The following is a 72,089-nucleotide window of genomic DNA, read 5'->3' on the forward strand; positions in this document are numbered from 1 at the left end:
CTTGGCCTCGACCTCCTCTCCTCTCCTCTTTCCCCCTCTCCTCTCGTCCTCTCACCGCCGCTTGCCCTCGGCCTCGCCCTCTTTCCTCTTGCTGTCGTCGCTCAGCCTCGACCTCCTCTCCTCTCCTCTCCTCTCCTCTCCCCCCCTCTCCCCTCTCCTCTCCTCTCCTCTCCTCTCCTCTCCTCTCCCCTCTCGTAGTGCCTGCTGCCGCCGCTCCCCACTACTCGGCCTCAGACTTCGCCCTCGACGCCCCCCGCTCAATTAAAAAATTAAAAAATATTTTAAATCTATAATAAAATATGTTAAATTAGTAAGAGTAAAAATTTTAAATTAATTATATATTTATTTTATTTTTAATTAGTTTAAATATAAGGTAATAATAAATTTAAAAAAACGTATTAATAAATTTGATTTTTAAACTCAAAACTAAAATTTTCAAATTTTTTTATTAAAATAAAATTTAAATCGATAATAAAAAGGTGTTAAAATGGTAAGAGTAAGATTTTTTATAACTTATTATTCTAAATATAAGGTAATAAAAAGTGTACTGGTACATTTATTTTTTAAACACAAGTAAATATTTTATATTTTTTCAGTTAATAAATATTTTTAATTGATAATAAAAGGTGTTATAAGATTTTTAATTAACTAATATATATTTTTAATAATTTGTTATTTTGTAAATAATATGATAAAAATTATACGAATAAATTATATTTTTAAACTCTAAAATAATTTTTAGGCTTCGAGACATAACATTTATTACTTTTCCCAAAGATAAATGTCCATAGATATTAGGTAATAAAATATGTATCTGATTTTTAAAATTTTTTAAAAAAATTAATTTGTATTTAATGACGTGTCATATGACATGGTAAAATAATGACGTGGCAGACGACGTGTTGATCTAGTTTACTACACAGATGATGTGGCAACACATAAGCAGTCAAAGCTTATGTGTCGCTTTTGACTGTACACATAGGCATTTGACCGGTCAAAGTTAGGTAGTTTTAGAAATATTTTGATGACGTTCTGTATTTTTAAAAATATTTTATTTAGATGGGTATTTAAGTGAAATTCCCTTTTTATAATTTTCACCCTAAACTCGTGTTGGCGTGAACTATGTGTGAGGCAAAATGGAAATGAATCGTCAAGACTCATTTTATCTCCAAACAGGATCTGAGGTCTCCTTCTAGAGCTCAGGATCGGGAGTTCCCCTTGAGCTCTAGTTATCCCCTCATAATCCTATCTCATTGTCTTAAATCATAAGGTTTCCTACAGATCTAAGCACTGAACAGCAGCCGAAGCTTCTCTGGTTTTAGCTGCTGTTGTTCGTGGTGTTTCACGGCAGAATCCAGGCTCGGGAAGACGAAGCGACACTCGGGGAGCTGCTGCTGAGGTGATCGGAGAAAAGCCGGTAGGTTGCTTCCTACAACAGGGCAGAAGTGTACTTGTGTGTTGAGAAGGTCCCCGAGCACGACGACCGCAGAGGAGTGCTGTCGGATTTCCGCCAGAACAGCAGGGCTCTGTTCAGACGTTGAGCCACCGGCGGCCCCTTGCTGTCCGGCCACCGAGCACGACCATGGTGGAGTTCCCTTTTCCCGGTGATGGCAGGGAGGTAGCCATCCGATCAGGCCAACATCCAGAGATCTGCCCCGTCCATATCGACGAGCTACGGTGATAACAAAGTTTATTGTTTCATTAAGCAACAGCAGCAAGCGGCTGTCCCTACCTCCCCAGATCTGTGGGCCCTCTCTCAGACACTGTTGCTGTCCAGATCCTGTCAAGATCTGTGGGCCAGACCAGTCCAGATCTGTGGGGCCTCTCTCTCTCAGACACTATGCTGTCCAGATCCAGCTCAGCCCAGATCTGTGGGCCGTCTCTCTCTCTAGCAATGTTGCTGTCCAGATCCAGTCCAGATCTGTGGGCCACACCAGTTCAGATCTGTGGGTCCACTCCATCTGGATCCATCCGTCCCTCGCTGAGTTATGCGATCCATGACTCGGGACCCTAACATCTTGGTATCAAATCAAGGTAACATGGGGGATCGTCTCATAGTGAAGAGCTAAGAAACCTTGACAAAGAACTGCAAACAGAAAATTAAGCTCGAATGGCAAAGATGATGGAACAAATCAATAGCAGAGTTTCTGAGATTGTGGCGGGATTAAACTGACCCTTGACACTACACGAAGAATGGAAGAACACTCTTATAGCAGAGGGGGAGAGCAATATTTTGGGCGCAATGGCCATCTGGCACATGGTAGAGGGTTCGTACCTAGGTACACAAAAATTGATTTTACCACCTACACCGGATCAGTCAACCCCTTAATTTGGCTACACAAATGCGAAATTTTTTTGCCCACCAAGGCACATCTGACATGGACAGGGTGAGTTTAGCTGTCTTCCACTTGATGGATGAAGCTCAACTCTGGTTCCATCAAGTGGAATTGGACCGCTTGGTCATTGATTGGGAAGAGTTTAAAGAGCTATGCACGATACGGTTCAGACTGCCAGCTTACAACAACCCTTTGGGGGACTAGGTCTTGTTACGACAAACCGAATAAGTGGAAACATACCAGACTCAATTTCAAGAAAAATTAGTGCGATCACACCACCTAGTTCAACGAGACCAACATGTAAATTTGTTTACAGCAGGGCTTACTAATTCCTTGGAACTGGAGGTGGAACTCCATGCGCCTACTGATTAGGGCGACCGATGAATTTAGCTCGGACAATGGAAACAAAACAGCAGATTCAAATCATCGTGGAGTTGCAGAACTCTATTTTTTCTGCAACTTCGTATTCCAGTGATCCTGAAGATGACCGCCGATGACCTTACCCCCTGCTTGTTATTGCCGCTGATCATCGCTGTCACCGAGGGAAGCCGACTTGCAGACAGAGAACAAAGTTCTGCGACGATGGTCCTGTAGGCAAAACCACGTCGCCGACGAGTACCGACGATTGCTGACGAGCGCCGACAACGGCACCACCACCCCGTTGTCAAAGGAAGCCGAAGCTCCGTTGCCGCTGCCGAAGAAGAAAGGTGATTTGTTTTTTTTTTTTGAAACTTAGGAACTACTGTTCCTTTATTTTTTCTGCCGACTTAACCGACCCAAATAGGTGGGTCAACCGAATCGGACTAAAATTGAACCGGACCAGCACCGGACTATAACCGGACCGGACCAACACTGGACCGGACTAGAATTGAACCTGACCAGATCGCACCGAACCGGACCAGATCGAACCGAGCTGGACCAGACTGAACCAAACCGGACCGGATTAGACAAGACCAGACCAAATTTTCAGATCGATGACCACCACTACAGGCACATCCACCGAACTTATCCCATCACCACAGATTATAGTCCACCAAGACAATTCTACATTTCCAACTGGAATCATCCTCGATGAGACCAATTATTCATTATGGTCCCAACTCATGGAGATGTGAATTGGCGCACGCAACAAAGCTAGATACCTCACCAGCGAAACAAAAAAACCAACATCTGGTGATGTCCATCTTGGAGCATGGATTACTGAAAATCAAAGAGTTAAAAGTTGGCTTATTGACTCTATGAGTCCATTGCTAATGTAGCGATTTATTCGCCTCTCCACTGCCAAGGAGATATGGGAAGCAGTATAAAAAACGTTCTATGATAGATGAAACTTGTATATTTGAGCTGAACCAGAGATATTTTTCTACCAAACAAAATGGTAGACCGTTATCCACGTACTACAATGAACTGCTTGCTATTTTCCAGGAGATTGATCATAGGACTATATCTTAGGAAGGAACAGTAGAAGGGCTAATCCAGTTGCACTCTGTAATGGCTAGGCTTCGGGTTCATATTTTCCTCAGTGGGCTTGACTCCGAGTTTGATCAAGTTCGTGGAGAAATTTTGCTAAAAGACCCCAAACTTGGAAAGTACATATATATATGTTAGACACAAATATCAATAGAGACAGACAATGGGGAGCTATCATCTAGTATCAGAGAACTCGGCGATGTTGGTCAACCAAAACTGACAAGGATCATCAAGCAGTCGGAACCCTCAATCCTCTGGAAAAGGTAACAACCGTGTATATATTTACTGCGGAGAAAAAGTACATTCACAACAACGATGTTATGAGATTATTGGCTATCCAGAGTGGTGGGATTTCTCAAAAAAACCCCGTAAAAAGATTGTTGGGAAAGCTATGGTGACATCCATGGAAGGTAATCAGGAGCTACCTACGACAAATGTTGGCCATTCAGGTATTCTCGATAATCCATCAGTATTCTCTGTACATTCTAAGAATAGACCTTGGATTATTGATACAAGTGCATCCGATCACATGACAAGGGATCCCAGTCAGTTACAATCCATCCTACCTTCTCCACAATCTGTTATTTCAATAGCCAATGGTAGTACCTCTCCTATTACTGGGGAAGGATCGGTTATATTATCCAATAATCTTACATTAGACACTGTCCTTGTGGTTCCCTCTCTTGAATATAATCTTTTGCCTATTAGCCAAATTACTTTCACTCTTGCTTGTACTGTAACTTTTTGGCCCTCATTTTGTGTCTTTCAGGACATTCTAACCCGGAAGATTCTTGGTTATGGTGTTAGACGGGGCAAACTCTACTATTTGGAGTTGACAGAGAACGGGGGATCGAAAATCAGTCAGACAAATCAAGCTGGCAGTGAAGATAATGCTCAAACAACTGTATGGTTATGGCACCGACGATTAGGCCACCTTTCCTTTGGTTATCTTAAGAAATTGAGACCTCAAATTTTTTCAGGTTTGAATGATGTGCATTTTCATTGTGACACATGTGAATTGGCTAAGAGCCACCGTATTGCTTATTTACTGAATTTGAATAAAAGTTTTGAACCTTTTGAGGTTATTCATTCCGATATTTGGGGTCCAGCTAAGGTTCCCTCTATTTCTAGAGCTCGTTACTTTGTGAAATTTATTGATGAATGCACTAAAATGACTTGGGTATCTTTGCTTATACAAAAGAGTGATGCGTGTCTAGCATTTTAGAAATTCCATACAATGATACATACTCAATACCAAAAGCAAATTTGTGTTTTGTAATCTCACAATGGTACTGAGTTTGTTAATGCTTAACTCAAAAATTTTCTGACCAATCATGGAGTTCCTTATCAGACTTCTTGCACCTATACTCCCCAACAAAATGGATTGGCAGAAAGAAAGAATAGACAAATTTTGGAAGTAGTGCATGCCTCTCTCTTTGGCATGAACATGCCTCGATTTTATTGGGGCGAAGCTGTCAAATCTACTGCCTACCTCATCAATCGAACACCTTCTAGAGTACTAGATTTTCAAACTCCTCTATGCAAGCTGCAATCCCTGATTTCAATTCCCCATCTTTCGAACCTTGAACCCCGAATTTTTGGGTGTACCGCATATGTTCATATCCCAAAGATCTTTCGAAATAAATTTGATCCATGTGCCAAGCGATGTGTATTTGTTGGCTACTCTGAATTTCAAAAAGGATATCGGTGTTATGATCCACACACCAACAAGCTCCATGTGACTCTAGATGTCTCCTTCCATGAATCAGTACTTTATTATTCAGGGGGAGTTTCTTGAACATCTCTACAGGGGGAGAGTTCAAGTGAAGAGAATGTTCCACATGAAAATAACGGAGGTATTGAGTTTATTGAGTTACAAGCACTGCATAAATTTTTCAAGTGTCATGATGTGCAACAAGACTGTGATTCAGTAATTTCTCTTGAAGAACCCCCAGAGTTGCCCCCCGTCTGCACCAACAACTGAAGAATCAACCCGGAATGTTCCTCCTTAGGTAAATAAGAATCATGTGTTTGATGAGTCTAATGAAACATGTCTTCCTACAGAAAATATACCCCCTAGATATCCACAAAGATTGAATAAGGGAGTTCCAAAAAAACTCTATGAACCTGATCTTGAAGCCAAGACCAAATACTCAATCAATAACTATGTGTCCTCCCATAGGTTGACTAAATCGTATGCATAGGTTTATATTCCTAGTTAATGTGCAGGATGTATTAGCTGATCCAAAATGAAAAAAGGCGATGAACGAAGAGATGGAGGCTCTACAAAAAAATGCAACTTGGGAACTTGTTCCCCAACCTAGAGTAAAAAAAATTGCATGTCGATGGGTGTTCACATTGAAACTCAAACAGAATGGAAGTATTGACAGATATAAAGCTCAACTAGTTGCAAAGGGATATACGCAAAGGTATGGGATAGACTATCAGGATACTTTTGCACCAGTAGCTAAGATAAATACAATTCACATTCTTATATCTATAGTAGCAAATTGAGACTAGCCCCTACAACAATTTGACGTTAAAAATGCCTTCCTCAATGGAGACTTAGAAGAAGAAGTCTACATGGAGCCTACCACCCAGTGTAAAAAGTAGTTCTTTGTGTCAAGGTGACGTTTGTAAATCGAAGAAGTCATTGTATGGGCTGAAACATTCACCTAGGGCATAGTTTGGGAGATTCTCAGCTACAATGAAGGAGTTTGGTTATAAACAAAGTAACTCAGATCATACTTTGTTTATAAAACACAAAGAAGGAAAGGTAACAACTTTAATTGTATATGTTGATGATATGGTCGTGACAGGAGATGACCCAGGTGAAATGCAAGCTTTACAGGAGTATTTAGCCACTAAATTCGAAATGAAGGATCTCAGACAACTTAAATAGTTTTTGGGAATTGAGGTTGCAAGATCAAAACATGGAGTTTTCCTTTCACAGCGAAAATATGTGTTGGATCTTCTAGCCGAAACAGGAATACTTGACAGTAAACAAATAGAGACGCCCATGGAAACGCATCATAAACTCGAAATTCTTCCAAATCAAATCCTAGCAGACAAAGGGGGTTATCAGCGATTAGTTGGAAGATTAATCTACCTATCACACATGAGGTCCGATGTAGCATATGCAGTAAGCGTTGTGAGTCAGTTCATGCATGCACCAAGTGAAGAACATATAGAAGCAGTCTATCGGATCTTGAGATACTTAAAGAATGCTCCAGGAAAAGGTTTGTTATTCTAAAAAAATGGTATCTTTAATATTGAAGGATATACAAATTATGATTGGGCAGGTGATCAGAAAACCAAAAGATCCACGTCGGGTTACTTTACTTTTGTGGAAGGGAATCTGGTCACTTCGAAAAGCAAAAAACAGAAGGTAGTATCAAGATCAAGTGTTGAAGCTGAATTTCGAGGCATAGCTCATGGTGTATGCGAGTTGTTATGGATAAAGAATACACTGAGGGACTTAGGGATTGAATATGCCAAATTGATGATTCTTCACTGTGATAACAAGGCAGCCATCGCAATTGCACAGAATCCGGTTCAACATGATCGCACTAAACATATTGAAGTTGATCGTCATTTAATCAAGGAGAACTTCGATGCAAAGATCATACAATTCCGCTTCATTCAATCTGAGAGTCAGCTAGCTGATAAGCTCACGAAGGTAGTATCAGGGAAGGCATTTCATGGTATAATTGGCAAGTTGGGCATGACCGATATCTATGCACCAACTTGAGGGGGAGTGTTTGCAAGTCTATAATGAGCTAGTTGTAAATTGATTAATGTGATTGTAGGAAATGGATTGTTTCCTTAATCCTGTAATTTTATTCCTTGATTTTAGGATCTAAATTGATCCTAAAATCAACATGTAATGTATTATAAATTTCCTCCATCTTGGAGAAGAATACATCATTGGAAAATCATTCTTTGAGTCCCTATTATTGTTTTCGGTTTTTCTGTTTCATAGAGGTGGAACTCCATGCACCTACTGATTAGGGACGAGCAATGAATTTAGCTCGGTCAATGGAAGCAAAACACCAGATTCAGCATAAGAGGAAGGGCTGGCTAGGGGGAGTATTAGTGCCCCAGGGTGGCAAGAGGGGAGGACTTATTAGCCTCCGGTGACAGGGCCACTAGTGCCACCACCCAAATATATGCTTGGACATCCTGTGACAGCATCCCCTAAAAGCAGCAACCCCCACCCCCATATATCAGAAAACTAGCAGGGTTGGAAACGGCTTACAAACGACCAAAGAACCTCTGCTATCATTGTGACGAACTTTACTGAGTGGGCCACCAATATAAACGATTTTTTTGGTTGGAATTGGAAGCATAAACTGAGGAAGAAGAACCACCAACAGATACTCTAGAGGAGGTCGAACCAGAAATTTCCTTACATGCCATTACCGGACAGAAGTCGGCCAACACCATGCAAGTCAGAGCCAAGGTTATTGACTAGGAACTAGTGGGATTAGTGGACTCAGGCAGCACACATAACATCCTCAGCATGACCGCTGTGAAACACCCCCGAGTTGGGATCCAACGTCACCCCATTGCCACAGTTTCAGTCGCCAATGGTGAGAAGGTTCCGAGCTATGGGGTCAGCCAAGAGGTACACTTTTCCATTTGTAACACTTCCTTTACCACTACATTTTTTGTCATCCCTCTCTCCGAATTTGATATGGTGCTCAGGGTTAAATGGTTGCAAACTTTAGGCCCTATTTTGTGGGACTTCTCAGCGTTAACAATGAGTTTTGTATTGGAAGGCCACCCAGTACTGTTAAGGGGCAGTTATGCTACCGCCGGGCCCCCTATCCATCTCTCTTGACAACATCAATTCAGCAGAAGGCATCACAGTGGACCCATCACAACTTGCAGTAATCACCACCTGGCCTCCACAACACACCATTTTGGCTTTACGAGGATTTTTGGGGCTATCGGGCTATTATCAAAAATTTATACAGAATTACAGTCCACTGACCAGTCCATTTATCAATCTTCTCCAACGCCACGCCTTCATTTGGGCGGATGCAGCCACGAAATCCTTCATGACCCTCATGCAGGCTTTTGTTTCCACTCTAGCCCTACAATTACCGGACTTAATGCTCTATTTATTAAGCTTGGGGATCACTCTTTCTCAAGGGGGAGAGTGATGTTATGAATTTGATAGCGAGCCAGGTGCGGCACCGTGGGTACTGCAACTTTTAATTACATTTATGTTTTTATGCTATTGTGGTTTAAATATGCTTCAGAGGTATTTTTGTAATTTTCGCACTAATTCATGTTCGCGTGAACTATTTGTAAGGCAGAAATGGAAATGAATCGTCAAGACTCATTTTATCTCCAAACAGGATCTGAGGTCTCCTTCTAGTGCTCAGGGTCGGGAGTTCCCCTTGAGCTCTAGTTATCCCCCCATAATCCTATCTCATTGTGTTAAATCATAAGGTTTCCTATCGATCTAAGCACTGAACAGAAGCCGAAGCTTCTCTGGTTTTAGTTGCTGCTGTTCGTGGTGTTTCATGGCAGAAACCAGGCTCGGGAAGACGAAGCGACATCTCGGGGAGCTGCTGCTGAGGTGGTCGGAGAAAAGCCGGTAGGTAGCTTCCTACAGCAGGCAGAAGTGTAGTTGTGTGTTGAGAAGGTCCCTGAGCACGACGACAGCAGAGGAGTGCTGTCGGATTTCCACCAGAACAGCAGGGCTCCGTTGAGACATTGAGCCACTGGCGGCCCCTTGCTGTCCGGCCAGCGAGCACGACCAAGGTGGAGTTCCCGTTTCCCAGTGACGGCAGGAAGGTAGCCATCCGATCCGGCCAACCTCCAGCGAGCTGCCCTGTCCATATCGACGAGCTACGGTGATAACAAAATTTCACGTTTCATTAAGCGACGGCAGCAAGCGACTGATCTGTGGGCCTTCTCTCTCTCAGATACTGTGCTGTCCAGATCCAGCTCAGCCCAGATCTGTGGGCCCTCTCTCTGACACTGTTGATGTCCAGATCCAGTCCAGATCTGTGGGCCCACTCCCTCACAGCACTGGATCCATACGTCCCTCGCCGTGATACGCGATCCATGACTCTGGACCCTAACACTTTCTTGCTTCCTTCTTCCAAAATCCCCATGTGGTCCCTTTTGCCCCTCAAGAGCCCCTAGCCTACTCTCATTTTCCCCTTCATCATCCAATCAAGCCTCCTGCATCAAAACACTCCATTCATACACAAATTCCAACCTTCCAAGACTTCCAACCCTAGTTCCCTTATTAAAAGCTGAAAAGTTAGGAACTTGAAGAAGTTTCTATAAAAAAAAGGTATGAGAGTAGGACCTTTCCTTCATCAACGTTGTTAATACATGAAGAATGGAGCTCCAATTACAAGGGTGGTTGCAGCCCAAGAGTCCAACCATGAAAACTCGAGTGATGAAATCTCAATTTTGAAAAATACAAAAATTGACCATCATGTATCATTACTTTTTAGATGAGAGAATTGGAAGACCTTCTTCCCCTCCTCAACAAGCTATAGATCATTAAGCTTCAACCAAACCTATTTTTGGTAAGTTATCTTCCGTTCTACCACCAATCCTTGTTACCCATTCTCTTTGAAATATTCCCCTTCATCACAAATCTTCTACCTTTCATCATCCTCCCCATTACATGACCACTCCAACCACACCCTTACCTTCTTATGCCAGACACTATATCCCACTTCCTAGCTCTTGACCACCCTCATGCTATACAATCTATGTCCCATAAACACTTCACCCATTTCCCCAACTTACCTTCCTTTGACCACAACTCTCCTCCATGTGAAACAATGAACACAAGAGGAGGATCCATACAAGCCCGCAATGTTAGGAATTAGATGCTCTAATTCTATTGGAAGATAAGTTCAAGCCCACACGACTAAGGAAGGCTCACAAGATGAGCCCAAGCCCATAAGAAATAGGACCCATAATGAATACCATGAGCTCACATCCTTATCACATCAGTTGGAAGATCAAGGACTCACAAAAGTATCTTATATTTTGGTCATGTCAAAGAAGAGTTTTAGTTTGAGTTATATTTGTCTTTTATCTATATTGAGTTATTTAATTATGTTAGGACTTATCTTTAAGTATTAGAGTTTGGGTGTAATTGGGATAAATGTAGTTTTATTGTAATTGGACTATACTATCTTCCTCTATTATAAATAGAGGTTCATGTACTCTGATTACAACAAGTTATTGAAGTTAATGAAGTATTTCACTTTTTCATAAATTCAACATGGTATTAGAGCAAGTTCTGTGATTTGACTTGGTCAACTCATGGAGGTAATGTGATCCTTTTCTCTAAACCCTGAACCCTAAGTCTAGGTTCGTAGTTATTTTTTTCAGTCCCTATACTTATAGTTTTCTTTGCATTGTTTTTCCTCCATACATATTTTTTTCATATTACAGATTATATATTGACGGAAATATATTTGAGTCTACTTTCCAAAGCAAAATGATTTGTTCCAATCAGAGTTATCTACATAGAGATATTGATATTTTAATGAGCGAAGGTCAAATTGCAAAAAGGTTCGAGCAGTAGCAGCAATCTTAAGATTCTGAGGTATTTTTTGCTATCAAGAACTAGACTTTAAATGGAGAAATATATATCAAAATAAATATATGTAATTCTATTAATTTACCTATTCAAACAATTTTTTATCTGAGTTATCTACAAAGAGAAATTGATATTTGAAGCAGCAAAGGTCAGATTGAAAAAGAGGTTCAAGTGGTAGCAAAAAACCTCAACTTCTGAGGTATTTTATGCTATCAATAAAGAGATTTTATATGAAGAATTATAAATCAAAAGAAATATACTTAAGTCTAGTTTCTTACCTATTTAACTAATTCTTGTTATTATTTTTTTATAAGGAGATATTGTTCTTGGAAGTATCAATGGTCATTCAGGAAAAAAACGAGAAACAATACTTAGATCGGCCAGATGACAGAGACCAAAATCTATCAGATTATTTATCTTCTGATAATTATATTTTATGGAGAGAACTTATACTTGGATGAAATTTATTTAAGTCTAATTTCATAATGAGAAAATTTCATATTAATATGATCTATATTTAAAGAAATATTCTCATTGGAAAAATCAAAGGTCATGTTGGTATTCTATTACATTGACAATCCGAATTTAAGCCAATTGTTTTGTGTCACTTTTTGAGTTGATATCAGGAAAATATCTCACTTCTCCCTGGTTTGAGGACTTATTTATATATATCTTTTATTTGGGCTTAGTGCTACATCTATGATATTTGGTCAAGCTGGGATCACTACCGTTACTTCCCAGCTTGAGGGGGAGAAGTAGAAGTACAAGAAAGGGGTATTTTATTCCTTATGTTGTGGATAAGTTTATGTTACCAAAATATTCAAGAAAAGGGTGCACAAAAGATGAAGCTTGTGCATCTAAGAAGAAATTTTTATATCGGATTATTTCATGGGTTCTTTTACAAAGTTTATTATTTGGTTTGTGTTATATGTGTTGGAAGATGGTTGTGTTATATACAATTGTTGCTATTATGTCTCTTTAGGGACATTATTATTGAAGAAGAGGTGGCCTCATATCATCATTTATTTTACCTCGTAAAAAAATCACTATTGGGAAACCATGATGGAGGATACCCTATCAAAAAATATCACGGTTGGGAAACCATGATGGGCCTTGTAAAAAAAAATCACAATTGGGAAACCATGATGGGGGATACCCTGTCAAAAAAAATCACGATTGGGAAACTATGACGGAGGATACCCTGTCAAAAAATATCACGGTTGGGAAACCATGACGGAGGAACTTATTATTACATATATGTTATCCCCCCCTGTAATGGTTTTTATGACTCCTACCATTTGAGAGTCGTTGTCCTGTGGAGGGACATGGTAGTGGACACTTCAGAGTAATGCCGATAGACACACTACCGATAGAAGATGGAGTGTGCCCTACATCCAACATTAGGATTGGAGTATGAAGCAATGGCCTACCGGCTAGGAGTGATTTTTACTCTCACGTATATTATTCCAATAGGGCCTCATGGAAGGACGCAATAGCGTGAGGGGGAATGTTGGAGGATGAAAGTATATTGGAAGATGTGATATTTTATACAAAAATATTCTATACATTATTTTCAGTAAGTTGGGAGTTCATGTTGTTCTCTCACCCCCAGCTTGAGGGGAAGTGTTGGAATATAAGCTCAAGTCCACACGACCAAGGAAGACCGACATATGAAAGATTATGATAAGATGGGCCACACGACCAAGGAAGGCCCACTAGATGGGCCCAAGCCCATAAGAAGTAGGACCCACAATGATTACATTGAGCTAGCATCCTTACCACATCAGTTGGAAGATCAAGAAGGAGTCACAAAAGTATCTTATATTATGGTCATGTCAAAGAAGAGTTTTAGTTTGAGTTATCTTTGTCTTTTACCTACATTGAGTTATTTAATTATGTTAGGACTTATCTTTAAGTGTTAGAGTTTGGGTGTAATTGGGACAAGAGTAGTTTTATTGTAATTGGACTCCACGACCTTCCTCTATTATAAATTGAGGTCCATGTACTCTGATTACAACAAGTTATTGAAGTCAATGAAGTATTTCTATTTTCCATAAATTCAACAAATTCAAAACTAACAAAAGGAATAATAATAAATGTAGAAGAAAGAAAATTAAGCAATGAAAAATAACAACAAGATTTATATAAGTTCGCCTCAAGGTGAGACTATGTCTTGTCTTCTTTTGTAGGAGTAATCCACTATGAAGATGAAATAGTTTACAAAGAGAAACCACACACACTTACAAGTGCTTTTTCTTTAACCTCTCAGGTTGCAAATCCATATACTCCTTGAGATGATGATACTCATCAAGGTGATAAAACCCTAACAATGATGGCCCCATATATAAAGAGAAAATTAAGACAACCCGATTACAAGTGTGAAATCCCCACACTACACTTAATGACACAACAATTAATATATCGTGGACCCACCAGGGTCTCCACCTCCAAACTGCCTGGAGGTGGTCTTCTTGCCCCCTTCCAACCCCAACAGTGACCTTACCGCAAAGGTCGATTCGATTATGAGGGTAAGATGTTAATTAGGTTCCACAACTTTACAATCTCCCACTTTGAGAGAAGTCCAATTGAAGTTGAACAAAACTTCAGTTTCTCAATCATAATAGTCTTTGTCAACATATCAGTCGGATTCTGACTTTCTTGAATCTTCTCAAGTTCTAGGACTCCATCCTTCAAAGTCGATATGATAAAGTGATAACACACCTGTATGTGCTTTTTATTGACATAATAAACAGGATTTTTTGCTAAATGAATAGCACTCTGACTGTCACCATGCAACACATTCTTCCCATGCTTGAGATCCAATTCTTCCCAGAAGGACTGCAGCCATACCATCTCTTTGTTGGCTTCAGTCACGGTGACATAGTTTTCTTCAGTAGTGGAAAGAGCAACTATCTTTTCCAACATAGAGACCCGACTAACTGTTGTATGACCCACTGTGTATACATATCCAGTGGTACTCTTCCTGTCATTAATGTCTCCAACCATGTCAGCATCTACATAGCCTTGTAATTCCAAGTCTGTCTTTTTGAAACATAAGGCTTGTCGAATTTAGGATCTCATGAAAGGAACTTTAGATCAACGAGGAAGAAGAAGAAGAAGAAGAGAGAAGGAGAGGCGAAGAAGAAGAAAATGGAAGGAGAGAGTTTGGATTAAGGGAGAAGAGGTTTGCGTCAAAGTGAAAATTAGGGCTGGACAAATTTGTGGAAAGAGAGGAGAGTGCTTCAATGCTCTACCTCTTAGCCGATGCCTTTATTTATAGTCTTTACAATGCCCTTAGGGCTACAACTTGATGAAATAAAAGACATAAAAAGAACACATATTTACACCTCTATGCCATCTTTAAGTGAAGTATCATAATTCACACATGTGCAACTCCTTTGTCGTGTGAGTTTTTTGCCTTGAGTTTGTGGGCTTGAGCTCATCTTCCAACACTCCCCCTCAAACTAGAGGAGAAAAGACATCATAAATACCCAGCTTGCCACATATAAATGATAGGATTTTAGATGTAACGGGTTTAGTGAGAATATCAACTACTTGCTCTTACACATGTTTGAGAGAGATTATTCCTACTTGAAACTTCTCCTGTATAAAATGACAATCCGCCTCAATATGTTTAGTTCTTTCATGAAAAACTGGATTTGAAATAATATGAATGGCTGCTTGATTATCACAATACAGACCCATGGACCCTTTTTTATAAAAACCTAATTTGGTAAGAAGGTATGGGCCATAGCTTTGTATTCTGCTTCGACGCTAGATCTTGCAACCACATTTTGCATCTTACTTTTCCATGTAACCAAGTTTCCTCTAACTAGAGTACAATATCATGATGTAGATTTTCTATCATCAGGTGATCCAGCCCAATCTGCATCTGAGAACCCTTATATGTTGAAGTGCCTATGTTTTTTATACATCAATCCTCTTCCTGGAGCTCCTTTTAGGTAACATAATATTCTCTCTAAAGCCTGCTAGTGTATAATTTGTGGTTTGTGCATGAATTGACTCACCATACTTACAACATATGATATGTCTGACCTAGTTATCGTGAGTTAAATCTATTTCCCACGAGTCTTTGATATTTGCTAATATCAATATCTTCTTCATTTGTGGCACATAATTTTACATTTGTATCCATAGGTGTGTTGACTGGTCTACAAACCTTCATTCTTGTTTCTTCAAGGAGATCCAAGATATAATTCCTTTGAGACAATATTATCCCATGTTTGGATTGAAGAACTTCTATACCCAAAAAATATTTAAGCATACCAAGATCTTTAGTCTTGAATTTCTGACATAACATCTTTTTCACCTCTTATATGCTAAGAGAATCATCACCGGTTAAGATAATATCATCCACATATACGGCCAATAATATGTTCCTTTGACAGTATCTTTATAATATACGGAATGATCTATCGAGCACCGATGAAAACCAAACTGTAGAAGTGTTTGACTAAATTTATCAAACCAAGCCCAAGGGGATAGCTTAAACCCATATAAAGATTTTTTTAACCGGCATACTGACTCCCCTTCAACCACATAACCAAATGGTTGAACCATATAAATTTCCTCACTTATATCACCATTTAAAAAAAATATTTTTAACATCCAATTGATAGACAGGCCATGATGAGTTAGCAGCAATAGATAAGATGATGCGTACTGAATTCAATTTTGAAAAAGGAGAGAAGGTCTCCTCATAATCTATCCCATACCATTGTGTATAGCCCTTAGCAATGAGTCAAGCTTTAAGACGAGCAATCGATCCATCCGGATTATGTTTTACCGAAAAAACCCATGTACAAGCGGACAAGGAGTGGTAGAAGGACAAGTCCATCCTGGAGGAGCATCATGGGAGGAGTAGAAGGATGTGTCCTCAAAGAAAGTCACATCCCTAGAGATAAGCATCCTCTAAAGGGTAGGATTGTAACAGACATAACCTTTCTTGGTGCGAGAGTATCCCAAAAAAATGCACCTCATACACCGTGGATCAAGTTTATTTTTATGTGGAGATGTAACATGAACAAAACACGTACATCCAAATACTTTCAAAGGAAGCAAAAATGGATTTTCACCATTAAATAACTAAGAGTAAGGTGTTTTATGATGAAGAACTGATGAAGGTAACCTATTAATAAGAAAACATGTTGTAAGTATAGCATGAGGCCAATAGAAATAGGGTACCTTCATGGAGTAGAGGAGGCCCTGAGCAACTTCAAGAAGATGACGATTCTTCCTTTCAACAACACCATTTTGTTGAGGAGTATAGGCACATGATGTTTGATGAATAAGCCCATTACTCTCACAAAATGATTTGAATTCATTAGACATGTATTCCTTAGCATTATCAGATCTAAGGATATGAATTTTCTTCCCAAATAGTGTCAAGACCATAGCATGAAAATTTTTAAACAAAGGAAGAATTTCTGAACACTCTTTAAATAAATATAACCAAGTCACACAGGTAAAATCATCAACAAAAATGACAAAGTATTTAACTTGGGAAATATTTGAGACACATAAAGGTCTCCATAAATCAGAATGTATTAGCTCAAAAGGAGCAGTACTTGTAGTTGTAAGATGAGGAGAATATGTACTCCTAATATGTTTACTTCATCGACAAACCTCACAACTGAAATTAGAAAGTTCTTTTAAGGACGGAAGCAAAGAACAAAGTGAATGGGTAGACGGATAACAAATCGATTGTGCCAAAGTTGGGTTCAGATGTAATGGATGATAATGCAGCTAATGGTGGAAGAGTGAAGTAGTAAAAACCCTCCTTTTCATGGTTACCACCAATCACCTGCTTCGTAGTGAGATCCTAAAATACACAAGAAGACGGTGAGAAGGTGATAGAGCAATTTAATTGTTTGGTTAATTTACTAACCGAGAGCAAATTTAAAGAAAATTGAGGGACAAACAAAACATCTTGAAGGGGAATAGATGAGGTAAGAGAGGAGGAACCTTTGCCAAGGACCTTGGTTTGGGTGCCATTAGCAATAGTAACGAATTTTTGAGGATAACAAGGAGATAAGGACTGCAACAAGTGTTTGTTACCTGATAGATGTTTGGAGGCCCCAGAGTCGATGATCCAAGAGGAAGAGGAAGAAGAGGAAGAAGAGGAAGAAAGCATACCCGATGCAATACTAGTAGCAACAGTAGATGATGAGGGAATAGAGGATTCCATGAAGGACTTCATTTTCTAAAATGCAACATAGTCTTCAGCAGAAAGAGTCACATTTTCGAAGGATGATTCAGCCCTATCTTCATGTTTCTCAATGCTAATAGAGACTGGGTTAGTCATGGCCCAATCAGGCTGGCCATGAAGTTTCCAACATGTTGTGGTTCTGACCACCACAATAAGTGCAAAGTCGAGGCTCAATACGGGAATTATTCAGACCCGTTCGACCACCTCTATTTTAGCCCCTCTCATAGTTCGACCCCCTCTCATATTTCTGCCCCGTCCTCGATATGATGAAGATGTACCCTGATTGTCGGAGAACATCACTGATGGGCATCAATAGGAGAAGGAGGGGATGGATCAGGTCTCCAAAGTAATGTAGTACTAATGTCATCGAAGGATGGAAGAGCGGAAGAACTTAGAAGCTGAGTTTTTACAACCTCAAGGAAAGGTTTAATATTCGATAAGCAAATGACTGCTACCAAAGCTTCTCGTTGTAATTCTTGAACAGAAATATCAGTGGAGTATGGCTGAGCTATTTTCCATTCTTGGAGAAGGCCTCGAAACCGGGCCAAAAATTCATGAATATTGTCTCCATGTTTGATATCCAGCATATTTTGTAAGACATCATATATTTTTTGTAATGAGGCAGTACTTGAGTAAAGCTTAGCACAAGTGTCCCATATGTTCTTAGTAGTTTCAAAGTGGACCACATTGTTGGCCACATGCTCTTCCATGCTATTGATGAACCAACTTATCACCATGTTATCATTTTTAACCCACTTGTGGTAGGACTCATCTTCTTCATCAATCGAAGGAGAAAATTTAATAACATGGCTTAAGAGGTCATGAGTAATAAGAACCCTCTGGACCGATTGTGACCAGCTCATGTAATTGGAGAGACCTCTTAGTGGAATCATAGTAATACAAAGTATATCACTCTTATTACTGTTGTGTCCTCTCTCCATGATGCGGCAAGTCAAATGTAGAGGTCAAGGGAAGGGGCCTTCTTCAAATAACAATTACTCAATGTAATTTGAAGAACCCGTGGTCCAAAGCATATTTTGTAAGACATCATATTTTTTTTGTAATGAGGCAGTACTTGAGTAAAGCTTAGCACAAGTGTCCCATATGTCCTTGGGGGTTTCCAAGTGGACCACATTGTTGACCACATGCTCTTCCATGCTATTAATGAGCCAACTTATCACCATGTTATCATTTTTAACCCACTTGTGGTAGGTCTCATCTTCTTCATCAACGGAGGAGGAAATTTAATAACGTGGCTTAAGAGGTCACGACTAATAACAACCCTCCGGACCGATTGTGACCAGCTCATGTAATTGGAGAGACCTCTTAGTGGAATCGTAGTAATACGGAGTATATCACTCTTATTACTTTTGTGTCCACTATTCATGATGAGGCAAGTCAAATGTGGAGGTCAAGGGAAGGGGCCTTCTTCAAATAACAATTACTCAATGTAATTTGAAAAACCCGTGGACCAAATCAGTCACCAAAAAAAAGAACAAGAACCAATTTCTTTCACGAGAGCAAACACCAAACTATCAACAAATTTGTGCCTTTAGCAAGTGAGAATAAAATCCAGTCATCACTCAACTCCTCTTGTATTCTTTAAAACAAAAAGAAGAAGGTAGATGCAACCGATTAGGCCTTAATCCAAACTCCAATACAAACCGAGAGATAGAAAAAAATATTTAGAGAATATTTAAAATAAAATCAAGATACTTGGAAAAAATTTATCTTCAGCTCATGGGATACTTCAACATAAAAAAAAATTCAATTGTTGAAGTTCAAAAGAAACTACAAAGGGTAAATGACTGCTGGAATTTCACCAAACATATAATGGGCATCCAACAACATAACACAAGCCCATGAACAACATTAAGTACGAGAAGTTGCAGCAACATGTGCTGGAATTCTACCTCAAATGAGATTGATCCAAGTTACATAAAGGTAATTGAATCTCACTCATCAATCTTAATAAGACGCAAACAACAAATGATCTTGATCACACTTGTAATTGATTTACTAGAAGATCAAGATTATAACATCAATTTAGTCATAAAAATAAATCTTCACAACATATAAAGATTTATCTTGACTTGATGTGATTCAAAGTTCAAGAAGTAGAAAAATAGTAAAGAGGAGTATGTAAATAAGGAAGGGAAACAAAATGTAAATAAGAAGAGAATGAACTTATCTCTTCATGACTGAACTCCTTCTTTTACAACTTCTTGAACAGATTCATAATAACTTCATCAAGAGGGATCCTAAACTCCTTGCTTTGATACTATGTAGAATTTAGGATCTCATGAAAGAAAGTTTAGATCAACGAGGAAGAAGAAGAAGAAGAGAGAAGGAGAGGCGAAGAAGAAGAATGTGGAAGGAGAGAGTTTTGATTAAGGGAGAAGAGGTTTACGACAAAGTGAAAATGAGGGCTGGACGAATTTGTGGAAAGAGAGGAGAGTGCTTCAATGCTCTACCTCTTAGCCAATGCCTTTATTTATAGTCTTTACAATGCCCTTAGGGCTACAACTTGATGAAAGAAAAGACATAAAAAGAACACATATTTACACTTCTATGCCATCTTTAAGTGAAGTATCATAATTCACACATGTGCAACTCCTTTGTAGTGTGAGTTTCTTGCCTTGAGCTTGTGGGCTTGAGCCCATCCTCCAACAAGGCTGAGTCTGTAGTGCCTCTCAATTACCTAAGAATCCACTTCACTGCTTCCCAATGTTGCTTACTAGGTTGCTCATATATCTGCTCACAACTCCCACTGCATGAGCTATGTCTAGTCTAATGCACACCATGGCATACATGAGATTGCCAATAGCAGAAGCATAAGGAACATTGGTCATGTTGGCTCACTCCTTAGATTTCCTAAAGTATTTTTCCAAATGAGTACTTATTGGTTTTGCATCTTTCATGCTGAATCTGCTCAACACATCCTTCACATATTATTATTTTGATAGTTTCAAGACATCAATGTCCCTAATAATTCTCATCCCAAGGATTTGTTTTGCAGCACCCAAATCCTTCATTTTTGGACAACTCCCTTTTCAAAACTTATATTTCTTGTTTGCAAACACCTGTTGTCAACATGTCATCAACATATAATAGTAGAATGATATAGGAGTCATAAAGCTTCTTCAAATAACAACAATGATTTGCCTGGCACCTCAAGAAACCATTACTACTCATAAAGGTGTCAAACTTCTTATACCACTATCTTGGAGCTTTTTTAAGACCATACATGCTCTTTTGAAGTTTGCACACCATTTTCTCCTTTCCTTGTGCTTTGAAACCATGTGGCTGCATCATGTAACTTTCTTCCTCGAAATCACCTTGAAGAACGGTTGTCTTTACATCCAACTGCTATAAGTACAAGTCTTCATTTTCCACTAGTTCAAGCACCATTCTAATAGTAATCAAATTTTACTACTGGAGAGAAAATTTGAGTGTATTCAATGCCTTCTTTTTTTGAAAGCCTTTTACCACCAATCTTGCCTTGTACCACTTGCTACCATCATGTTCATCTGTTATTCGATAAACCCATTTATTTTTCAAGGCCTTCATCCCTTTTGGTAACTTGGTTTGTTGTCATGTCTGGTTGGATAACATTGAATCCATCTCATCCTTCATGGCCAACTCCCACTTGGTTGATTCATCAACTTGCACGGTTTCCTCATAACTCTCTAGTTCACCTTTATCAATCAACAAAATATAATTCAGTGTAGGGAGTACCTTTGTGGTGGTATGCTAGTTCTATCAGATTTATTGAATTCAGACATAGGAATGTCTTGATTTACTTCTAGGGGTATGTTTTCCCTAGTTCTATCAGATCTCTTGAATTCAGACACAGGAATGTCTTGATTTACTTATAGGGGTATGTTTTCTTTGTCTTCTTGAGAGACATTCTCCATCTCAATAACTAGAAGATCTCTCAAGTGAATCACTTTTGACTTCTTGGCTTCATCACTTGTGCTCTCAGACTTTGTTCTCAATCTCTCCTTATACATGGCACCTTCATTGAATTTCACGTCCTGGCTTCTGAAAACCTTACGGCTTTGGTCATCCCAGAAGCGATAACCAAACTTGGTACCACTATAGCCAATAAAGAAACATATCTTAGATTTAGCAACAAGTTTATTTCTAACAACAGAATCAATATGAATATAAGAGACACAACCAAAAACTTTCTAGAAAAAAAGACTTACCTCTTTGCTACTCCAGACCTCTTATGGTATTTTGCAATCCAATGGTATTGAGGGATGTAGAGTTTAGGATCCCATGTGAAGGACTTTAGATCAACAAAGAAGAAGAAGAAAAAGAAGAAGAAGAGAGAAATGAAAGGAGAAGGAGAAGGAAAAGGAGAAGAAACTAGATGGAGAGAGTTTGGATTAAGAAGAGAAGAGGGAGTGTCGACCAAGGAGGGAGCCTGGCCAAATTTCTGGAAAAAGAGGGAAGAGCTTCTGTTACAACCTTGGTGCACGATCTGGTGGGACCCACCATGAGGACGTGGCATGCCAAGAAGAGTCCTCACCCCATCTAGCATGAGTTAAGAAGATAAGAAGCACAAGCTGAAATGAGTTATAAGACTTGAAGATCAAATGTGACCCACAAAGATACCACAAGCTGGAATCTTATCATTATGATCTGGAAGACCACATGGGACCCACAAGGATAAGGCCACAAGCTCACCTCCTCCCTTATTTCCACGTTATTGAAGAAGAGTTATAGTTCAACTTATATTAGAACTCTATTAGATTTTGTTATCCTTTCAAGATTGACTTATCTTAGAGAGTTAGAGTTGGAATGTAATTAGGAGATTTAAAGGTTGTATAAGGACTCTATCACTTCCTCTACTATAAATAGAGGTGCATTAATTCAAAATTTATCAAGTTCTACAATTCTCTCTTGAGTAAATCTCTTTCTCTTTGTTTGGTGCACACCTTGTTCCTCTTCTCTTCTTCTCTCTACCCGAGAACCTTCTTCCCCTTTTCTCCTTTTTTCTTTCTCTCTTCCCTTTCTTAGAATATTGGAAATGGGATCCTAAATTCAACATGGTATCAAAGCATTAATATGATCAACACCACTCATAGAAAGCTACTTGTGAAGGAAGATCAAAAAGCTTGAGATAAGTTCCTTCATTATTTTTTTTTATTACTTCATGTTACTAGTTTCTAGATTTAGAAGATGATTTAAAGATGAGTATGTGAATGATTTTCATTTGATGAGATTGTGGATATGAATGCCTCTCAATCTAGAAGAAGCTATCAAAGCAGTTTTGTCAGTTTGGAATTTTTGTTAACTGAGACCAGTCCATGATCAGATTGTTGAAAAACAATTCGTTGGAAAAAGATTCCATTGATATAGAAGATTGATATTGAGTCTATTATGAGTGGTTATTTACTCAGAAAAAAATCAGAATAATGATCATTTAACATCAATGCTAAATTCCTCCAGGCCCCAAGTTGTTTGAAGAATACTACTTGGATATTTTGATTAGAATTTTTTGGAGAATTATTTTTGTTGAAGTGCCAATTATGGCTAAAGAAAATGTGAGTAGCAAAGGTGGTATACTCAGAATTACCATAATACCCTTAAGAAGGGTATCGAATTTTATGAGTTGGTCCACATCGGTTCAAAGGTTTCTTATAACAAAGGACCTACTTGGTCATCTCACCAACCGTGGACCACCTATTGATCAAGAAGATATTTTTTATAACAAATGGTTAAAAAATTATACCATTGTGATTAGTTAGCTAATCAAAAGCATGGAAAAATTGTGGAAAGAATGCACTCATTGTGGGAGATATGGCCACACTATAGATACATGCTATTACAAGGAAAGGAGTTACTGTGGAAAAAATGGTCACTATGGAGAAATACGTTATAATGTCGATGACTACTTAGACTTGACAAAGGCTAATCAAGCTTTGGTAGGTGATACAAAGGAGGATCAACCCACAAAAATAACTGAAAAGAAAATTTTTACTGATGAAGAATATGAGTTGTTTCAGAAAATGATGGGTTCTTCTCAAAGTTCCTCATTAAATACCGCTGCCACCACTGCTTCAGGTATGCTATCTGCTTCATCTTCATCCTGGATAATTGACACAAGAGCCTCCGAGCATCATACAGGTAACAAAAATTTATTACATTCTGTATCTCGATGTCTTTCACATAAGTTTGTTACCATAGCTGACTGTTCTCAAACCAAGGTTCAAGGGAAAGGATCCACTTCCATTACACCATCAGTTCTGCTCACTGATATTCTATTTGTTCCTACCTTCCCTTTGAATCTGTTATTTGTTAGTCAGCTGACAAAGTATTTTAATTGCTTTGTCACCTTCTCACCCACTTTGTTTGTATTTCATGATCTTATAATGAAGCAAGTGATTGGTGGAGGTCGTGAACAAGGGGGGCTATAATTCCTGGATGTGCCAAAACTAAATATTGTTTCCAGTAGTGAAATGAGACAAGGCTATCGGCTCGGACATCCATCTTTCCATCTTCACAATCTCTTCATTATATGTTTCCTACTCTTAAAGTCAAGTCCGAGTTTCATTGTGAAGTTTGTCAACTAAGTAAGCATCAAAGGAGTACATACTCACCTCGACCAGAAGTCAAAAGTATTACTCTATTTTCAATAATTCATACTGTTGTATGGGGACCCTTGAGCATCTCAAATATTTCTAAAGTCAGGTATTTTATTACATTAATTGATGACTTCACTTGTATCACTTGGTTGTTTCTATTTATGGAGCGTCTGAGATACCATTGATTTTTAAGACTTTTCATGCTATGGTACTCACTCAGTTTGGTCAAAACATAAAAATACTTTGGTCTGATAATGCCAAAGAATACATTTCCAAAGAAGTTGGTCTTTTTGTAAAAAAATGACATTATCCATCAAACATCATGTGCCTACACTCCTCAAAAAAATGGTCTAGCCAAATAGAAAATTGTCATATTCTTGAGGTTGCTCGAGGTTTATTATATGCCATGAAAGTCCAATACTTTTATTAGCCTCATGTAATCCTTACCACATGTTTTCTTATTAATCGTCTACTATCTTCCGTTCTTGGTAATAAATCTCCTTACTCTATATTGTTACCAAATGATGATCCGTTTTCACTGCCCTTGAAAATCTCCAGGTGTCAATGTTTTGTCCATATTTCCTCCCCAAAACATAGTAAATTTGATCCTAAATCTATCTAGTGTATCTTTCTAGGACACTCTCATACACAAAAGGGTTATGTTTGTTATAATCCCACTCTTCAGCGTTTACTAGTGTCCAGGGATATCACATTTTTTGAAGACTCTTCATACTATTTTGACAATGCACCTCCAGGTTTATCTTCAATACCAGGTTCCCCTCGACCGGTTGTGCCCCTTGCTACATAAAATTTTCAGCCCCTAGAAACACCGGCTGACACCACACCTGCTAAGTTTACAAATCCCACCTAGGTAAGTCCATCTTATCCAGTTGTTTTTTTCCCACAATATGATACTCATCCTAACGCACAAAGAAAAGAACCCATATCATGCACCATACCCTCTACGTTTCATCCCATGTCAAATTTTGTGTCTCATCATCGTCTCTCCCCTGCATGTTGTCAATTTCTTTCTGTTATTTCTTCCATATCTGTACCACAGTCCTATCAGGAGGCTCTCAAACATCTAGGGTGGAAGGCAGCAATGGATGAAGAAATGCAGGCCCTTTATGAAAATCAGACATGGGCTCTAGTCCCACTTCCATCATATAAGAAACCCGTTGGTTGCAAATGAGTGTTTATTGTGAAACACAATCTGGATGGGTCTATGGCTCGACTGAAGGCTCGCCCCGTGGCCACGGGCTATACACAATGTTATGGGATTGATTATGAGGAAACCTTCTCTCGAGTGGCAAAAATGAACTCGATATGTGTGTTATTATCTCTGGCAGCTAACTCTTCCTAGCAGGTATATCAACTTGATGTGAAAAATGCCTTTCTGAATGGGGACATCAAAGAAGAAATTTATATGCAACAACCACATGGGTATGTGGTTGAGGGGGAGTCAGTATGTCGACTAAAAAAATCTCTGTATGGTCTAAAATAGCCCCCTCGTGCATGGTTTGAGAAATTTAGTCAAGTCCCTCATACGGGTAGGATTTTACAAATGCTCTAGAGATCACTCAGTTTTTATTAAAAACACACCTAGAGGCAAGGTAATTATGGCAGTATATGTTGATGATATCATTGTCATTGGTAGTAATTCTGAGGGCATCCAGGAAACAAAAGAAAAAATATGTGCTGAATTCAAGACAAAGGATCTTTGACTACTCAAATATTTTCTGGTTATTGAAGTATTATAATCCAGGCATGGGATTGTGCTATCCCAAAGGAAGTATGCCTTTGATCTACTAGAGGAGACATGAATGATGGGATGCAAACCAGCAGACACTCCTATGGACTCAAATACAAAATTATGTGGAGGCACTAGAGAAGATGTAGATATGGGGAAATATCAAAGACTAGTGGGAAGACTTATTTACTTGTGTGTAACAAGGCCGGATATATCATATGCAGTACGTGTGGTAAGTCAATACATGCACAAGCCACAACTTAGTCATTGGCAAGCACCTAAAAGGATACTACGATATCTAAAAGGAGCTCCAGGAAGAGGGCTTCTATATAAAAACCATGGTCACTTCAACATCGAAGGATTCTTAGATGCAGACTGAGCCGGATCCCTGGATGGTAAAAAATCTACTTCGGGATTTTGTACAGTGGTTGGAGGGAATTTGGTTACATGAAAAAGCAAAAAGCAAAATGTAGTAGCACAGTCTAGGGCAGAAGCATTATATAGAGCCATGGCCCACATTGTTAGTGAAATCCTATGGATAAGATCTTTTCTCACTGAGTTGGGATTATACAAAGAAGCTGCGATAGATCTATATTGTGATAATCAAGCAGCAATACACATTATATCAAATCCAAACTTCTATGAAAGAATAAAGCATATTGAAATGGACTACCATTTTATACGAGAAAAGTTCCTAGCGAGTCTTTTATCTCTAAAGCATATATCATCACAAAGTCAAGTTGCAGATATTCTCACCAAGTCGGTCCCTCACAAGAATATGTCTACCATCTGCAACAAGCTAGGCATCTATGATGTTTTCTCACCCCTAGCTTGAGGGGGAGTGTTACAATGTGGGACCCACCATGAGGACGTGGGATGCCAAGAAGAGTCCTCACCCAAGCTAGCATGAGTTAAGAAGATAAGAAGCACAAGATGAAATGAGTTAGAAGACTTGAAGATTAAGTGGGACCCAAAAGATACCACGAGCTGGAAGATCACGTGGGACCCAAAAGATACCACGAGCTGGAAGATCACGTGGGACCCAAAAGATACCACGAGCTGGAAGATCACGTGGGACCCGCAAGGAAAGGCCACAAGCTCACCTCCTCCCTTATTTCCACGTTATTGAAGAAGAGTTATAGTTCAACTTAAATTAGAACTCAATTAGATTGTGTTATCCTTTCAAGATAGACTTATCTTAGAGAGTTAGATTTGGAATGTAATTAGGAGATTTAAAGGTTAATTGTAAAAGGACTCTATCACTTCCTCCACTATAAATAGAGGTGCTGAAATTCAGAATTAATCAAGTTCTACAATTCTCTCTTGAGTAAATCTCTTTCTCTTTCCTTGGCGCACACCTTGTTCCTCTTCTCTTCTTCTCTCTACCCGAGAGCCTTCTTCCCCTTTTCTCTTTTTTTCTTTCTCTCTTCCCTTGCTCGGAATATTGTAAAAGGGATCATAAATTCAATAACTTCAATGCTCTACCTCTTAGCCAATGCCTTTATTTATAGCTTTACAATACCCTTAGGGCTACAACTTGATAAAAGAAGAGACATAAAAGGAACATGTATTTACATATTTATGTAAAGCATTCTATTTTACTTATATGCCACCACTTATAAGTGTTGGCTTACTAGCCTTGAGCTTGTGGGCTTGAGCCCATCTTCCAACTCTCCCATCAAGTTGGAGGACATGATTTTAGATTTAAACTGTTTAGTGAGGATATCAACCACTGGCTCTTGAGATGAAACATGCTTGAGGGAGATTATTCCTGCTTGAAACTTCTCCCGTATAAAGTGACCAATCCACCTCAATGTGTTTAGTCCTTTCATTGATGATTGGATTGGAAGTAATATGAATGGCTGCTTGATTATCACAATGTAGACCCATAGGACCTCTTTTATAAAATCCTAATTCGGTAAGAAGGGTCTTGATCCTTAAGAGTTCACTAACTATGTGGGCCATACCTCTATATTCTGCTTCGGCGCTAGATCTTGCAACCACATTTCGCTTCTTACTTTTAGATGTAACCAAGTTCCCTCCAACAAGTGTGCAATATCCATACCTAGATTTCCAATCATTAGGTGATCCAGCCCAATCTGCATATGAGGAGCCTTCAATGTTGAAGAGCCCATATTTTTTATAAACCAATCCTCTTCCCGGAGCTCCATTTAGGTATCGTAATATTCTCTATAAGCCCTGCCAGTGGGTAATTTGTGGCTTTTACATGAATTTACTCACCACGCTTACGACATATGATATGTCTGGCCTAGTTATCATGAGATAGATTAGTTTTCCCACAAGTCTTTGATATTAGCCAATATCAATATCTTCTCCAATCATTGCACATAATTTTACATTTGTATCCATAGGTGTGTCAACTAGTTGACATCCCTTCATTCCTATTTATTTCAGGAGGTCCAAGATATGTTTCTGCTGAGACAATATTATCCCATGTTTGGATTGAAGAACTTCTATACCCAAAAAATACTTAAGCACTCCCATATCTTTAGTTTTGAATTCATGACATATCATATTTTTCACTTCCTGTATGATATGGGCATCATCGGATCATCACCAGTTAAGATAATATCATCAACATATACAACTAATAATATTTTTCCTTTGATAGTAACTTTAAAATATACCAAATGATCTACCGAGCACCGATGAAAACCAAACCGTAGAAGGATTTGGCTAAAAGCTCGAGGGGACTATTTAAGCCCATATAAGGATTTTTGTAACCGACATACCGACTCCCACTCAACCACATAACCTAGTGTTTGAACCATATAAATTTCCTCATGTACATCACCATTTAAGAAGGCATTCTTTACATCGAGTTGATATACGGGCCATGATGAGTATAGCAGGAAGAGAAAAGATGATACGTACCAAATTTAATTTGGCAATAGAAGAGAAGGTATCCGCATAATCTATCCCATAGCACTGAGTGTAACCTTTATCAATGATTTGGGATTTAAGGCTAGCAACGGACCCATCCAGGTGATGTTTCACTAAAAAAACCCATTTAACTGACCAATCTTTTTCCTTTTGGGAGCAATTCTAAGTACTAGGTTTGATTCTCATATAAGGTGTGCATTTTTTCATCCATAGCTAATTTCCATACTGGATGCTTCAAGGCCTCTTGATAGGGTTGTAGAATGGAATCAGAAGAAAGATATGAAATGAACTAAGAGCAATTGGAAGACAAGTGATGGTGAGAAATAAAGCTGGAGATAAGATGAGAAGTAGTACATGAATGATATTCCTTTCTTAAAGCTAGTTGAGTATCAAATTTTGGCCCAAATATAGGTGGAGAAAGACTTACCTCTGGTAGATCCGACAACTCCATAGGTAAGTTGACAATCGGTGCTTCAGGGGGTTGAGTAATATCAACATTGAAAGGCACAAGTGGACAAGGAGTGGTAGGAGAAAATGTCAACCCTAGAGGAGCATCATGTGAGGAGTAGAAGGAGGTGTCCTCAAAGAAGGTGACATCCTGAGATACAAGCATCCTCCAAATGGAAGGATTGTAACAGGAATATCCTTTCTGGGTGTGAGAGTACCCAAAAAAATACACCTCAAAGAACGAGGATCAAGTTTAATCTTTTGTGCTGAAGTGACATGAACAAAACATGTACATCCAAAAACTTTAAGAGGAAGAGAAAAGGGATCTTCACCATGAAATAAAACAGAGCAAGGAGTTTTACTACTAAGAATAGATGAAGATAACCTATTGATAAGAAAACAGGTTGTAAGTATAGCAGGATGCCAATAAAAGTAGGGTACCGTCATGGAGTAGAGGAGGCCCTGAGCAACTTCAAGAAGGTGATGATTCTTTTTTTCATAAAAACCATTTTTTTGAGGGGTATAGGCACATGATGTTTGATGGATAAGCCCATTACCCTCACAAAATGATTTGAACTCATTAGATAAATACTCTTTATCATTATCAGACCTTAGGATTTGAATTTTCTTTAAAATTGAGTCAACACCATAACAAGAAAGGTTTTAAAGATAGGAAGAATTTATGATCATTCTTTAAATAAATATAACCAAGTGACTCGGGAAAATTCATTAACAAAAGTAACAAAGTATTTAACTTGAGAAATATTAGAGACACACGAAAGTCCCCATACATCAGAGTGTATTAAAGCAAAAGGAGAAATACTTGTAGTTGTAAGGCGAGGAGAATATGAACTCCTATGGTGTTTACTTTTTGACAAACCTCACAATTGAAAGTAGAAAGTGGTTTTAATGAAGGAAGTAAATAACGAAGTGAAGAGGTTGACGGATGGCCAAGCCTGTTGTGCCAAAGTTGTGCCTCAGATGTAGTGGATGATAAGGCTGCTAATGGTGGAAGAAAGAAGTAGTACACGCCCCCTTTTTCATGGCCGCCAGCAATCACCCATTTCGTAGTTAGATACTGAAATGTACAAGAAGAGGGTGAGAAGGTGATAGAGCAATTCAATTTTTTGTTATTTGACTAACCGAAAGCAAATTTAAAGGATATTGAGGGACAAACAAAACATTTTGAAGTGGAATAGAAGATGTAAGAGAGGAAGAACCCTTGTGAAGTACCTTGGTTTGGGTACCATTAGCAATAGTAATAAATTTTTGAGGAAGACACGGAGATAAGGAATGAAGCAAGTGTTTGTTACCTGACAGATGTTCGGAGGCCCCGAAGTTGATGATCCAAAAGGAAGAGGATGAAGAGGAAGAAAGCATAACTAAGGTAATGGTGGTAGCAGTAGTAGGTAGCGGAGGAACGGAGGACTCCATTAGAGACTTCATCTTCTGAAATGTGGCATAGTCTTCAGCAGTGAGAGTCACATTTCCCGAGTGGGAGTCAACCTTTTCTTCCCGTTTATCAACATTAACAAAAGTTGGGTTAATCGTGGCCCAATTAGGCTTGCCATGAATTTTCTAGCCAGTTCCCACCAGATGGTTTTGACCACCACAGTAAATGCAAAGATAAGGCTCAGTGCGGGGATGGGTTGGACATGTTTGACAGGCTCTATTATAAACCCCTCTCATATTGTTGTCGCGTCCTCGGTATGAGGATGATGTACCCCTATTGCTGGAGTTTATAGCAGATGGAGCATCAATGGGGGAAGTAGGAGATGGATCAGGGATCCATAACAACGTTGCATTGATGTCATTGAAGGATGGAAGAGTAGAGGAGCTAAGAAGCTGGGTCTTAGACACCTCAAGGTAAGGCTTGATATTTCTCAAGCAAATAGCTGCTACCAAGGCCTCTCGTTGCCTTTCTTGAATTTCAATGTCTATGGAATATGGCTGAGCTATTTTCCATTCTTAGAGGAGGCCCCAAAACCAAGCCAAAAACTCATGAATGTTATATCCTTGTTTAGTATTCAACATACTTTGTAAGATATTGAATAATTTTTTTAAGGAGGTAGTACTGGAGTATAGCTTAGCACGTGTCCCAAATGTGTTTGGCTGTTTCCAAGTTGATCACATTGTTTGCTACATGTTCTTCCAAGCTATTTATGATCCAACTAATAACCATGTTATCATTTTTAATCCACTTGTGGTAAGCCATATTTTCTTCATCAATCGGAGGAGGGAGTTTGATAACGTGATTGAGCAGGTCAAGAGTAATGAGAACCCATCGTACCGATTGTGACCAGCTAAGGTAATTGGAAAGACCTCTTAATGGAATTGTAGTAATGTGGAGTATGTCACTCTTTTTACTTGTATGTCCACTCTTCTTCATGAGGCAATTCAAATGTTGAGGTCAATTGCAAGGGCCTTTTTCAAATAAAAATTACTGAATACAATTTGAAGAAATTGTGGACCAAATTAGTCACCAACAATAGAGGGAATAGACATTTTTCAAAAGAGCAAGCACCAAATCATCAAGGAATTTGTGCTTTTGTCAAATGGGGGCAACATCCAACCATCACTCAATTCCTCTTATATTCTTATAGAAAAAAAAAAAGAGGAGAGTATACATGCAAACTCTAATGTCTTAATCCAAACTCCAACACAAAACGAGAGAAAACATTTTAGAGAAACTTAGAGGCAAATCAGGACTCTTGGAAACAAATTTTCCTCAGCTCATGGGAACACTCCAACATAAAAAAAGTGGCAATCGTTGAAGTTCAAGAGCAGAAAAGTAATAGAGATACGTAAGTGCTGAAATTTTAACCATATAATGGTCATCCAACAACATAAGAAGATCCCAAAAGCATTGTCAAGTGAGAGAATTTACAGCAACATGTGCTGAAATTAGTTCTCAAAGAAAATTTATCCAAGTGACATAAAGGTAACCAAATCGCAAATCATCAATTTATCAATCTTGATAAGACACTTGCAGCAACTAATCTTGATCAAACTTTTAATTTAGCGACAAGAAGATCAAGACTATAACATCATCTTAGTCATAAGAGATAAATATTTACAACCTCTCATATGATGATTATCTTGACTTTATGTGATTCAAAAATCAAGAGTTCAACAATTAAAGAAAGAGTATGTAAATAGAGGCCATAATTGACTTATCTCTTCATAGCTGGACTCCTTTCATGAACAAATTATTGGACAGACTTCATAAATACTTCTTTGTATACTTCATCAAGGGGGACCCTAAACTCCTTGCTCTAATACCATGTAGAATTTAGGATCTCATGTGAAGGACTTTAGATCAAAGAAGAAGAAGAGAGAAAGGAGAGGAGAAGGAGAAGGAGAAAGAGAAGGAGAAGAACATAGATGGAGAGAGTTTGGATTTGTTGATTTTCAGGGCTACATGAATTTAGCTCATGGAAAAAAGGAAAAAGAAACCCATTGGGATAAAACTGGAGAAAGAAGGGTTATGGAATTGATTCTTCCTAACCCTCCCCCTGAAGCTCTATTTATAGATTTATGAAACTACAATATTATAATAATACCCCTGAACTAAGGGTTTAAGGGTTAGGGTTTTAACCTTGGAACTTTAACATAATTACATCAATGCCATCCCTATGAGATGACCCTTTATTTACCATCCTGCCATCAATGTATGTGGGCCTATGGACCTTCTCCTTGATATATGGGCCTTGAGCCCATCTTGAATCTCTCTTGGATTCATGGGTCTTCCTTAGTCTTATGGGCTTGGGCCCATCTTCTTATACACTTTGATATGTGGGCCTTCCTTGGTCGTGTGGGCTCTGGCCCTGTATTCCAACAGGATTAAGGAGAGAATAGGGACCACTGACCAAGGAGGACGGAGGCTAGATGAATTTCTGGAAAAAAAGGGGAGAGCTTCAATGCTCTACCTCTTAGCCAATACCTTTATTTATAGCTTTACAATGCCCTTAGGACAGTAAAATGATAAAAGAGGAGACATAAAAGGAACACATATTTACATTTTTACGCCATCTTTATGAAAAACATCCTATTTTACCCATATGCCACCGCTTAGACGTGTGGGCTTACTTGCTTTGAGCTTGTGGGATTGAGCCCATCTTCCAACAAGGGACATTTGTTGATCAAATAGGCAATGGTGCTAATAGCTTTAGAACAAAACATCTTTGGGAATCCCAAATGTAATCTCATGCTCCTAGCACTCTCGTTCAGAGTTCTGTTCATCCTCTTACCCACACCATTCTTTTGAGTTTTTCCAGGAATGTTCTTCTTCGTCTTGGTATCATTGTCGACATAATACCATTTGAAATCATCATCTATGTATTCTTCCCCATTATCTGACTGCAGATACTTCACCTTCAAATATGTCTCATTCTCAATCATTGCTCTCAATCTCTTGAAGGTATCAAAGACATCAGATTTATTTTTTAGGAAATAAACCCATGCCTTTCTACTTGCATCATTAATAAATGTCACATAGTAGTGAAAACCACCAAGGGAAGTAACAATTAAAGGCCCCCATACATCTGTGTGAACCAACTCCAACTTTACTGTCTTTTGCTCATTTCTAGACTTAGAAAAGCTAACCCTTTTCTACTTGCCAAAATACAACCTTCAGAAATACTGTTATTTACAGTTTTCAACCTTGGTAGCTTCCCTTTGGACTGAAGCACTTTCATTCCCTTCTCACTCATGTGATCGAGCCTATCATGGCACAAGTTAGAATTAGTAACAGCATTAGCAACTGCAACCGTGTCTCTGCAATTGGAAGTTATGTAAAGAGTTCCAGTTTTAACTCCTCGTACAACAACCATGACTTCCTTAGTGGCTTTCCAAGCAACACCATTAAAATTCACATTATGACCTTCATCATCAAGTTGCCCTTACTGAAATCAGTTTATGCATAAGTTTTGGCACATGTCTCACCTTGTGAATTTTCCACACTATCCCATTTCACATCCTCAAACTGACATTACCAATACCAACAATATCCAAAGGTTTTCAATTAGCAAGATATAACTTCCCGTGATCTCCAACAACATAATTCTCCATGATCTCACAATGTGTGGTGGTGTGAAAAGAAACTCCTGAATCAAACACCCAAGAGTCAATAGGGCTATCAACCAGCAAGAATAAAGCATCTTGTACTTATTTAGTTATCAAATTTGCAGCATTTTTTTTCTTTTCATCTTCTTTGGTACTCTGCAGTTTTTCTTTATGTCACTTAACTTGCTAAAATTCCAGCACTCCACATTCCTTCTAAATTTGGACTTTCTTCTTCCATTCCTTAATTTCCTGCTACTATTGTCCTTGTTGGAATTTCTCTCGAAGTTCATACCCCTAGTATCGACACTTAAGGCAAAATTAGATGTCAACGATTCTTCGGAGTCCTTTCTACGAACTTCTATTATGAACTCAATAGTAGGCCGAGTCATGCAGAGTCCCCATGGCTGAGTCAAATACTTCGGCTGAGTCAGTTACTTAGTCATTAAGTTACTTAGTTTTTAAGTTATGTAGTTAGTAGATTAAATCAATTACTTAGTCATTAAGTTTATTTACATTAAATGCCATGGAGGGGCAAATCTATAATTTTCTCTTGAACCTTATTGATGTGATCCTTATTTAGGGGTGCAAGAAATGGAAAAGAGACATGTATGAGTTTAGGTTAAACAAAGGGTTTTGATTTCTCCTAAACGAGCTCAGGGGTGTGCGTTCTCTTTAACGAATCTAGGGTTTTCAAGCTTCCCTTTGGCTTGATTTTATTTTCTTCTCTTCTTCTTCCCTATGAATCGCTTTGTTAGATTCAGGATCTTAACAATATGGTATCAGAGTGGGAACACAATGAGTGATGCTTTGTCCCAAGAAAAAATGGCTTGCCATACTCGATCTATCGGGAGAAATACACACATGGGTTTTAGCATTGCGTAATGGAATGTGTGAGTCTTGCACTATAATGTCTGAGACATTGCTATAAATTGAGAAACATCACGTTATGGCCTCAGAGGGGAAGTCGCCGCTCTAGAATATGAACAGTTGATGCCCATCATTCGAGCTCAAATTGTGTCAGAACAGCCAGATTTGAGTTCGACCTCAAATCTCCCCTGTTCATGAAAACCTAACCTTCTTCCAGAAATTGAGACTAGAAATTTCCGAGCAGAGGAACCCCATGCTAAATTTTGGCCACGATTTGTTGCTGCTAACTGTCGAAAATAGGCCAGGCTCTCCTTCGTCATGAGGCATAAATATCTTCTACCCAGCATTTTTTATTGTCCTTCGTTAGAGGTTTATGCGAACAAGAAGGTAAAAAAATCCAGAGATTTTCATTTCGAAGTGGAAATTGTTACCGTGGCAGAAGGAGAGTCTGAAGCAAGCTTGAGAGCAAGAGCACATGCGAAGAGCCTCAGGACTCGAGACTTTCCTTGGGGTTGATTGATTTTGTTACCCATGGAGACCGTCATGTCCTTGATGTCGGCACACCCGATTTGTTCAGAAAATACAAGCTCAACAGGCTCATCAGCCAGGGACCCTTCACCTAGGTTTACTATGCCAAGTCCGTCGTTGATGGCTCAATGTTTGTCGTCAAGGTCATCGGATGGAAGAGCTTGGATGAGATCACCATGGTTCCAAGAATCCTCTGTGAGGTCTCTGTCATTCAGGACTGGGATATTGACTTTGCTTTCCAAAATAATCAGAGATTGAATTTCAAAAGCCCTATTGGCTTCAAGGGTACCTCATATCGCGACTTATATGAAGCAATAGTGAAGCTCCTTCCCAAACTTCTAGGACACCCGCCGGTTTCTCTTATTCCAGCTGACTGTAGAGTGGATAAAAAATTGGAGAAATGATGTCGATAGTAGGATGAACAGCCAAGAATTAAAGAATTCCATAAAATTACAAATTGCATTTGGGTTTCTGGCGGTGAATGTTTTCTCAAAGGTAAAATCTGATTCAGTTATCGGCTATGTGTGGGTCTTTGGATTAGGACTCCTGGGAAGCTTTCTATTTCAATTTTTTTTTTTTTTTTTTTTTGACAATACATGCTTCTCAAGAGACTGGGTTTTAGTGATGGAGAATATCCCTGGTTTTTCTGTATATCGAGGTCTATACGAGTTTGCACAATATGCCTTTTACTGGAAATTTTGTTGGAATTTCTGGAATGTGTTGGAGGGATCTGAATGACGTTGATAATGGGATCAAAGAAGTTTTAACTATTATGTTTGATGTGGGTTCTTGGATTAGGAGGATTGCAGGGTATGCTTAGAACAAGCAAAGAGGCTTATGGCTAGTTGAAGGTGTTAAGCTAGATGGGGTTGTAGTTGTTTCAGTCCTCTCAACTTGTGCCCAATTAAAGGTGTACATACTTGTTAATTGTTTCAATGAGGCTATTGCTGTCAGCAATTTTGTCAGATTTAGCCTTGCTGCCATGTATGGCATTGCAGTGGCAGCTTTTGGAATGTTGTACACCATTGCTACTGGTGTGGCCATTGATGCATATTGTCCCATTAGTAACAACGCCGGAGGTATTGCTGAGATGGCTGACATGAGTCACAGGATATGCGAAATAATTGATGCCCTTGAGGCCGCTGGAACCACTACTACAGCTATTGGAAGAGGGTTTGCCTTTGGTTCAGCCGCCTTGGTGTCTTTGGCTCTCTTTGGTGCCTTTGTGAGCCAAATAACTGATGCCCTTGAGGCCACTGGAACCACTACTGCTGCTATTGGAAGGGGGTTTGCCATTGGTTCAGCCACCCTGGTGTGTTTGACTCTCTTTGGTGCCTTTGTGAGCTGTGCGGAAATTTCCACAGTGGATGTTTTGACACCTAAAGTTTTCATTGGGTTGATTGTGGGTGCAATGCTTCCATACTGGTTCTTTGCCATGACCATGAAGAGTGTGGGAAATTCAATTCTTATTCTCTGGAATTTCACTTCCCTTTCTAAGACACTAGAGAAGCTACAGGAAAGAAGGAAAAGCGAGCTAAAACTAATGGTGTTCGAAGATTCTATGAAGCAAAAATTGCAAGAGCTGCAGAAACGGCTAGGGAAGAAACATACGTAGCCGTGTCTTTGATCCAATCCATTCTTCTTGAAACCTATTCTTATGCTTCTTCCTCACTTTGTAAATGCATTTATTCTATAATTTTTTGGGCTGCAACGATCTTGCAGACTAGATATATAGCACCAGGATTCTGGCATGCAGGTTTGAGGCTTTTTGAAGATGCATAACGCATTTTTGTTGAGTCTTCACTGAAGGAGCACCTAGGAGCATGCACTGCTAGGGCTCTTGAACATTTAGATGAGGTAGAGAATGGACCCCGGGCCTCAGACTCCACCAAATACCCCGTACAAAGATTCTAGATTTCTATTTGAAGGACATTTAACAGTTGGACCTGAGCCCCGGCCACCTGCATGGCTTGTGGCATAGAATTTACTTACAACTCTTGGTACCACACAAGAGCAGGTTAGTGCTTCTAAGTCTTCTCAATCCCATGGGGAGAGTAATAGAACAAACAATTTTGGTCCTGATGCTGCTTCTGCAATGCTGGAAAAGTTGGTAAATACTAAGCTAGAAATCAGTGGTTTGCAGGACCTTGATTCTGTCATTGAAGCTTCACTACAGGAAATTGGTGTTGACAAAAGAAGCCACCTCCAGCCTCAAAAGAGATGGTTGCAAGGCTTCCAATCATCACAATCACACATGAAATCTGGGTGAAGCTAGGGAGAGAGACAAAATGTGCAGTTTGTAGGGAGAACTTGGTTATAGATGACAAGATGCAGGAGTTGCCTTGCAAGCTTTTATTTCACCCAAATTGCCTCAAGCCATGGCTGGATGAGCATAATTCGTGCCCGATCTGTAGGCATGAGCAACAAATAGATGACCATGCATATGAGAGCTGGAAAGAACGTGAAAAGGAGGCTGAAGCAGAAAGGAAAGGTGCAACAAATGCACTCCGAGGTGGAGAATATATGTTGAATACTATTGGTGCTTCTACCATAGTAGAGTAGTTGGATAAAAAAATTGTTAATTTTCAGAGGAAACTTTTTGCCAATTGGGGGAAAGTGTGGAGGATTTCAGATACCGAAATCTCTCCTTCCGGGGTGTTACATTGCAGCGATTACACCGCTTGTGTTATCCAGTGGGTTGACGTGGATGCCACAGATGCTACTTGGGGAGATATGGCAACGTTTTGGCAAGCATCCCTACCTTCAAGCTTGAGGACAAGCTCTTTCTCCAGGAGGGGTGTAATGTTAGCAGGCCGAGTCATTTAAAGACGCCATGGCTGAGTCAATTACTTTGGCTGAGTCAATTACTTAGTCATTAAGTTACTTAGTTAGTAAGTTAAGTCAATTACTTAGTCATTAAGTTTATTTACATTAAATTCCGTGGAGGGGCAATCTGTAATTTTCTCTTGAACATTGTTGACATGATCACTATTTAGGGTGTAAGGAATGGAAAAGAGACAAGTCTGAATTTAGGTTAAGCAGAGGGTTTTGAGTTCTCCTAAACGAGCTCAGGGGTGTGCGTTCTCCTTAACGAACCGAGGGTTTTCAAGCTTCCCTTTGGCTTGATTTTCTTTTCTTTTCTTCTTCTTCCCTACTAATCGTTGTGTTAGATCCGGGATCATAACAACTTCCCCCACAAAAATGGTATCCCGAACATCATTAAAGATCAATTTCCCATTGCCTACATAGTTGCTAACAGCAACCCTCATAAGCTCCCAACAATTTGGCAAAGACGCCAAAAGAATTAATGCATGAACCTCATCATCAAATTTAATTTGAACGGATGTCAATTGATTGACAATTATGCTAAATTCATTCAAATGTTATGCTACTGATGTTTTCTCTATCATCTTTAAATTGAAGATTTTTTTTTGTGAGATGTACCTTATTATTTGTGGAAGGTTGCTTATACATGTCAAACAGAATCTTCATCATCCCCGCTGTAGTTTTCTCTGACCCCATGTTGTGAGCAACGTTCTTTAACAATGTTAATGAGAATACTCCCAACACCTATCTATTGATGAGATTCCACTCATCATCCTTTATACCTTTTGTTTTCATATCCAAAAGTGGTGCGTTCAGCTTTTTACGGTATATATAATCTTTGATCTGCATCCTCCTGAACTCAAAATCCATACCATCAAACTTGTTGATTCCAAGTGTCAATCCTTCTCCGCCAGCCATTTCTTTCAATCACAAACCAAAACTCTCATACCAATTATTAGGAATTAGATGCTCTAATTTCAAACTAATGAGATCAATAATAATAAACATGAAATAAATAAAAGCAAGCAACAAAAAATAACAACAAGATTTATATAGGTTCGCCTTGAGGTTAGACTACATCCTTGCTTCCCCCGCTACAATAATCTACTATGAAGATGAAATAGTTTACAAAGAGAAACCACACACACTTACAGGTGCTTTTCTCTAACATCTGGGGCTACAACTCCAAATGCTCCTCAGGATGATGATACTCATCAAAATGATAAAACCCTAACAACGGTGCCCCCATAAATAAAAATAAAATAAGGGAATTGGATTACAAGTGTGAAATCCCCACACTACCCTTAATGACACATCAATCAATATATCGTGTCAGAGGGTAAGATTTAATTAGGCTCCACAACTTAACATGCAGGTCATGAAAGATTCTTCAAAATATAGGCCTAGAGATGACCCGATGGAGTGGGAGCTTATATGTCTAATTTTTTTTCCTTTTCAACTGTCAAAAGATGGGTCCAAACCCACGCGACCAAGGAAGGCCCACACATCCAAAACATGTGGAAGATGGCTCAAGGCCCATAGACCAAGGAGAAGGCCCACAGACCCATAAAATGTTGGAAGGATGGTAAATAAAGAGTCGTCTCTTAGAGATGGAACTGGTGTAATTAGTTTAAGTACTAGGGACATAATTGTAATAATGTAGGATTATTAATCTATAAATTGAAATTTAGGGGAAGGGTTAGGAGACAAGTCCATAACCTCTTCTTCCTCCTATTTTCTCCAATTACGCGTCTCTCCTTTTCTCCATGAGCTAAATCTATGGAGTCCTGAAAATAAACATGGTATCAAAACATGATTTTTAGGACTCGTATTTGTAGTTTTTAGAATTCTCGATTTATTTGGGTGCGTGATTCTGTGTCTTCTCCTTTTTTTATTTTAAAATTTCTCGATCTTATTTACTCTATGGGTTTTTTCCCTTACATGATTGTTCAAAGTCTGTTGTTGTTTGTCTTTACTGCTAATAATTCTCTGCCTTGATCCTATTTAGGCAAGGTTCATATTTTTATTTGTGTGATTTAATATTGGATATCTCTTGGCTCCTTTCCATTGTTTTTCGCCGGTTACCGGTTGCTTGGTAACATAAATATTTTTGAGTCTTTGTTAATCGACGTAACCACTTCAACTGGAAGCTAGAGAATCGTTGTGCTACAATATTGGGCCTCCACATGATGCAGATAGGATTGATGGTTTTTGGGAATCCTTGGCAGTCGTTGTTTCTAATTATTGGCTCCTAAGAATCCTTACTGATTCTGGTTGCTGATTTTGTTATTCTGTGCATCTGTCATTGGATACCAGTAGAGTAAGAGAATGTTTCTAAAGTAGTTAGTCTCCACGTATTCATCTGCTGCTGATTATATTGTGAAATGCTTGTCTGCATTAGAGTGTGTATGGTACTCGTTATTCATCTGCTGCTGTAGTCTCCATGTAACAAAGCAGAGGGAGCAGTAATCTCGGTAGAGGGAGCATTAATTTTTTTGTAGTCTGGTATGTGGTGGTCTTGATGTAATCAGAGCAAAGGAAGCATTGAATCATCATCATTGAAGTCATTCCTTGCTGCTGCAAAGGCAAGAATGGAAGTGGCAAGCTCAGACGCATCTGTCTCTGAGGAAACTTGCCCACATTGGTGAAGCAATTAGCGACCCATTCGGATTCCATATCACAATCTCTGGTCTGTGTCATTGCTTTTGTTTAAGGATTGTTACAACAAAGAATTTCGGTTTGGAATTTCTATTTTAGGGGTGTTCCAGATTTTCCGCTGGTATTTCTGTTTGGACATCTCATTAACAGAAAATATGCATCCTTTTAAGAAGCATAATTTTTGGTTTGGATTTCTGTTTGGATAACTGCATCTCATTAGCAGGAGATACGAAGCCCTTCAGCAACAGATCAAGGCTTTGTCATCTCCTTCAGCTCTATGATTATTTTAGTTTTTTGGCTTTCTTTGCATCATTCCTGAGAGGAGAGTCTCCACCATCTGAGTGTTGAATCCTTTTCCTTCCGACATCACTTGGCTCTAGATCAGTCATTAGTCGCTAGCCATATAGTGATAGTTTTATTACTGAAAAGAGTAGTACCAATGTCAAAAAATGAAGAGATGTTTGTGATGCCGAGAAGACTAAAAAGAAACTTTTATTGTGGTCTTTATATCAGAGTCGTATATGGTATTACTATTACACCTTTGGTCCCTATCGAGAAGCAATATCTGATCTATGATAGGGATATGGAGTGCGAGGAGGCGATGAAGAAGGTAGGGAAGGAGGTGCAAGTGTTGTACATCCTTCATCTTGGGCACTGATTCTACATGAAATAAATTGCCGTCATCTCTGTCCCCATCCAGTCCACATCCACATGCATTTTCCACCACGCTTGTCAATTCATCTAAACTAGAGTATTTGGCTCAGAAAAGGAGAAAGTAGAAATCTTCGTCGCCGAAAAGTAGAAGAAGAGGGATGCCATGGCGTTTGCAACAGCTGCGATTCAAGCACCAGTGATGGAGGCGATGAATAGCAGACTCTACTTGTTTAGTTGTTGTCCTGTTGCATGCTTTCCTCATATAGCTGTTGAATTTATAGAAAAGTGAAATACTTCATTGATATCAATAACTTGTTGTAATCATAGTACATGAACTTCTATTTATAATAGTAGAAGGTAGTAGAGTCCAATTACAATAAAACTACCCTCGTCCCAATTACACCCAAACTCTAACACTTAAAGATAAATCCTAACATAATTAAATAACTCAATATTTATAAAAGACAAACATAACTCAAACTAAAACTCTTCTTGGTCGTGACCCTAAGATAAAGATACTTTTGTGAGTCCTTCTTGATCTTCCAACTGATGTGATATGGATGCCAACTCTTGGTAATCATTGTGGGTCCTACTTCTTATGGGTTTGCGCCTATCTTGTGGGCCTTCCTTGGCCATGTGGCCCATCTTATAATAATCTTACATATGTGGTCCTTGGTCGTTTGGGCTTTGTATTATCTTCCAACACTCTCCCTCAAGCTGGGGGTGAGAGAACAACATGAACTCCCTGCTTGCTGCAAATGATGTATATAATATTTTTGTATAAAATGGCACATCTTCCAATATGCCTTTATCTTCCAACATTCCCCCTCACGCTGTTGCGTCCTTCCATGAGGCCCTGCGGCATTATAAGTGAGAGTAAAAATCACTCCTAGCCAGTCTTAATGCTGGATGTAGGGCACACTCCACTGTTACCGGTAGTGTGTCTCTCGGCATTGCTCTGAAGTGTCCACCACCGTGTCCCTACACAGGACAACGACTCTCTAGTGGTAGGAGACATAAAAGCCATTACAAGGGGGGATAACATAGATGTAGTCATAAGTTCTTCCGTCATGGACTTCCAACCACAAATAGTTTTCATCTTTTTGACGGGGATGAAGTTCCTCCATTGTGGACTCCCAACCACAAATAATTTTCATCTTTTTGAAGTTCCTCCATCGTGGACTCCCAACCACAAATAATTTTCATCTTTTTGACAGGGATGAAGTTCCTCCGTCATGGACTTCCAACCACAAATAATTTTCATCTTTTTGATGGGGATGAAGTGCCTCTGTCATGGACTCCCAACCACAAATAATTTTCATCTTTTTGACGGGGATGAAGTTCCTCCGTCATGGAGTCCCAACCACAAAAAAAATTGATCTTTTTGATGGGGTAAAATAAATGATGACATGAAGCCACCTCTTATTCAATAATAATGTCCCCAAAGAGATATAATAGCTGCAGCTAAATATAACATGACCATCTTCCAACACATATAACACGAACCAAATAGTAAACTTTGTCAAAGAACCCATGAAATAATCCGATATAAAAATTTCTTCTTTGATGCACAAGCTTCATCTTTCGTGCTCTCCCTTTCTTGAATATTTTGGTCACATAAACTTATCCACAACATAAGGAATAAAATACATCTTTCTTATTCTTCTTCTACTTCTCCCCCTCAAGCTGGAAGGTAATGGCAATGATCCCAGCTTGAAACCAATATCATAGATGTAGCAATAAACCAAAATAACAGATATGTATAAATAAGCCCTCAAACCAGAGAGAAGTGAGATATTTTCCTGATAAACTCAAAAAGTGACGCAAAACCATTGGCATAAATTCGGATTTTTCAATCCAACAGAATACCAACATGACCTTTGATTCTTTCAATTCGAATATATCTTTCAATATAGATCTGATTGACATGAAATTTTTTCCTTCTGAAAGTAGACTTAAATAAATTTCATCCAAGTATAACATCTCTTCTTAAAATATAATTATCAGAAGATAAATAATCTGATAGGTTTCGGTCTCTGTCATCTGGCCGAACTAAGTTCTGTTTCTCCTATTTTTCTAGAACGACCATTGACTCTTCCAAGATCAGTATCTCCTTATAAAAAATCATACCGATAATTGGTTTAATAGGTCAGAAAATATACTTACATACCTTTCTCTTTATATATAATTATCCATATAAAGTCTCTTTCTTGATAGTTTAAATACCTCAGAAGTTGAGGCTTTTTGCTGCCGCTCGAACCTCTTTTTCAATCTGACGTTTGCTGCTTCAAATATCGATTTCTCTTTATAAATAAATCAGATAAAAAATTGGTTGAATAGGTAAAAGAATAGACTTAAATATATTTCGTTTGATATATATTTCTCCATATAAAGTCTAGTTCTTGATAGCAAAAAATACCTCAGAATCTGAAGATTGTTGCTGCTACTCGAACCTTTTTTCAATCTGACCTTTGCTCATTCAAACATCGATATCTCTCTGTAGATAACTCCGATTGGAACAAATAATTCTTCTTTGGAAATTAGACTAAAATATCTTTCCGTCAATATATATCTTGAAATATGAAAACTAATTATAAAGGTGAAAATCGCAATGAAAACTACAATTGTAGGGACTGAAAAAAAAACTTCGACCCTAGACCTAGGGTTTAGGGTTTAGAGAAAAAGATCACATTACCTCCATGAGTTGACCAAGTCAACTCATAGAACCTGCTCTGATACCATGTTGAATTTATGGAAAAGTGAAATACTTCATTGATATCAATAACTTGTTGTAATCTGAGTACATGAACTTCTATTTATAATAGTAGAAGGTAGTAGAGTCCAATTACAATAAAACTACCCTTGTCCCAATTACACCCAAACTCTAACAGTTAAAGATAAGTCCCAAAATAATTAAATAACTCAATATTCATAAAAGACAAACATAACTCAAACTAAAACTCTTCTTGGTCGTGACCCTATGATAAAGATACTTTTGTGAGTCCTTCTTGATCTTCCAACTGATGTGATATGGATGCCAACTCTTGGTAATCATTGTGGGTCCTACTTCTTATGGGTTTGCGCCCATCTTGTGGACCTTCCTTGGTCATGTGGTCCATCTTATAATAATCTTACATATGTGGGCCTTCCTTGGTCGTTTGGGCTTGATCTTATCTTCCAACAAAAGCAACTGCCTTTGTCATCGTATCACGTGACACCAGTTGTCAACTGAACAACTATTCTGCACTAGATTATTTTTCTCTATCATAAAATTAAGTTTATGCCGAGAATACATTTTCTCTTGATGCTATTTGCTTTTTTGAAAAATTCCTTGGCTCATCTCCTTGTTCCAAGTCCATTGCCATTTACATAGACTCATCAGTTTTTGTTGTTATATCTATTTTTTGGAATGTCTCGTGACTGTATTCCGTTGTGTTGCCATTTCTGGATGACAACTCTACTGATTTCAGAATCTCCTTGTTGGTCCTCTCCTATTTAAGTAACTTTTGAAGATATAGTTTTTTTTTGCTAGCCTTTCCCGCTTCAGCTTGGTTTCCATTTGGGAGGACGAAGACGATTGCCAGATTGATTTCACCATCAAGTCTCGTAGGTATCTCGCCATATGATATACCGAGCTTCAAGCACGGTTTGAAGATTTTCCAGGCTATTTCAGGGAGACGACTGTTTCTTTGTGATTTTTAGGGACGATGACTTCTTGAAAAATTAAATGATTACTAAGTTAGGACACTATTTTTCATCCAGCGCCGATTCAGCTTCTAGCCCAACTCAGACCAGACCATGTTAGGTCAACCCACCAACCGGAGACTCATTGTGTGCTGCTCAGTTTAACCTAGTGGGTCGGGTCAACTTAGAGTGAGTCAACTCAGTTCAGATCAACCTGACTTGGCCCATTTGTTTTCCTGCCTTGATTATACAGGTCTGGGTCCTAAGTGTTATACCTATTTCTTTCATGCTTCAACTACGTTGGTCTACTACTTAACTCAACTTGACTAGGTCCCTTGGCTCTAGCATGATATTATGTGGAATTAATTGACAACTTATTCCTTGATCAACATATTATTTGGTGCTCAACCTTCTGATGGTCTCGTAACGGATTATTTTATGGGTCCTTGGATTTTCATAATTTGGTACACGTTATTGGGCCCATGCCCATTTCATCTGCTACTATTGTATCTCTTTGGCTGAGACATTATTATTGAAAGACTTGTCAATTGTTGATTGTTGTCAGTATTGGTTATTTGATAAAATAGAAAGCATATGGTGGCCCCAAAATATAATCTTCTAGGTGATTACCTATTACACCCCTTAATTGGCATTTATTACTCTTGCCATTTGAGAGTTAGTGTCCTATGGAGGGACACATTGATGGAGGAGTTTGATTACACTTCTATGCAATGCCTATGAACCCACTACCTACAGAAGATAGGAGTTTGCCCAACATCCAACATGAGCCAACTGGAGTATGGAGCGATGTCTTATGGCTAGGAGTAATTTTACTCTCACTTATACTATGCCAATTGGGCCTCTTGGAAGAGACCATCGGCTTGAGGGGGAGTGTTGGAGGATATGGTAGACTACCATTTTATATGAGAAGATCCTATACACCATTTGCAGCAAGCTAGGCATTCATGATGTTCTCTCACCCCCAACTTGAGTGGGAGAGTTGGAAGATGGGCCCAAGCCCACACATCCAAGTGTGTTAGAAGATGGGCTCAAGCCCATAAGACCAAGGAAGACCCACCCAATCAAGAGATGTGGAAGATGAGCTCAAAGCTCCTAGACCAAGGAGAAGGTCCATAGGCCTATATAGTGATGACAAGATGGTAAATAAAGAGTCATCTAATAGAGATGGCATTGATGGAATTAGGTTAAGTTTTAGGGGCATAATTGTAATATCATAGTTTCACTAATTGATAAATTGAGCTTCAGGGAAAGGGTTAGGACACACATCCATAACCCCTTTCTTGCTCCTAGTTTCTCCCAATATGTCATCTCTCCTTTTCTCCATGAGCTAAATCCATGGAGTCCTAAAAATCAACAAGGTGCTGCAGAGATTTTATTCTGCCGAGTGACCCAAACTGGGTTTGTTTTGTTCCAATTGGTAAACCCAACGAGGGAGTGTCAGACCCATTTTGTTCTGCTTGGGTCAACTCAGTGGGTTGGGTCAACTTGAACTGGGTCAACTAGGTCCGGGTCAACTCGACTTGGCCCACTTGTTTATTTTCCTATGTTATATGTGTTCGGGTCATGAGTTCTCTATTGATTACTCTTGCGACTTAGTAATATTGGTTTGATATCCGACTCGGCTCAACTTGGTTCCTTGTCTTTGGCTGGATTATTATTTTCAAGTATTGGCAGCTTATTCCTTAGTAAGCATATTATTTTGTGCACAGACTCGCAACGGATTATTTTAAGGATCATTTTTTAAGCATTTTTTATATATGGTACGTGTTATTAGGCCCAAGCCCATTTTCATCTGATGTTATTATGTCTCTTTGGCTCACATGGTGGCCCCAAAAATATTATTTTCTGGGTGATTACTCGTTTCCCCTCCTTACTTGGCCTTTATTATTCATACCATTTGAGAGTCGGTGTTTTGTGGAGGGATACGGTGATTGAAGAGTTTTATTACACTTCAGAGCAATGCCTATAGACCCACTACCTACAAAAGATAGGAGTGTACCCAACATCCAACATGAGTTATTTGACTGGAGTATGGAGCGATGTCTTATAGCTAGGAGTGATTTTGTTACGGTCCCAGATCTCACAAAGCGATTCATAGGGGAGAAGATGAAGGAAGAAGAAAATAAAGTCGAAGGGAAGCTTGAGACCCTAGGTTCATTGACGAGACCGCACATCCCTCAGCTCATTTAGGAGAAACTCAAAAATCCTTTGTTTAACCTAAAATCAAGACTTCTCTTTCCCATTCCTTTCACCCTTAAGTAGGGTTCAAGAGTACAAAATTAAAAATATGCCCCTCCACGACATTCAACTTGAAAAGTAAATAAAATTAATGACTTAAATTAATAACTAAGTAACTTAACAACTAAGTAACTGACTCAGCCAAAGTAATTGACTCAGCCACGTCGCCTCTGAATGACTCGGCCTGCTATTGAGTCCATAACATTACTCCCTCCCTGGAGAAATAGCTTGTGCTCAAGTTCAATGGTAGGGTAGGCTTGGCGGAGGGTCTCCACATCCTCCTCTAGTCCAGCTGTGTCATCTGTGTCATCTGCTGGGAGATTTTGTTCCTCATCTTGTTTGATGTTGTGAATATTATGATGTTGCTCGTCTGCAGAAAGTTGGTGGATGTCATCTTCCACAGCTTGGGAAAACCATTTTTACATGCTTCCATGCTTGTTGGACTATGTAGCAGCATGTGGGTCAAGATTAGCATAAAGATTAGCCATGCACCAAAAGTGTGCAAACGTGGGACTTATGTCAGATATAGTCAACATTTCATTACAATACTTGTGGCCCTTTGATATTAATCCAGCATGAATATAAGCACAAAACATACCAATAAAGGTAATTTCCTCGATCAACACGTTTTCTTTTGATGTTGCCCTGTCACCCATTTTGTTACTAGAACTTTGTCCCACCATTGTTGCAAGACATCCATGAATACAGTGTTCCAACATCATTGTATTCCAAAAATTTAAATTCCTCTGTGAGATTTGGTAAAAAACTCTTCTAGTATCATCCACCTAAAGTGCCTTGACAGGCATGTCATGAAACTGGGTAGCAACATCATACACCCTACATACCAGTCGTTGGGCAGTTTCAAATTCAGACACCAGTCCAATTTTTGAAATCCAAATAGGATTCAACTAATTCATAATTACTTCTGTCTGCCCTAGTTCTTCCAGTGTAGCATCTCTTTGTTTTACATAAACTACTGCCCTAGGATCCTCCAATTTGCATTACCATAGGTGTTCCATGGCGGTAGAACTTTCTGGTCCATGCTATCAAGTACAAAATGAACAATCTTGATTTATCCACATTTGGCATACATGTCAATAAGACATGTTACATCAAACACCTCATATAACAAACCAGTCCGTATAGTTCTTCCAGGAATTACCATTCCTTGTTGCATAGATCCTACATGGGATAAAGCAGGGAGAAGGCTTATATTAGTACCCTGATCTACTAGTATGCCACCAGACTTACCCAGAACATGGAAATGCTTAATTGCCTCATCAGGAAGCCTATTTCGTGCAAAATCAGTGAGGATAGTGTTCCATGAAATCACATATTTTTGGCAGAATCCGACTATCATGGTGTGCCAAGTACCCACATCTCGAAATTGCATTTCATCAATTGTTTGGTAAGCACCAGGAATATCCCCGAACTTAGAATACATATGCATCAAAGAAGTGCCCACGAACACATCTCCACACATTTCATAATCGTCCACAATAGAATTCCCAGAACCCCCACCTGGTCAAAGAATTTCTACAAACAGTGTTCGAGCGGACACTACAACTCCACAGGCTGAATACATGTGACCCGAAATATCCCCATCGCGAATTTCTAACACTAGAGCCAGAACTCCTTCCAAATCACCAGCGGAAGCCAATATATCAACAAACAACACATAATGTTCTAGCTTATGCGAGTAACCTTTCTGGTTCACAGTGCAACTAAACACCCTCAACACCATTGTAGAGTTTTTTCTTACAAAGTCGAGGGACATGAGAATGGACAAAACAAAATTCGGAGAAAATCTGCTAAAAAACTGACCACAAAATTCGATCAAGTCGGTTTCCAACTTGGAGGTGGAGACCGAGAGTGAGAGGCTGAAACACGATGGTCACAATTTCAGATTGAAATCCACTAGTCCAGACTTCTCATCTTCTGCCAAGGCAACTATTTCCACTTTGAAATCAAAATCTCTAGATTTTTTTACCTTTCTTTTTGCATAAACCGCTAACAGAGGAAAATTGAAGCTGCTGGGTAGAAAATTTTTATGCCCGATGATGAAGTAGAGCCTGACCTATTGCCGATGGTGAACAGCAGCAACATGGGGCTTCTCCACTCGAAAATTTTCCTTCTCCAATTCTGGGAGAAGTTTTGGTTGCTGTGAACAGGGGAGATTTGAGGTCAAACCCAAATCTGGCTGTTTTGATGCGATTTGAGGTCAAATGATGGGCAGCAACTGGTCATCGTTTGGAGCGGCAACCTTCCCCTCTAACTCAACACGATGCTTCTCGGTTTCGGCCAATCTCAAGTCTTCCATCCTTCAATCTAGGGGTGGATTTCTTCCAAACATCATATCCCACATCCTACTGATTTGTTGGTCAATTCTTTTCATTCATGCCCCACTTTTTGTCAGCGTTGTTGCATTTTCTGCCCCCATTGCTGCCAATCGTACCTCTCTAGCAATTGGTTGCAGCTTGTCACTCCTGGACGAATCACCCATGTTCAAGATTTTATACCAAGTTGTTATGATTCCAGATCTCACATGGCGATTCACAAGGGGAGAAGATGAAGGAAGAAGAAAATCAAGACAAAGGGAAGCTTGAGACCCTAGGTTCGTTGGGGAGAACGCACACCCTTAAGCTCATTTAGGAGAACTCAAAAATCCTTTGTTTAACCTAGAATCAAGACTTCTCTTTCCCATTAATTTAACCCCTTAAGTAGGGTTCAAGAGTACAAAATTATAGAACTGCCCCTCCATGGCATTCAATTTGAAAAGTAAACAAACTTAATGACTTAACTTAATAACTAAGTAACTGAAAAACTAAGTAACTTAACGACTAAGTAACTGACTCAGCCAAAGTAATTGACATTGCCACATCGCCTTTGAATGACTCAACCAGCTATTGAGTTCATAATAGATTTTAGTCTCACTTATATTATGATAGTTGGGCCTCTTGGAAGAGACGACAAGCTTGAGGGGGAGTGTTGGAAGATATGGTGGACTGCCATTTTATATAGAAGATCCCATGCACCATTTACTATAAGTTGGGATTTCATTATGTTCTCTCACCCCCAACATGAGGGGGAGTGTTTGAAGATATGGTGGACTGCTATTTTATACAAAAGATCCCATGCACCATTTACTATAAGTTGGGATTTCATTATGTTCTCTCACCCCCAACATGAGGGGGAGTGTTGGAAGATGGGCCCAAACCACACATCCAAGAGATGTGGAAGATGGGCTCAAGGCCAGTAGACCAAGGATAAGGCCCACAAGCCCACACAGTGATGGTAGGATGGTAAATAAAGAGGCATCTCATAGAGATGGCACTAATATAATTAGTTTAAGTACCAGGGGCATAATTATAATATTATAGGATTATTAATCTATAGGTTGAGCTTCAGGGGAAGGGTTAGGATACAAGTCCATAACCTCTTCTTCCTCCTACTTTCTCCACTATGTCATCTCTCGTTTTCTCCATGAGCTAAATCTATGGAGTCCTGAAAATCAACATCAATAAACTGATGAAAACCAAAAAAGGCTTCTAGCTTCTTTCCATCTAAAAGGGGATATGTGTGTTGTTCCAATAGCACAACCACACCGGCCCTCTTATCACTTGGCATGTGTTTGTACAAGATCTATGCATATGGTTTGGGCCAACCAATATCAAGATTATGATTCTCTTCTCATAAAGCTCAAGCAAAGTGGCTCCATCAAAGAGTACCAAACAAAGTTTGAATGCATAGTCAACTGAGTCCATTGGTTCAAGTTGGTAGCTTCATTGGAGGCCTTAAACAAGAAATACCAAGTGAGGTAAGGTTATACCATCCTAGAATCCTTGTTGGAGAAATTTAATAAGCTCACATACAAGAAGAAACATTACCCCTCCTATGTTTCAAACTTAAGGATTTTTTTATGGACTCAAGAGTAGGCCGAGTCATTCAAAGGCGCTGCGGTTGAGTCATTTAGTTATTCAGTTTATTGTTTTTTTTTCATTTTCCTTTTACTTCATTTTATTTCAATTGAAGAGTTTATATGCCATAGGGGCATTATTGTAATTCTTTCTCTTGAACTCTTGTTAGCGCCAACCCTACTTAGGGGGGAAAGAGGAATGGGAAAAGACAATTCTGATTTTAGCCTAAATAGGGATTTAGAGTTCTCCTCAACGAGCTCTAGGGTTGGAGTTATCCTCAATGAACCCAAAGGTTCAGGTTCCCTTACGAATTTTATTTTCTTCTCTTTTCTTCTTGCTCTTTTCCCTTTTCCAAAACCAAGAGTTACCTTAGCAGTGCAGAACTCGTCCCCAAAACTCTGGATTACCCTTTCCAGTGCCATGTTACAAGATCCATGACCCAGGAACATAACAACTTGGTATTAGAGCAGGGTAACATGGGTGATACGTCCAGCAATGAAGAGCTGAGAGCCATAGTCATAAAGGCGCAGGACGCACAGGCCGAACAAGAGGTGAGAATGACAAATTTCTGCCAGTGGTTGGAACAAATTCCAAGTATTATCCTGCAACTCGAGAGACTCTCAGGTATGGTTTCAGATCTTTTGGCTGCTAGAAACCCAACCCCAGGCCAAAGGGGGGAGGACAAATCGCACAGTAGAAGGGTGGAGCAGCTTGTAAAGCGTACTGGTGTCCATTCACAATAGGGTGGAGGTACAGTACCCAAGTATACAAAATTGGATTTTCCCACTTTTACTACGTCTGACAACCCCTTAATTCGGTTGCATAGATGTGAGAATTTATTTCCAATCAAAGGATACCTGAATTTGAGAAGGTGGGACTGGCCGCCTTCCACATGCTTGATGAAGTGCATCTATGGTTTCATCAAGTAAAATTTGAGAGATTGGTGCTAGATTGGGAAGAATTTAAAGAGCTATGTACTATGAGATTCAGCCCTCTAGCAAACAGCAACCCATTGGGGGGGGGGGGGGGGGGGGGGGGGGGGGGGATGTTGGTCCTATTAAGACAAACCGTGTCTGTGGATAAATAATAAAAAACAATTCCAAGAAAAATTGGGTCAAGCAAGCAGGATGGTTAGAGTCGACCAACAGGTAAATTTGTTTACAGTAGGCCTTAATGAGTCTTTGAGGTTAGAGGTAGCACTCCTTGCACCTACTAATTTGGCACGAGCAATGAATTTCGCTCGAGCACTGGAAGCAAGACAGAAAGTTCAAATTAAGAGGACTGGTTGGTAAGGGGGGAGGAACTATACGCCTTAGGTGACCTTGCCAATAGTGTGGCCACCCAAAACTACACCGATTAATACTGTGGCAGCAGATACAAGGACAAGCAACCCACCACCCCAATATATATGAACATTAACTGGTTTAGACATGGCTGACCACAAGGCAAAAAACCTATGTTATAACTGTGATGAACCTTATAGAGCAGGCCACCAATGTTAAAGATTGTTGAGGTTGGAGTTAGATGCATTTGGAGAAGAAGAACCGAAAGAAGGTCCTCAAGAGGAGGACGAACCAGAAATTTCTTTGAATGCAATTACTAGATAGAAGTCAGCCAAAACTATGCAAGTACGGGCAAGGGTTCTAGACCAAGAACTTGTGGGGTTAGTGGACTCTGAAAGTACCCACAATTTCTTAAGCTTAATGGCTGCTAAACATCTTCAACTTGGGATCCAGCCTCACCCAATTGCCATGGTTTCAGTTGCCAATGGTGAGAAAGTCCCTAGCTATGGGGTCAGCAAGGCGGTAAAGTTTTCTATTGGTAACACTCATTTTACCATTGAATTTTTTGTCATACCATTAGCTGGATTTGATATGGTACATGGAATCAAATGGTTACAAACCTTGGGCCCAATTTTGTGGGATTTCTCTGCTTTAACAATGAGTTTTTAGTCGAAAGGAAGCCAAGTAATGCTAAAGGGCAGTCAAGCTGAAGCGGCACATCATATCCACCTACTACACAAACAGGAACCACCGGGCAGCACGTTAGAAAAGTTACTGGAAGAGTTCATAGACTTGTTTTAGGAGCTTTCAGGGCTGCCTCCATTGAGGCACTGTGATCATAGAATTTGTTTAAACTCCGGATTAGATGTGGTGGTTATTAGACCATACAGGTGTTGAATTTATGGGAAAGAGAAAACCTATATTGAAGTATTATCATCAAAGTACATGAACCTCTATTTATAATAGAGGAAGGTAGTAGAGTCCAATTACAATAAAACTACCTTTGTCCCAATTACACCCAAACTCATACGCTTAAAGATAAGTCCTAGCATAATTTAATAACTTAATATAGATAAAAGGCAAACATAACTCAAACTAAAACTCTTCTAGGATGTAACCATTAGATAAAGATACTTTCTTGAGTCCTTGATCTTCCAATTGATGTGATAAGGATGCCAGCTCATGGTAATCATTGTGGGTCCCACTTCTTATGGGCTTGGGTTCATCTTGTGGGCCTTCTTTGGTTGTTTGGTTCATCTTATAAGACTCTTAGATATGTGGGCCTTCCTTGTTCATGTGGGCTTGAGCCCTATCTTCAAACACTCCCCCTCAAGTTGGGGGGAGAGAACATCAAGATCTCCCAGTATGCTGCAAATGACGTATAAGATTTTTTTGTATAAAATGGTAGTCCTCCAATCTTCTAGCACTCCCCTCACATTGGTGCTCTCTTCCTTGAGACCCAATTGGCCAATTCAGGGGGGGGGGGGGTGGGGTGGGGGGGTAAAACATAGATGCAATAATAAGTTCCTCCGTCATGGTTTTCCAACCATGATATTTTTTGACAGGGCCCATCATGGTTTCCCAACTTTGATATTTTTTGACAGGGTATCCCTCATCATGGTTTCCCAACCGTGATATTTTTTTACAGGGTATCCCCCATCAATGTTTCCCAACCGTGATGTTTTTTTTTACGGGGTAAAATAAATGATGATATGAGGCCACTTCTTCTTCAATAATAATGTCCCCAAAGAGACATAATAGCTGCAACTGAATATAATACGACCATCTTACAACACATATAACATGAACCAAAATAATAAACCTTGTAGAAGGACCCATGAAATAATCATAATCTGATATAAATATTTTTTCTTAGATGCAGAAGCTTCATCTTTTGTGTTCCCCTTTTCTTGAATATTTTGGTCACATTAACTCATCCACAACATATGGAATAAAATACCTCTTTCTTGTACTTCTCCCCCTCAAGCTGGGAGGTAATGGCAGTGATCCCAGCTTGAACCAAATATCATAGATGTAGAAATAAGCCCATATAACAGAGATGCATAGATAATCCCTCAAACCAGGGAGAAGTGAGATATTTTTCTTATATATCAACTCAAAAAGTGACTCAAAACAATGGGCATAAATTCGGATTTTTCAATACAATAGAATACCATCACGATCTTTGATTCTTCCAATGTGAATATTTCTTTAAACATAGACTAGATTGACATGAAATCTCTCCTTATGATAGTAGACTTAAATACCTTTCATCCAAGTATAACTTAACTTCATAAAATATGATTGTTGTATATTTGGCATGCCTGGCAACCACTGTGACAATTAAATTGCTACTCATAGGAATATGGTTTGTATGAACCAAGTCAAGAATCTACAGACCACTCTCGGAGTCCTTCAATTGGGCAGAAGTGGAGAGGAAAAAAGAATAGCAATACCCTCAAGATTAACACCTACAAACCTCATATTTTTGAAGAACGCAAAAGCCTCATCAGCTGGCATATGCTGGGACTAACCTGCTCTGAGAACAACCACCCAGCAGGATTTTTTTTCAGTATTTGGAAGCAGTCCAAACATTTCTAGTGAAGCTCTGCATAACCCATGTGCTGCAAAACCAGAAGCTTCCTCTATGGATCCATTATTATCCAAACCCAAAACCAAGGTTGCAGCAAGATCCCAAATTACATTTATTGGTCTCCCGGTGTAGAAAGAATCAGCAACATCCTGCACAGGACTATATGCATTGCCCACTACTATAGATAATTTTGCTGCATAAGTCCTACATTTGAGATTTGCACCCCTTGCCACTATTGCATCTAAACTCAGGACTATCACTGTCTCCTCATTCTACATACATAATGTATAAACAATATCCTCTAGGAAGCCCCGGTCGCCTCTAGAGTTGGTAGCATCAATATTGTTGTAATTCGACTGAGAGGACTCACGAAGAGCAATTAGTGCGCTTTGGTGAATTACTGTAGCAGCAATAGTGAAGTTGGCACTCACAGCCTAGGCAAGTGGAAGCCTTACCATTGAAATAGAGTGAAATTTTTTCTTTGCACCTCCCATCTCAATTTGCAGCACTATTTTCTACACTACCATTATTTTCTGCATTACCACAACAACACTGTTTTCTTGGCTGTCTGGCAGCACTGTTTTTTGCATTGGCACAATAGACATCATTTTGTTGAAGGACCCATAAGCCTCTTCAAGTGGCCTGTTATGTGCATACCCGGCTGTACTGAGAATAGCCACCCTGCAGTCACAGTTTTCACTCGTTGGAGCCAGTCCAAGTTCCTCACACTGGCCAGCACCCAGATTATGTATTTTGATAGCGGATGGTACAAAAGATAATTTGTTATGTATTTTGATAGCAGATGGTACAAAAGATAATTTTTTATGGACCAAATAGTGAGCCGAGTCAGGCTAAGACACCATGGCTGAGTCAGTTAAGTAGTTATTTAGTTTATTTTCTATTTTATGCTATTTGGGTTTAAATATGCCTCAGGGGCTTTTTTGTAATTTTTGCCTAAACTCTTGTTGGCGTGAACTATTTGTATGCAACGTATGGTAATGAATGGGGAAATAAAAATTTAATCTAAAACAGGATTTGAGGTCTCCTCTTTGAGCTTAGGGTCAGTGTTCCCCTGGAACCCTAGGTTGCGGTCTCCCTCAGGGCCGTAGGTTACGGACTCCCTCAGAGGCGGGTTATCCCTCTCCGTTCTTCTCAATGATTTTGTCCCCTTTCACTCCCTTCTTCTTCATTATCACCTCGTCCTCCCCGGTGAATCTTCGTGTTGATCTGGGACCATAATATAATTCTAGTTGTATTTCCAATGCAGCAGGCTCGACATTTGAAGGCCCTTCTTCTTGGATTGATGATTCATTTTCCTGTGACACCTCAATTATGTCAATGCCATTTATTGAAGGTTTTTGGTTATGGCTTGGAAGCATATTACAGGAATCATCGGGCACTTCATTAGTGTGAGAAGTTACAACAATCGATTCATTGCAAGCATTGGCCTTAACTTCTGCAAATACAGTTTGTGGGGTGACCACGAAAGACTCCTTAATATGACAATCTGCTGGATGTGTCCATTGGAAATAGTGTCCACACCCTTTGACTCCTTTTTTTTATCACTTGGAATAGTGTCCAAAACTATAGCACCTATACTTTGTCCAGTCTCCACTCAGAATTTGAATTTTTTACCCTCAACAGTAATAAAAATCACCCCCCATAGCATATTCTCCACCATTTCCAGAAAAACCCAAATTACTAAGCATAGAAAATCCAGTTCTCCACCTTTCTTGCAGGCATTTCAACAAACAGCTGCCCATCATCTTCCATTTTCCTTCTCTCCTCTGGATTAGATCCAACCAGTCTATCTACTTGAGCCCCTTTTTGCACTGCAATAGCAGCAGCAAGTTGAAAATTCGTCAGATTGTTCAACCCACCAGTCTCTCCAGTTTTTCCCACTTTTTCTACCTTCTCATTTCCTGAACTCACACCTGGTTGAAGAAATGACATGAACAATGGCCGATCAGCATACATATCACAAGAAACTTTAAGCACAACATTTTCAATTTGACAAAGAACAGATATACTGGTGCTATTCTCATCAATAGAAAAATAAATTACCCAATGAAATTTTTCTACCATTCCCAGCATACGCAAAAAATTTCATCTCGAATTGCAAACAAAAAAACCTAAATTCCATCAAAATTGCTCTGCTTCATGGAACAGAAAACCCCCATCCCCAAAATCAGCCCATTTGAGCCCCATCAACCCTATGGAAGAATTGTTTTGACATAAAATTGAGGGTGTTTCAGAAACTTACCCCTAAATACGTTGAAGATTTTTTTCCGCTAGGCTGTCAAGGGCGAGATTGAGAGGGAGAGTCCTAAAGCCAAAGCCCACCAGACCTTTTTTTGATGGTGAACAGCACCCCTTTGGGGCTTCCTCGCTTGGAGATTTTTCGAGATAGAGGTCTCTCGGATTTTTTGCGTCTCCTATTCTGGGAGACATTTTGCATCCCGTGAGAAGGGGGTTGTTGAATACCCCTCCAATTTTGGAATTTATGTGTCCCTGATGGCTGATTTCCATGCTCGGCATATTTTCTCTTTGAATTTATTTGGCCCATGGCCTTTCTTCCCATCTGAAACAGTGTCTGTTCGACCATTGTGTGCTATAAATTTTTCTTGCTCACTGAGTTTAGGTTGTATGGTCTTCTTTTCTGCAGTAACGATTTCCCTTTCAAGTCTATCGAGTTTCTGGTTTAGCATTGGGATTTGATCCAACTGTTGCATGATCTGAGCGAACCTTGTCTCATTTTCTGCCTGTGGCTCTACGAGCATATTCTGCTTCTAATCAGCAACTCTCTTAACTCTCCATTGTTGGAATTCCCCATGTTAACTATGATACCAATTGTTATGGTCACAGATCTAACACAGCGATTCGTATGAAAGAAGAATAGAAAAACGAAAGTCAACCCGAAGGGAAGCTTGAAAACCCTACATTCATTAAGGAGAACGCACACCCCTGATCTCGTTGAGGAGAACTCAAAACCCTTGTTTAACCTAAATCAATGCTTCCTTTTCTCATTACTCTTACCCCCTAAATAGGGTTCACCCTTACAAGGTTCAAGATAAAATATTACAAAAATGTTCTTGTGGCCAATTAATTCTTTAACTGTAATAAAATAAAGAAAGTAAAGAAAAACAATTAATTAAACTCTAAATAACTTAGCAATGTTATTACGTGCATAAAAGAAATACATTTCCAAATTTCCTAAAAAAGGCAGTAATAAGGCCTTAATAATGTAAAAAGTTATTTGTTTTAGAATAAAATATTCTTACACCAAAATTTTCTTGGTAAGAATTTTCAACAAGAAAAGTGATTCCTGGAAACATGAGGGACTAATGGTCCCTTGACACATATTTTTACTAGAAATACTTTTCCAATGTTTCCAAAAAAAAAGACAGTAACAAGGCTTTATAGTATTAAAATGTAACTTTTCCATAAAAAATTGCCTTATTACAAAATTTTCCTAGAAAGAATTTTCAGCTTGAAAAGTGTTTCATTGAAATATGAGGCACTGATGGTCCATGGAGATGTATTTCTATTAAAAATAAATTTCCAATATTTCCGTAAAAAATACACTAAATAGGCGTTATAGTTGTAGAAAGCAGTTTGTTTCTTCAAAAATTGATTTAAAAAAAATATTCTAAGTAAGAATTTTCAGGTAGAAAAGTGTTTCCAAAAAATATGAGGCAGTAATGGTCCTTGGAGACGTATTGTTATTTGTAATATTTTTCCAACATTTCCTGAAAAAAACACTAACAAAACCTTATAGTGATACAAAATAATTTGTTTCAACAAAGTTTTCCAAGTAAGAATTTTCTGTTTGATAAGTGTTTTCTAGGAAACATGAGGCACTAATGGTCCATGAAGCCAAATTTTTTACTAGAAATACTTTCCCAATGTTTCTTGAAAATGCACTAACAAGTTCATATAGTAGTAGAATGTAATTTGTTTCACAAAAAAATTTGTAGTAAGAATTTTCTGCTTGAAAAGTGTTTCCAGGAAACATGAGGCACTAATATTCCCTAGAGACATATTTTTACTAGAAATACATTTACAAAATTTTGGAAAAAAAATGAACAACATGCCATATAGTTTCAAAAAGTAATTTGTTTCATAAAAAATATCCTTACCACATAATTTCCATGGAAAGAATTTTAAGCATGGAAAATGTTTCCAGGAAACATGAGACAGTAATGGTCCCAAGGGTTGTATTTTTATAAGAAATACTTTGTTAAAATTTCCTAAAAAATTCAATAACAAGGACTTATAGTTGTAGAAAGTAATTTAATTCAGCAAAAATTACTGTAACACAATAGTTTCCTGGTAAGAATTTTTAGCTAGAAATATTATTTTAGGAACTATGAGGCACTAAAGGTCCCTCGCGACATATATTTACTAGAAATATTTTTCAAACATTTTTGGAAAAAATGCGCAAACAAGGCCTTGTGGTTGTAGAAAGTAATTGTCTTAAGCAAAAATTGTCTTACCTAAAAATTTTCCCTGTAACAATTTTTAGCTTAAAATTTGTTTCTTGGAAACATGAGGAACTAATGGTCCCTCGCGACATATTTTTACTAGAAATATTTTTCAAATATTTTGGAAAATATGCGCAAACAAGGCCTTGTGGTTGTAGAAAGTAATTGTCTTAGAAAAAATTGTCTTACCTCAAAATTTTCCCTATAACAATTTTTAGCTTAAAATTTGTTTCCTAGAAACATGAGGAACTAATGGTCCCTGGAGACATATTTTCCCAAAAAAGGCAGTAACAAGGCCTTAATGATGTATAAAGTTATTTTTTTTAAAAAAAATTGCCTTACGCCAAAATTTTCTTGGTAAGAATTATCAACAAGAAAAGTGATTCTTGGAAACATGAGGCACTAATGGTCCCTGGACATGTATTTTTACTAGACATACTTTTCCAACGTTTCCTTATAAAAGCCATTAACAAGGCCTTATACTAGTAAAATGTAATTTTTTCAACAAAAATTGCCTTATCACAAAATTTTCTTGGAATGAATTTTCAGCTTAAAAAGAGTTTCATGGAAATATGAGGTACTCATAGTCCTTGGAGATGCATTTTTAGTAGAAATAAATTTCCAACATTTTCTAAAAAACAAACACTAACAAGGCCTTATAGTTGCAAAAATTATTTTGTTTCAGCAAAAAATGCTTCACTTAAAATGATTCCTGGAAAGATTTTTTAGGTAGAAATATTTTTCCACAAAACATCAGGCACTAATGGTCCTTAGAGATGTATTTTTACTAGAAATACTTTTTCAACGTTTCTTGAAAACAAGTCACTGAAAAAACCTTATAGTTATAGAAAATAATTTGTTTTTTCAAAGTTTTCCCCGAAAGAATTTTTTGCATAAAAAGTTTTTTCCAGGAAACATGAAGCACTAATGGTCCATGGAGATGTATTTGTACTAGAAATATTTTCCCCGCGTTTCCTGAAAAAAGGCACTAACAAGGTCATATCGTTGTAAAATGTAATTTGTTTCAGCAAAAATTTTTAGTAAACATTTTTCGCTTAAAAAGTGTTTCCAAGAAACTTGAGGCACTAATGGTCCTTGGAGACGTATTTTTACTCCAAATACATTTCCAGCGTGTCCAAAAAATGCACTAACAAAGCCTTAAAGTTGTAGAAAGTAATTTATTTCACAAAAATTATCCTTACCAAAAAATTTCCCTGGTAAGATTTTTCAACAAGAAAAGAGATTCTTGGAAACATGAGGAACTAATGGCCCCTGGACATGTATTTTTAAAATAAATACTTTTCCAATGTTTCCTTAAAAACGGCATTAACAAGGCGTGATAGTGATAAATTATAATTTTTTCAGCAAAGTTTTCCAAGTAAGAATTTTCTGCCTTAAAAATGTTTTCCAGGAAACATGAGGCACTAATGGTATATGGAGATTTATTTTTACTATAAATAATTGCCTATAGTTTCCAAGAAAAATGCACTATCAAGGTCATATAGTTGTAGAAAGTAATTTGTTTCAACAAAAAAATTCTTGAAAGAAATTTCTGTTTAAAAAGTGTTTCCAGGAAACAAGAGGCAGGAATGGTTTCTAGAGATTTATTTTTTACAAGAAATATATTTCCATCGTTTCCAAAGAAAATGTAATAACAAGGCCTTATAGTTGTAGATAGTAATTTGTTTCATAAAAAATATCCATACGACGAAATTTCCCCGGTAAGAATTTTCAACTTGAAAAATGTTCTAGGAAACATGAGGTAGTAATGGTCCCAAGGATCATATTTTTATTAGAAATACTTTTCCAACGTCCCTAAAAAAAGCATTAACAAGTCCTTATAGTTGTAGAAAGTAATTTGTTTAAGCAAAAATAACTTTACCACAATAGTTTCCTGGTAAGAATTTTTAGCTAGAAAAGTTTTTTCGAGGAAACATGAGGCACTAATGGTCTATTTACAACAAAAGAGAATAAAAAATAGAGGAAATATAAAATATATTCAAATTGAAATATTATACATAAATTTAAAAAAACACACTAAATAATTTCCAAACATCGTGCAACCTTGGACACAAGTGCAAACTCAAAGTAATGCCTTACAAAACAATACATAACTCCTTATATAGAAAGAGCAAGACGGAAAAGTACAAGATGAATTTGATAACATTTAAAATCCACCAATAGAAACTATGAAAGATGCCTCTATAATTGAGGTGGCTGAACAAATCCTCCATTATTGAGGACAGCTGGATTGTTTTGGGCGTTGATAGAAGTTTGGCCCTTAATTTGTAATTGTTGAACATATTCTTGGGTTCATAATAAACCTTTGAGATTTTTTGTCCCAATAAATTCTCATTATGGAGAATATTAGACTTAATTTTTGCGAACTTTGTATCAATTTATGGAAAAATGTTCCACTACCTTACATGGAAGATTTTCTATAAAATTGGCAGTCCTTCTTGAATGAAGGATGTGTTACAGTCCCATCACAAAATCTAGGGGATGGTGAAAGTCATAAATAATATGAACAAATCTGCATCTTTTGGGATTTTCCCCAAATCTTTATGCTCAGGATTGGATTTAGTCCAAAATTTAAATTCAGCCTGAATGGGCTCTGGGAGAACCTCAATGGGTGGCCCAAATTTTGTCCACCAATTAAATACCTTCTCAGAACATCCTTGGCCCTTTGGAAAAACCTGGAATGCCTATGATTGGGGTTTTGATAATAGAATGTATTGAACCGTGCATCAATGTAGTCCCAATTATGGATTAGTTCGTATAGGATTAGACCCCTTGATACGAATCAACCAAAGTTTACCTTTCATAGTAGCTATCGTAGATAACTCAGTGAGGAATAATTTTGAAAAGGCCCTACTCGGAGGAGTTGGAGCCAACTTAGGATTAGGCCCAGTCTCCTTTACAACTTGGCCCAATCTACAAATAGATTTAGATGACAAGCATATCCAAGATACCTTGTCCCTAAAAATCTACACAGATAACTAGTAGAAAAATGGCATTCAACCAGGAAGAAGAGTAATGCATATGTGTAGTTGCAAGAGGAATCAATACAAGAAAGGTTCCAGTTAAGGATTCAAAGAAAATCATGGAACTATCCAAAAATATTGGATATTCTGAAAATTTGACCATAGAAGAACTCGACCCTAGGGAGTTAACATGGTCAACAGAATGGGTAGTCCAACCTATGGCTCCTAGACACCTTCCCCTCTCCTGAAAAACCATAAGGGAGATAGAAGGAAAGCTAGTGATTACAAACACTAAGCCCAACTTTTCCCTCGAACAGGATAGGCCCTCTACCTCTTCTAGTAGAACCTCCACCAGTTCCCAATTCGAAGGAATAGGCAACCCAAGGCCCAACCAAACCTTAGAGTCTTATGGAAACACCATTACCAGGTTAGAAAATGCTATTGACAATCTACAACAAAAAGTTAATTTCCTCTATAATGAACATAGACATAGAGAAATAATAAAATGTCAAACTATCCTAGAAAATATTGTAGAAAAAATTGACAATGGAAATAGTCCTATTTTCTTTAAAGAATTAACAGAACTAAAAAAAAATTTAGATAATCTAAACAAAGATAAAATGCAAGAACTCCTAAGCGAAGTCTTAGCATTAAAAGAACATTTAGGTTCTTCTTCTAGTCCATCAACGTATAAAACCCCTTTTACACCTTGGACACCAGAATGATCTATAGGTGGAAACTATTAGATCGCCTAGAATTTTGTAGAGAAAGCCTAGCTCTCGCTCTACAACAAAGAGATACTCTTCAACCTGAAGATGACATATTCCCATCCCAAGTGATGTATCATTATTGGTGGATGAGATATAATGATTGCGTCTAAAAATTTAGACGCAAGATCAAAATAATTAAACAAAAGCTTTATAAAAATGATCAATAGAGAAAGACTATTAGATCGTTTAAGAATAGTATGAGTAGAAAGAATTCACGCTCTGCAAAATAGAGATAATCTTCGACCAACAGAAGATACAATGATTGCTCACATCGAGTTTCATTTTGAATGGACAAGAATCAACAACAGAGCTCACACACTACAATGCATAATCTTGAGAATACAAAGAGAGCTTCAAGAAATATCTCTTTAAAAATGAATGATTTTTTCTATGTAACTGATATCGAAACTCCATTACCTTTAGGCCTTTTTGACATTACCGGTGGCTTAAAAACCTAGTGTACATTGCACCTTGCATAGCAAGTAGAAGAAAAGATCTAGAACCATTTGCCTTTAGGATTGCTTCAAAAGCATCTTCCTCTACTGATGATGAAGTTTATGCATAGTATAATACTTTCAGTCGCCAATCGATTTATTATGTTCAAGAGGAAAAAACCTTCCTCTAGTAAACAAAAAGAGCAACAAGATAGTGAACCAGAGGCATGGGACTCTGACAAAGTTGCAATAGAAAATACCAAGAAAAAAGACTACTCTGCTAAAGACAAAAAGGAAAATTATCTTTGTAAAAGATTTAGGGTGCTTCGAAGAGGCAACACCAACCAACATGAAGTAGAAACATCAAGGGTACAAGATACCTATATGACAAACAATTTCCACCACAAAACAATGGATTATTCTTGAGAAAGAGAAAGTTTTTCCCACTCTAAAATCTTGTTGGGAGGACAAAGGTATTCGATAAAATACACAAATGTCGATCCTTCCCATGCTACTAAAGGACATCAATCCATAGATAGCATAAACCCATTGGGATTTTATCTCAACTTGGATTGTTCCAAGGATGGAAAAAAAGTCCTCAAAGAATGGGAAAGAAGTATCAGCAATGCTGCTAATAAGCATGAATCATGGGACAAAGATTCTCCATTTAACTTATTACCCATGCCCTACAGGGTCATGTAGCTCATTGGTGGGACAATCTTCTCGAAGACCAAAAAATAGCTACATCAACATCTATAGCCTTAATACTAAAAGGATTAGTGGCTAAGATATCAAAATAATTCTAGGAATACATCCAGCCCTAGAAGCTCGTAATGAGTATATTAAACAAAGAAAACGTTTTGAAACTCTTCAAAAACTAAATAAGTTACAGATTTGTAACATCTATTTTTATGAGAAGTATTACTACAAATTTGCAAGTTACTTCTATAAACTAAAAAAAGATGATAAAAAACCCTATCTGCCCATCTTTTATTCAAAATTGCTAGAACCTTTTGCGACTATTTTCGAAAAAGACTACATTGCAAAATATTGGTAAAACAACCCAGAGTTTCCTGCTTTAACCATGGACGCTTTCCTAGGTTTTTATACTTTTGGAAGAAGACACAAGTTTGTACAAGACATGTTGGCAAATCTCTGTGAAACTCAAAAAATACAAAAGAAAAGTAGTAAAACTTATAAGAAAACATTATGTTGTTCCAACCAGAACAAAAATGTAGGAGCTTATGGTTGGAAAACCTATAACCAAAAGCAAAGAAAATATCCTAAAAAATTTCATAAGAAAAAATTTAGGATACAAAGTAGTTCAAAATCTAGGTATACTCCAAAAAAAGATACTTTAGGAAAAGAACAAACTCTGGCCCAACCACATCCAGTAAAGGGTCAAATGCATATTGCTAGAAGGGGAAATCCACGAGCAAGTGTAAATGCTGGATATGCCAAAAAGAAGGACACCAAACAAGGAGACAATATACATTAATATTTGGCCCGCTTTCAAGGTTTTCTTCAAGAATGGAATTTGGCCCAACCAACCTCTAGAAATATCTTTGGCCAAGATAAACAGAAAGAGGCATTAATAATTGCCATATGCATTGTTAACATTAAAAAAATATTGAAGTTGCTAAGACTCACCTTCTTAGCTCTTCCGCGGTTCCCACTTTTGATGATGTATGTGCTACACTTCTCTGTATTCCAGACGCTTCTCCCTCTACTACTGAAATACCATTCGCTATGTACTCTGGACAAAGGGGAACACCATATGACCAAGGCCGAGGCCGAGGCAGATTTTATAGAGGAGGCAGAGGAAGAGGTGGAATTACTGGTTTTGACCGAATAGATGGGAAGGGATGCACCCATTGTAAGGAATATGGCCACACTAGAGACACATGCTTTCACCTAAAGGAATGCTCTATATGTGGTTGATTGGGTCACTCTCGAGAAATATGTTTTAAGGCTAATTAGAATAAGGCTAACCAAGCCATAGTAATGTTGAATTTATATAAAAGTAAAATACTTCATTGACATCAATAACTTGTTGTAATCAAAGTATATGAATCTCTATTTATAATAGAGGAACGTAGTAGAGTCCAATTACAATAAAACTACCCGTGTCCCAATTACACCCAAACTCTAACACTTAAAGATAAGTCCTAACATAATTAAATAACTCAATATAGATGAAAGACAAACATAACTCAAACTAAAACTCTTCTTTGACGTGACCATAAGATGACATACTTTTGTGAGTCCTTCTTGATCTTCCAACTGATGTGATAAGGATGCTAGCTCAAGGTAATCATTGTGGGTCCTACTTCTTATACCCATCTTGTGGGCCTTCCTTGGTCGTGTGGGCTTGAGCTTATCTTCGATCACTACCCCTCAAGCTGGGGGTGAGAGAACAACATGAACTCCCAGCTTGCTGCAAATGATGTATAGATTATTTTTGTATAAAATGGCACATCTTCCAATATTCCCTCTCACGCTGTTGTATCCTTCCATGAGGCCCTACTAGCATAATATAAGTGAGATTAAAAATCACTCCTAGCTGGTAAGCCATTGTTTCATACTCCAGTCCTAATGCTGGATGTAGGGCACACTCCATCTTCTATCGGTAGTGTGTCTATCGGCATTGCTCTGAGGTGTCCACCACCGTGTCCTTCCATAGGTCAACGACGCTCAAGTGGTAGGAGTAATAAAAGCCAGTACAGGGGGGGGGGGGGGGGGGGGGGGGGGGATAACATAGATGTAATAATAAGTTCCTCTGTCATGGACTCCCAACCACAAATAATTTTGATATTTTTTACGGGATGAAGTTCCTCCGTCATGGACTCCCAACCAAAAATAATTTTGATATTTTTGACGGGGTAAAATAAATGATGATATGAGTCCACCACTTCTTCAATAATAATGTCCCCCAAGAGACATAATAGTTGCAGGTGAATATAACACGACCATCTTCCAACACATATAACATGAACCAAAATAATAAAACTTGTACGACCCATGAAATAATCATAATCTGATATAAATATTTTTTCTTAGATGCAAAAGCTTCAAATTTTGTGCTCCCCTTTTGTTGAATATTTTGGTCACATAAACTCACCCACAACATATGGAATAAATTATAGCCCCTCAAGCTGGGAGGTAATGGCAGCGATCCCAGCTTGAACCAAATATCATAGATGTAGCAATAGGCCCAAATAACATAGATGTATAAATAAGCCCTCAAACCAAGGAGAAGTGACATATTTTCTGATATATCAACTCAAAAAGTGGCACAAAATAATTGGCTTAAATTCGGATTATCAATGTAATAGAATACCAGCATGACCTTTGATTCTTCCAATGGGAATATTTCTTTAAATATAGATCAGATTAACATGAAATTTTCTCAGTATAAAAGTAGACTTAAATACCTTTCATCAAAGTGTAACTTCACTTCATAAAATATAATTATCAGAAGATAAATAATCTGATAGATTTTGGTCTCTGTCATCTGGCCGAACAAAGTAATGTTTCTCCTTTTTTTCCAGAATGACCATCGACTCTTCCAAGTATAATATCTCCTTATAAAAAAATCATACCAAGAATTGGTTGAATAGGTAAGAAAATAGACTTACGTATATTTCTTTTATATATAATTCTCCTTATAAATTCTCTCTCTTGATAGCATAAAATACCTTGGAAATTGAGGCTTTCTGCTGCAGCTCTAACCTCTTTTTAATTCTGACCTTTACTGCCTCAAATATCGATTTCTCTTTGTAGATAACTCAGACAAAAAAATTGGTTGAATAGGTAAAAGAAAAGAATTACAGATATTTATTTTGACATATATTTCTCCATATAAATTCTAGTTCTTGATAGCAAAAAATACCTAGAAATCTAAAGATTGCTATTGTTGCTAGAACCTTTTTTCAATCTGACCTTCACTCATTCAAATGTTGACATGTTTCTGTAGATAACTCCAATTGGAACAAATAATTTTTCTTTGGAAATTAGACTAAATTATCTTTCTTTCAATATATATATTTTAGTATTAAAAACTCCGTATCAAGTTAAAAAAATACAAAGAAAAATATAGGTATAGGGACTGAAAAAAATAACTACGAACCTAGACTTAGGGTTTAGGGTTTAGAGAAAAGGATCACATTACCTCCGTGAGTTGACCAAGTCAACTCACAGAACCTGCTCTGATACCGTGTTGAATTTATGGAAAAGTGAAATACTTCATTGTCATCAATAATTTGTTTTAATTAGAGTACATGAACCTCTATTTATAATAGAGGAAGGTAGTAGAGTCCAATTACAATAAAACTACCCTTGTCCCAATTACACCCAAACTCTGACACTTAAAGGTAAGTCCTAACAAAATTAATAACTCAATATCGATAAAAGAAAAAAATAACTCAAACTCAAACTCTTCTTCGACGTGACCATAAGATAAGATACTTTTGTGAGTCCTTCTTGATCTTCCAACTGATGTGATAAGGATGCCAGCTCATGGTAATCATGGCCAATCTTGTGGGCCTTCTTTGGTTGTGTGGCCCATCTTATAATAATCTTAGATATATGGGCCTTCCTTGGTCGTGTGGGCTTGAGCTTATCTTCCAAAAAGTAAGTGATACAAAAGTGGAGAAGTCTACCACAACAACTGTAAAGAATACACTTACTGATGAAAACTATGAACTATTCTAGAAATTTAAGACCATGATGGGGTCCTCCCTAAGTACTTCTTCACCGACCGCTACCACCTCCGCTTCAGGAATATTTTCTGCCTCTTGTTCTTCCTGGATAATTGACTCAGGAGCCTCCGGGCATCTTACATGTAACAAACATCTACTATACTCAGTTTCTCCTTGTCTTTAACATAAATTTGTTACCATTGCTAACGGTTCATAGATTAATGTTAAAGGGCAAGGATCCACTTCTGTTACATCATCACTTTTGCTCACTGATATCCTTTTTGTTCCCACTTTCCCTTTAAATATTTTATCAGTTAGTCAGCTCACCAAACATTTTAATTTCTCTATCACTTTCTCACCCACTTCATGTGTGTTTCAGGATCTTACAACGAAGTGGGTGATTGGTGGATTTTGTGAACAAGGGGGGGAGGGGGGGTTCGTCTACCTGGATGTGCCACAAATAAATACTACATCCACCTGTGACACTAAAACCAAGTTATGGCACAACCGGTTGGGACATCCGTCAACCCAATCTCTTCATCATAGTTTTCCTAAAGCAAGGTCAGGCCTTCATTGTGAAGCATGTAAAATGTGTAAAAATTAGAGGTCTATATACTCACCTTGTCCATAAATTAAAGTGTCTCTCCTTTTTCATTAATTCATACTATGTGGGGACCCTTGAGTGTCTCCAACATTTCACAAGTGAAATATTTTATTGCATTTATTGATGACCTCACTCGTACTACTTGGTTATTTTTTTGAAAGAGCGCTCTAAAATACCATTGATATTTAAATCTTTTCATGCAATGGTACTCACTCAGTTTGGGCAGAAAATTAAAGTCCTTCGGTTGGATAATGCCAAAGAATACACATCCAAAGATCTTCACTTGTTTTGTCTTGAAAATGGCATTATTCACTAGACATCATGTGCCTACACCCCTCCATAAAATGGTGTAGCCGAACAGAAGAACCTTCATATTCATGAGGTAGCTCGTGGATTAATATATGCCATGAAAGTTCCATACTTTTATTGGCCACATGCAGTCCTTACCACATGTTTTCTTATAAACCGGTTACCCTCTTCCGTTCTTGGAAAAAAAAATTCCCTACTCTCACTTATTACCTAATGATGATCCTTTTTCATTGCCCTTGAGAGTCTTCGGCTTTCAATGTTTTGTTCATATTTCCTCCCCAAGACACGGTAAACTTGATCCAAAATCTATGAAGGATACTCTCACACACAAAAGGGTTATGTTTTCTATAATCTCACTCTTCAGCATTTACTTGTGTCTAGGGATGTCAAATTCTTTGAAGACTATCCATATTGTTCTAATAATGCTCCTCTAGGTTTATCTTCCATACCAGGTTCTCCTCTGTTATGGTCTCCTACCATGGATCGAGTGATTCGACGATGGGAGAGGTCTTCTTGTAAATCGAGGGTAGAACCAGGATGACGAGACCTTTTTGGTCTACCTACGGTGACAGGTTTGTGAGGAACATAAAATGGACTGGCTAATGTGAGAGAAGAGGAGAGATAGATTGGCGAGAATGAGGATACCAGGTTCGTCAAAGGGAGTCTGCACCTTGGGTTCCAAGGGAATGCCGACCCTGGTTCGTTGAAGGAGAATGCAGATCCCTTGTAAATTTCTTCTTGCCTTTCCTTTCTTCTCGATGACCTCTTAAGGCAAAGGCTCGAGCATAGTGTTTAAGATTATTACAATACTGCCCTCGTGCGCTCCCTACTTGACATTCATGAATTTAAAAGAGCATGGACTGGCTATGGTACTTCACTACTCCACTGAGTCACTCACTTGTCAGCGTTGTATCTGGATTACTCGTTCTGCTATCGAGTCCACAATATCACTGCCTTCCTGGAAAATGAGGTAGTCCGCAAGCTTGAATGTGTGGTTGACCTGATGGAATACTGCGGGGTGCATCTGTGGGAGACCATTGAACTAACACCTCTCATCTGTGTGGATTCTGGCGAGCCTACAGAATTTTGAATGGCAAGAGAGATATTTGGTAATCCTCCATGGGTGGGAGAGCAGGAGTGTGGGTGAGGCACTGCCTGTGAAGGGCTTTAGGAGGGACACATGGAATAGATCATGGATCTTGGCTTCTTGAGGCAATTGGAGCCTATATGTGACTTCCCCGACACTCTGAGTAATTTTGAATGGCCCAAAATATTTGGGCGAGAGCTTGTGCCTGTGTCCAGCTACGGAAGCCTATTTGTAATGTTGGAGTTTGAGCCAAACAAAGTCACCTGTGTTGTACTGAATGTCACGGTGACCCTGGTCATTGTAGTCTTTCATACGAGCTTGGGCTTGGTTGAGGCACTGGCGAATAATGGCCAACAACTGATCTCGATCAATGTGTGCCTTGTCCACTGCATCGACTCTGGTGGAGCCATGATCATATAAAAGTAGATTGGGAGGGTCTCTGCCATACACTATACGAAATGGGGTGTCTTGTAAAGTCATGTGGAAAGAGGTGTTGTACGAATATTCTACCCACAGAATGCAGTCCACTTATCTTTTGGGTCTATCACCAACCAAGCACCGAAAATACATGGCAATGGTATGGTTAAGTACTTCGGTCTGGCCATCAGTTTGGGGTGATATGCTGAGGAAAAATTGAGTTTGGTGCCGCCGAATTTGAAGAGATCCCGCCAGAATTGACTAGTAAAAAAAACATCCCGATCACTGACAATGGACTCCAGAATGCCCTGTAGGCGCACAATGTGTGTAAAAAAGACTTGTGCTACTGACGCTGTCGTGTATGGGTGTTCCAATGGAATGAAATGACCGTATTTGGATAATCTGTCTACGACCACCAAAATAATAGATTTCCTGAAAGACCTCGGGAGTCCCTCAATAAAATCCATGGATAAGTCCACCCATACCTGAGTGGTAAGCTGGATCGGTTGTAGTACCCCTGCTGGTGATAAATTCTCCGCCTTATTCCTCTAACACACCTGACAAGCAGCTACATAGGAGGTAATGGAGATCTTCATACCAGCCCAATAAAGATCATGGCGAAACCGCATGAGTGTCTTCTGAATGCC

The 72,089-nt window shown here is 38.5% G+C and overlaps 1 protein-coding gene and 1 pseudogene across 1 annotated transcript; one reads left to right on the plus strand and one right to left on the minus strand.

Annotated features, from left to right (window-relative positions):
- Positions 1-36,458: 36,458 nt before the first annotated feature.
- On the plus strand, positions 36,459-38,341 carry LOC137963156 (E3 ubiquitin-protein ligase AIP2-like; annotated as a pseudogene).
- A 10,591-nt stretch (positions 38,342-48,932) lies between these two features.
- Positions 48,933-49,604, minus strand: LOC137963157 (pentatricopeptide repeat-containing protein At4g33990-like). Its single transcript, XM_068810330.1, has 2 exons — positions 49,508-49,604; positions 48,933-49,381 (listed from the first exon to the last, which is right to left on the minus strand). Exons 1-2 carry the CDS (start codon positions 49,602-49,604, stop codon positions 48,933-48,935), a joined length of 546 nt encoding a protein of 181 aa, XP_068666431.1.
- Between the last annotated feature and the right edge of the window lie 22,485 nt (positions 49,605-72,089).

Source organism: Aristolochia californica, unplaced genomic scaffold (assembly GCF_029961685.1).
Source record: "Aristolochia californica isolate CCGP_79_NKW_82.1479 unplaced genomic scaffold, dmAriCali1.0.hap1 SCAF_4, whole genome shotgun sequence".
Classification (NCBI taxonomy): domain Eukaryota; kingdom Viridiplantae; phylum Streptophyta; class Magnoliopsida; order Piperales; family Aristolochiaceae; genus Aristolochia; species Aristolochia californica.

Bases quoted from the DNA above. Each gene is read 5' to 3' on its own strand.
- LOC137963157 (XM_068810330.1), bottom strand. From the start codon at position 49,604: ATGGTGTTGAGGGTGTTTAGTTGCACTGTGAACCAGAAAGGTTACTCG. The intron at 49,382-49,507 runs GTGATTTGGAAG...TTCTTTGACCAG, and splicing joins TGATATATTGGCTTCCGCTG to GTGGGGGTTCTGGGAATTCT.